Below are 70239 nucleotides of genomic sequence, written 5' to 3'. Positions count from 1 at the left end.
TTTATCCCTGCACGGCATCAAGTCACGGCAAAGACTTTCTTGTATTTGCTGCTGTTATTGTCATTATAGCAACACGTCTGACAGTTCTCACACACACACCAGTGTACACAACTGGCCTTAACTCTGCGTGACTTCCATGGAATCATAAGAAAACAGGCTCTGCCTTAGTTAAGTTTCTCACCAGTCTTTTTTATGTTAACTTTCAGTTTTTTGTTTTTTTGTAGAACTTTATTGAAGAGAAACACAAACATTCCTTGACAACATCACAAATTATATATGACAGACTGATTAGTGAAAAAAATAAAAAAAATAAATGGACAGTTAAGACATTCCATCGTACCACAGGATTCCCCTCAGTTAGAGAGGTATCCTGCAATAGGTAGCCACCTCCTCACAAAAACATCAGACCTTAATTGTAATTGAGCAGTTAAAGCCTCCATTCCATACACCTCCCTCAGCTTCTGTTTCCACTGTGCCACTGTAGGTGGCTGTGGATTCAACCATTTTATTGTCACCATTTTCCTAGCAGTCATCAAGAGTATATGTAGCAAGTGCTCTTGGTCTCTTGTGTACATGCCTTCAGGAGTTAGATCGAAAAGAAACTGACTTGGGGTGAATAGTATATTAATTCCCCAAACTTTATCTATCTCGCTCCATTCCACATCGTCTCCAGCAGTATATTGCCGCTGGATTATCTGCAAATTTAGAGACTTACTTTCAGTTTTTAAAATACAAATCTTTTTGGTATGAATTTCACCTTTTCTTGCAGTTTCGCAGTCAAGAGTAAATTCCCGTCTGAGTCACCTGCTGACGTTGTGTTTGTCTCCAGGGGATCTTCTCGATGCGGCCGTCAGTTAGCTGGCGCTGAGGGCTTGTTGTGGAAGGCACGATGCCCCAGGACGCTAACATGATCAGCCTGAGCTTCCTGTCTGACTCCGAGCGGGAGCGGATCCTGGAGGTGCTGCAGCGGGACGAGGAGCTGAGGCAGGGGGAGGAGACGCGTGTGCGGTGAGAATAGAACATTTTCCTCTTAATTGGACTAAATTGGGCTACTTGCTTTACTTTTTTCCACATGAGAGTTAAGGTATTGCGAGTGTCGTCGCTTCAGAAAAAACTAAAACCTCATTGATGTGACAGTATCTCAAAATCCAGTCTGCAAAGAGGAAGTCATTGAGTAAAAGGTTCATTATAATAAATACACATTAAGGGAATATATGTGGAAATGCAAATGTGCCAGCAGTTCCTCTTTTATGTGGTTGAGCTGCAGGTGGTTCAGCTCACACACTCCATTAAACTGCCCTCTACCCTCATGTTCTTTATTGGGAACGTAGGCTGAACGGTGTGAAAGGCACTAGCACTATTTTAGTAAATGAAAATATTCATTCATCACATATCTTGTTGGCACCAGTATTTCAAACAGTAGAGCCCAAGTGCAGTCCAATACATACTTACACTGGTGTTCATATAGTGGAGAACAAATTGATCTTATCTTGATATTCACATTTTTGTGTGGCAGTGCACAATATCTGGAATTAAGGCTGGACCACAATTCAATATAAGCATTTATTGCATGGTCATCATGATATGAAATGTATTAGTAATGTCAAGCTAATACTGGGTAGTTCCTCTCTTTGACCTCCTTTCTTTGTGGTGTAGATTTTACAAGAGGCTGTAAACATGTCTTTGAGGTTCTGCTTCACATGACATCACATCAGCTACACATTCCACATCAAATGTGTGCTCTGTTTGATTCAGGTGTGGCTGTTTCTTTATTTCTAATTCCAGCCGCAGATTGATTAGGTTTATGCAACAGAACCACCTGGTTACTTTGTGACCATCTTCTAAATGCATTTTAAGGCTGGAAGTAGCGTTTAGAAGATGGTCACAAATGGATGCACATGGCTTCTCTTGTTCGTCTGTTGACACCTGGCATTGAAATGCCCCTGTGATCACATCCGTCCTCTATATGCAAATACACACATATACAACGTTATATCTGTTTGTGAAACCTCAGTCTGCTTGTACCCAGTCTGAGTTTACAGATGTGTCCATTGTCAATGTATTTGTGTGGCTGCATAGTATCTGCATCATTTCATGCAGGTGTACAGGTTCCTCACATCAAAGTGAAACTCTGTCTCATTGGTCAACCCCAGTCCTTGATTTAGACATATCATTTAACACCAAATCTAACATGTAACATTTCCCCCTGGTGTAAAGATGTAGTGTATAGTGTGTTTCTGTGTCTGGCAACTTTTGATTTACCTGTTGTTTGTAACCCAAAACTCACTGGATGATGTCATGATTGTCACAGGAAGTTGAAGACAGAGTTGCTGGACGTGAAGAGGAAAGGGGCCAAACGTGGCAGTGGAAAATACAGTCAGCGTATTTGTGGCCGATGCCTGGAGCCTCTGAGTCGACTGACTTTCTTCTCCACTCAGTGCAAGACGTGCAATCACCATGTGTGCAGCAACTGCCGAACAGCCCTCCCCAACGGATCCTGGCTGTGCTCTGTGTGCGCCAAAGAATCGTAAGACACCATTTTCTTCATGCTGTTCCTCAGACCCTCCCCGGTTTTCCATGACTAGATTCCTGTTTTGTTTATCTTGTGCACACACATGGTTTGTTGGTTTCCCTGTGGTTTCGCACTATTCCAAACACGGATGTTAATGACAGCGGATTAAAAATAGTCAGACAAAAAAAAAGATGTATTGTAATCAGTAATCATCAGTATTTTATACAATATTTTATACTGTTGTTTCTATTATTTTGTCCACCATGATTATACCAATGAGCAAAGGCTAAATGACAGGAATGCCTCTTTGTATAATGTATTGAGATGAATGTAGAAATGAAAATATTTGGCAGCCATTAATAATCCAATTTGTAAGTGTATCAACATGACAGTAATGATAATAACAGTAATGCTCAGCATGTTGAAACATACTGATGAGCTCACAGTGTGGGGGGTAAACATTAACTACAGTGGCATTCAGTTGTTTAATGAATGCTCATCCAGTTCCCTTAAAACTTTTAAAATGTGTTTGTTTCTTCCAGGGATCTGAAGAAAAGGACGGGTGACTGGTTTTACGATCAGAGAGTCAACCGGTTCTATGAAACGCCAGGACACAACCTGGTGAAGGTCTCGCTGAAAAAGAAACCCCAGTGTGAGTACAGGAAGAGGAAGTGGGTATCAACGGTCCAACTAGGAATGTAAACAGCTCTCTGCCGAGCCCACAGTCTAGAAATCTTTAGTTCAACAGTGGAAGGAGAGAGATGTTAGAAAAATGCATTAACATGAGAGCATTTAGTTTGACTGGTATGTGTGTGTGTGTGTGTGTTTTTGTTCTGTGATAAAGTGAAGAAGCGTGAGACGACCGGAGAACAGCTGTTGAGAAATACAGAAATAAACCCAGATCCTCCCTTTCCCGTGCCTCTGCCCAGGCAGAAAAATCAAGCGGACAACAAAGGGTTTGTCCTCATTCTTTATTTTATCGATATTAAAAAATGTTAACATATTTCTGAAACACTGATTAAGAACGTCTCAGCATTTTGTCAAATTTTCTCTGTCAGACATTCAAGCAAGAATTCAGTTGCTTCGAAGGAATCGTTTGAATCCAAGGAGGACGTCGGGTCAAAGTTGACATGCAGTGATACAGAGTCTGCAGAAAATGCCAGTTTAGGCAGCAACAAAACTGAGACTGAGTCCGGCTCTATGACCCCTGAGCAGCCAAGGTAAACTAATCTTCAGTTATTCTGAAATGTACAAACACTGCTACCCAACTTCAAACAACGTTTGAGGTGAAGATTATGCAGGTAAAGTTGATGGATACAAATGACATTGTAAATTCTTATATTATGCTTTCAATTACCAGATAATTGGCAGAGTAACGACAATACTTTTTTACACATTATTAATATTGGCTTGGAATTCTAAACCTCATAGTTTCCATTAAAAGGTGTTATAATTGATGATATTGACAATGTTGAATCTTTTATTGAAGTTGAATAAAAACATCAGCAATATCAGTGGCTAAAAATATAAGTTATTCATTTAAATGATGTCCTGTCATCTGATATTAATGATATTAACAAGAATAATTATTAAAATAGAGTCCACATATGATTTTAAGATATGCTGTGATTTCCAAATGCCATTTTGATTATAATGTGGATGAGGGGTAGACTTCTACGCTGTATTTGTAAAGTTAAAGGCTGCCTGTTTTAACTGTTTTTGATTTTACTGTATTTGATTTAACTGTATGTTGTCAACAAGGAGAGGGAAGCAGTCTCTCCAGTCCAGTCCAACAGGCTCCAATGTTTCCAGTCTGACCATCCCAGTCAAAACACGTGTGGTTACCGTCGACACCAACACAGAAGCAAACACTGTGAGATGCTTTTAAATTAACGTGCTCTCAAATTATTGTACATCTTTTGTCTTTTCTGACTGTGTCTCTTTGTCTGTCCCCACAGGCCCCAGAAGTCAAACCCGTCAGTCCGAGCCCGGAGCTGGACGTTGACAGACTTTTCAAGAAGAGCCTTAGACGACCCCCGAAGCCTCCTGGTTAGTATCTTACCTCACCATGTGCAGTGCAGTTGATTTTATTCCTGAATCAAATGACAAACAATGTCTCTATATGTTCAATTCACTGTCTTTACGTTTAGAGAGCGTGTCGACATTCGACCTGCGCGAAGCTATCGAGGCACCTGACGCCTCGATGGGCTACCGGAGTCACTCTGTACCAGGCTTAGATGTTAAGGTGAGTGGTTTACTGACAAAATATCTAGAATTTGATAATCTAATGCACTGCTTTTATATTTTATACTAAAAGTTAATGTCTGGCATTTAGTAAGCATTGGCTTCTGTTATTCTTTCTGTTGTGAGAGCACCAATATGAAAGAACCTCAGTGTAGGGACACAAAACTGATCCTTGCGTATTTTACATGTTCAACCTCTCCGACACTAGAACTTCGAAAGTATATTTGTGTTCAGATATTTGCATGATTGTAATATTTGTTCTGGCAGGTCGCTGCTGTGTAGTTTAGAGTTTAAGAGAAAATACTAAACTAGTGTGATATGAGGATTTTTATGTTTGAGGAAGTGCAGTGTTACTGTCAGACTGACTGAATGGGTACATGTGAGCATTCTTATCAGTAGAATGACGGTAAATGAATGTATGTGTTTTTAATGTACTTGCATACTTTATTGTATTTCTTTCATTTATATTTAATATTTCAATTGTTTCATGTTATCGACTCTGGAAGAAAAGACTAACACAGTTAAAAGTGAGCAAAAAAAACTACAGAAAGATTCTTATTAAAATGTTTTGTGGCCACATTTATTCGTGGTCCACTGAGGCTGAGGTTAAGTATTTGTGATGTGATTTTCTTGAAAATCACTGGATGAGGAGAGAAACCCTCAAACTTAGCCTTTACAGTTGATGTTTAAAACATCTCAACAATTTCCAACTATTTCAAGGTTCCCACATGTCCATGAAAACAGTTGACCAAATTCCCATTCATGATAAACTAATAGTAAATAGTAGAAAAGGTCCAATATCCTGGAAAATGTTGCGTTTTACAATATTTTCACAACTTAAGTTTCTCAAATATGTGAGTGACCTTTCAAATATGAGTCACTGTAGCTGGTTTTTATTTGGTTTAGAGATCAGCGAGGCTTTCTGCCCAACTTGTGGTAAGCGGTTGTATGAGCTTCATTGGTTTGCTTGTGTGGTTTTGTTCCAGTGTCTTCCAGTGGGTGCTGAAGACTCCACTTACTATTAGTAGTTAAGTGTGATGAACTGATGATGCTCAGTGGAAGTTAATCATCCAAAAATACTCAACTGTACCTTTGGATCTCACATTGACCTTTTCAAATTTCAATCAAAACTTGTCAGTAGATGAGTAGAGTTTTAGGGTTTAAAAACAAAATATATATATATATTGTATAAAGGACTATTAAATGAATATTAAAACAGAGTATTAAAACAAGGAAATGATTACAAACAATAGAGGTAAGAGGAGACTGTTGTAAGAGACATTAAAACATCTGAAGTTGATGCCCATATACTTAAATGTTGTTAACAGTTGCCCTCTAATGACAGGATTGAGAGTCTGAATGTTGTGTTGACAGTGTTAGAATGTAAGAGATGAGTTAATAGATAGTTTAAAGCCAAACAAAGTAATTACATCAATCACAGAAAGGAAAATATGAATGTCTGACTTAATCATCACCTGGAAAATGTTCTTCTCCAAATCCTGTATTTGACCCAGTTATAATGTTATCGGTGATGGGCACTGAGGTCAAAAATGCTGCTTCAGTGGCTTTAATAAAACAATTGGTGGTAAATTACCAGATACTTTTCTGGTAATCCATTATCTTAGATGTCTTGGGTAAAACTAATCCCACTGTTTGTGTATTATTTTAAATGTCTGTTATCTCACCACAGGAAGCTGAAGAGGAAGATGAAGATATTGACAGCCTGGTCAGCTTTCACAAAAGGTCAATAATGTCCAGCTCCTCCAGCCTGCAAAGCTCACAGGTGAAGTAATGACGTTTCTCACAGCTCACACAAGGCTCTTTGAGGAAAAACCCTTTCAGAATTAAACTGATGTTGGATCATCTGAACGAGCATCTACAGGCTCAGGAAACCTCCAGCACATTAGAAAGTGTGAAATCGATGTGTACAGTCGACCAACATGTCTCCATAGTAACTAAAGCTGAGGCCAGGATGACTCTTCTGTTGTCACTCTGGATTAAGATATTGACAGAAACCTTCTCGTTGTTTGTCCCTGACTCACATTCTCCACCCTCCAGTATCTCTTATGTTACATATCATTTATTTGTTTTATGTGTTATTTCTAGTTCTTTCTGTTTGTTCTGCAGCATTAAGCATTTAGAGCACGTCTGTCCAATTGTAATCAAAATGTCAATATTTCGTGCTAATGAAACAGGAATTGTTAATGATTATTGAGGTGTGTGTGTGTGTGTGTGTTTCCGCAGAACGCGCTTGGCAGCACGATGAGTATTTACAGTGAAGCAGGAGACTTTGACAGCGTGGAGGTGAGCGGGAACATCGTGTTCTCGATGAGCTACGACGAAGACAGCCAGAGCCTCCACGTCTTCATCAAGGAGTGCCACGGGCTGGCTTACGCCGATGCCTCACGCCAGCTTTCAAACCCGTAACTATTAAACTTATTGACTTAAAGACATAGTATGGCTGTTGTGTGAATCATCACTTGGCCGAACACATCGTTTGGTTAGCACAGTTTGCTCAAGACTTAAAACTCCGCAGCAGCTGTTGCCAAACCGTGACTCGGACAGAATCTTTTCCACTGAACACACACCCCCTCAGTGATGTTAGCATAGCTTTGATCAGTGTGGATAAGAGGTGGCCATGTTTACAAAGTCGCGATAATCACGTCCCAGATGTGATTCCTGCGAGATTTCAAAGGGAATTGAATGTCAACAAACATCTTTCCACAGCATTGAATCAGGATTTTTCAGCCGAACACGGACGTGGTGCTCAGGAGAAGAGCAGGTTGACCTACTTGTTGTTTTTTGTCTTTCAGTTATGTCAAGTGCTATCTGCTCCCCGACAAATCTCGCCAGAGTAAAAGGAAGACCACCATCAAGAGGAACACCATCGAGCCCGTCTATAAAGAAACACTTAAGGTGGTGCTTTATATCTGGCTCCTCTCAAACGGCACCTCGGCTGCTGACCTTATCCTGTTTACTGAATGACACTCCCTGATTAGTGACCTTGCGCCGTGCCTGCTGCAAACAATGACCACACCTACAGAGCCCTTACGATTGATATTGACATTGCAGATTACAGAAACTGTTGTCAAATATTGATTTTTGTCTTGGCCTCTAATGAAGAGTCAGCTTGAATCAAGGGGCAAAGAAAAGTGCTGGCAAGAAAATTAGCTGGAGGAATCTATTTGTAATTTTGGATTTTTAACTTAGATTCTTCAGGAGACTTTAACTACAACTTCCAATAAACTCTGAATTCCTTTTATGTGTTAATCAATGTTACATGATTTATTTAAAACTCCCTCAGCTCCAGCTCCATTATATTATAAACAGTGAGACTTCTCCATCACTGCATCATCTCTGAATCATCCACTCTTCTCCTCCTTCTCCTCCTCCTCCTCTTTCTCCCCCTCCAGTACCCCATCAGCCGCTCTCAGCTGTTCACCCGCTCCATGTCAATATCAGTGTGGCATCACGGTCGCCTCAGCCGCAACGCCTTCCTGGGAGAAGTGGAGATCCCTCTGGACTCCAGAGACCTCGACTCCCCAGACGAGGACAATGTGGCTCTGATGTCAAAGGTAAAACAGAACTTGGGTTTCTGTCTCATACTATGTGTAAGAGGTGTCCAGTGGAGGGGCCCTATTGTGTTTACAATCCAAAATGTGTGTATCTATGTGGTCCACGCTATGATGTTGGGGGATTTAGTAATCAGATCTATTTCTTATCACTTAGTCCCCCAAGCAGAACTCGCTCATACTCATTATATATTTTGATTTGATGTAGATAGGAATAAATTGCCTTGTTCAAAAAATCTTAGTAAATATGGTTGTTTAGTATTAATCGTTCTGGTTAATGGAATTTTCCCACCCTGTATCAGCCTCATGTTAACTGTGTTGTTGTGTGAGATCCTTGCGTGTCCTGTAATTCTCATGTACTTGTATCAAACAGGCAGCCTCCACTGCACAGACTTCAGCTTTTGCTCAGTATAAAGGAGAGTTGGTGATCTCCTTGAAGTACGTCACACCTAAAAAGCAGGCGACTGAGAAAACCAAAGGTAGAAGTCCGATAACTGCATTCGGTTCTGACTGTCTCATACGCTCAGCCTCAAATTTATCAGAGTGTCTTCTGTTCTTCAGTCAAGAAGAAAGAAGCAGCGACGGAACCCAGGGGAGAACTGCACGTCTTAATCAAAGAGGCAAATAATTTGATGGCAATGCAACCAGGAGGGACATCAGATAGCTTTGTGAAGGGGTGAGTGATCATCTGTCAACTCTCACATCCCCATTCCGTGTTTCATTAAAGCATTTTACCTTTTTAAACCCACTCTGTATTTGTGCTTCTGCAGATACTTGTTCCCAACGAAAGGGAAGAGCACAAAGAGGAAGACTCCCGTCGTAAAGAAGAGCCTGGACCCCCACTACGACCACACGTTCGTGTACAAGGACCTGGCTCTGGAGCAGCTGAGGGAGATGTGTCTGGAGCTGACTGTGTGGGACAAGGAGACCATGCTGAGCAATGAGTTCCTAGGAGGGGTCCGCCTCAGCTCAGTCAAAGGTAGGAAACTGAAAGATCTTGTTGACCTAGTGCTCTGGCAGATTAACTGTATCGTATTTATATTGTAAACACAATAATACACCTTTTGTCCATATAATTATTGAAACTGGTTTTTCTTGCTGCTCACGCTGGCTTTGAGAAGATCCTTCTCTAACGCAATTTGAGTGTCGCGTGATGGGGACAGAATTTCTTCTCCTTTCATTAAGGAGTTATTCGGAACTGTATTTAAAGCTGATGATGTTGTTTAAGCAGTCTGACTTAAATCAACGAAGTGCACATATTCCAAAGTTGCAACTGTTTTAGCTGAAAACTCACACAAAAACAGTGGAACACAAAACTTGGGATTATATATGTGCACAAAACAAGGACTGGACATTTCTTAAATCATTTACATTAGTAACACATAAGGAAGGCAACCTGAAACAGGGGGAATGATCCCAGCAATAAAAGGTTTTAGCTTTTGTCTTGAAGAACTGTGAAGCCGGCCTTTAAAACTAGTTCAGTGTTCAGATCCTGTTTTGGAAACAGTGTGGGAACGACTCTTGTTCAGCTTCTAACCCCCATGACACACTAAAAGTGAAATTAAGGTTGGGAAAAAAGGTCTCCATGAAAAGAGAAAGTAACACTTTCTTTCCTACTTTTGATTAGTTTTATTACATAAGCTTAAAATGCCTTTACGAGAAGGACATGCCTAATTTTGTTTTACTGCCGAAGCCCCTCCCCAGTGTGACAATTAAGAGCGTTAAAGGAGTTTGGCCTCGTTATTAATAACGGCTAACTCTGCACTACTGCTGAACTTATCTTCCCCCCCTGCAGGCACTGTAAAAATAAGCAAGGAGGAAGTGGAAATGGACTCGGTCGGAGAGGAGGTCAGCATGTGGGAGAAGATGATGCAGTACCCTGACTCGTGGGCAGAGGGAACTCTTCCACTGCGATCCACGATGCGGAAGGACGAGGGCGAATGAGGACGGCAGCTCAGCCTTGGACCTTCAAGGAAAAGAGACTGAAAGAGGAGCCGCTGTGACCTCTGAGACGAAAGTGAGACTAATGAGGAATGTGGATTTGTTTTATTTCATCCGACTCATCAGTTTACTGGCCTCCTGAACAACAGACATCTGTTCACACCCCCTCACACACACACACACACACACACACACGCTGCAGACTGGTGTTACTGCTGGGAATGGGCCAAAGCATACAACACTATGTCTTTAATCCAAGAGCATTGACACAGTGGTTTTATATTTTTTAAATTCAGGCTTCAAACATTTAAATCATGCACAGCACTTAGCACAGAAACGGGGTCACAAATGTGTTTCTTTATAGTTGTACACAAAATTTGTGTTGTTGCATTTTACAAATTGTGGTTAGTTTAATCTGCAACATTTTATTTTGCACAAATATTATCATATACATAAAACTATATTTATATAAAACGAATAAAGTCTAACTTAAAATTGTTACATTTGTTTTTTTTATCTCAAATGTATATGTTTACCTCAAAGTTGCCTTAAATATTCTGCCCCCCTCCCCCAAGAGAAACCCAGGACATGCTTGATTATCTCAGATCTGCATTTCAACTCAAAACCTGCTGGATGTTCCTGAGTAGTCTTCTGTCGCAGTGGTTATTATTTGTGTTAAAGATCTAGTTAAATAGTAGTTAGAATGTTTTTAAAGTTGCGGCCTCCATGCCTTCAGCTGATGACTTGATAAAGAGGAAACAGTGCTATCTCTTCAGTGTTGTATAACCATCACATGTAAACAGGAGGAACGGCCTTCTCGTCCTGTTTTCCCCTTCTTCATGTTCCGCTGGCTCTGGCTTCTGGGTGTTTGTCCTTCCTCGTGTTGTTATAGTTCTACTGATGAGTTTATCGCTGTGGCAACCGGAGGGACTGATTGAGTTAATCGCAGAAGTCTCTGTGGAGCTCGAGCCTCTCGCGCTCCTCCTCGTCCAGCAGGAAGCCGTCGATGTAGGAGAACAGCTCGTCCGACGCCATCGGGCTGATGAAGCGCTCTCGGTCCAGCCCGAGCTTGTCCAGCAGCACCATGCTGAAGTAGGACCTGGAGATTCTGAATATTTGTCTGCAGAGAAACGTGATGCAGCAATTACAGGGACAGTCCACCGTCTCACACTGTGATGGTAAAGTGGTTATAATTAATAAGTTATTGTACTGTGGGTTTTTATTTATTTAAGTTTTCTTTTGACAACAAGGCCCCAAAATGTCCTTGTTCAGTTACTGACTCATGTCTACTTCTCTCTACATTTCCCAGAGTGCTTAGCACTATACTGAAAGAATGTGCCTGGTGTGCAGCTCCCACTCAGCTGTGGGGTTTGTGTGTCAGTGCAGAGACTGAAGGGAGAAACTCTGGGAGAGATTTTCCAGAGTCTGGAAAAAGTGAGCAGTGCCCCTTACTCAAATTTCACAGTTGGCGGAAAGAAGCTGTATCTTGCCTCTTGTTAAATGGATCGGTGCCGACATGGTTGTGTCTCCTGTCTGGTGCAGAATGGACTTTAAAAGTCCCTGATTCTCATAGGAACTTAATCCAGATGTTGATGTTGTTGTGTCGATTCTGTCAAAATCCCATTACTGTGACCCTGGAATGACTGTGCTACTCACACTGTTAATCTTTCCAGTGGAGTTTTTCCTTTTAACATCAAACTAACAAAGACTCACTTTATGTTAGAAGGCTCCTGACATTTAAATAGAGCAGTGGTTCTCAAGCTAAGGGGTGGGGGGCAATATGAATCATGAGGGGATATGAACAAAGAAGAGTTTACTGAGGATATAACGATTTCTAGAAACTCTTTATTATCAGTTGCTTCCTCATCATTATTAATGATTAATAAAGATTGTGGGAGGGAGGGGTTGAACTTGAACTCTGCCAGAAACTGAGTTAAATGTTCTACTAAATTGACATTTCCCCCCAGAATGTACCATAAACCTCCTGAATGACTAAGTGGTGAAGTATCTGAACATTACCTCAATCCCTCGATGACTTCAGAGCCGAGCAGACTTTCTTTAATGCGACCGGTCTCTCGAGGCGGAGAGCCCAGGAGCTCGAGCACGGTCACCTGCCGAAGGTCCAATCCACAGTCGGATTTCTGGGGGAAAAAAGAGAAAAAAGTTTTTTTTTTAGTTTCTTGAGGTTTGTTAAACTCAGTATTGTGCGGAGATGTATGTTAAGTCAACAGCAGGTTCCCTCACTTGAATCATGATGTTCTGCAGTTTGTAGTCGGTGTCAGAGATGTTGGGCGCAGACAGGATCAGCAGCCTCCTCTTCTCATAGAACTGTTCCAGCAGAGCTGAAGCTGTTTTTACATCGGATTTAAACTCCATCGCTACGAACACACAATGAAATCCTGTATTTAAACCTTAGTATACACACCAAGAATACTGTTGTGTTTTGTATATGTCAGTGATAGAAAGTACATGCACTTCAAGTACAACTTTAAAGTGTTATATGTCTACGATTCAGAGGGGAATACTGAACTTCATAGCTAAATACTATTAATACTTTACATTTTCAAATGCACTACTGTTGATTGTAGTGGTGTACAATCAACAGTACTGCAGTGCAGTAGTGCTTCTTCACCACTCGTACACACAGTATTTGCAGGTGTACACACCAACACACTCGGCTGGACTTCCTTCCCAGTTGCGGCTGAACTTGCAGACGCGACTCCACACCCCCCTCAGCTCATACCCTCCATCACAGTGGTATTCACATGTTGCACCGTAGTTATTCCCGTCAGAGGAACAGGTGAGGTAGCCATGCAGGGGCGCAGGTAGTACTGGACATCGTCTCACTGGGAGGAGAACATCATGGTAACAAAACAAACATCCAACTGAAATCCTGCAAGTTATAAAGCTGCCTCCAGTTAATCTGTCGGGTTCAAACTCTCTCAAATAACATTTTATTGGTATGGAACCAAATCACAGCATTCATTATCTCAAGGCTTTTTCCATGAACTGTCTCATGAATATCAAGGTTTGTGGTCTCACCCTCGACTCGGACAAAGAACTTGCAGGCGGCTCTGTTCCTGGCTTGATCGAACACTTTGTAGCGGATAACAGTTACTCCTTCTTTAAAGTCAGAGCCCGACAGCTGGTCCACTAATATTACTCTGCAGAGACACGAGTGAAGACCAAAAGGTTAAACTCCATTTACACAAGAGACAGAGATAAAGGAACTTAGTGACCTACTCAAGTGATTTATCAGCGGTATCCTTGGCAATGGGGGGGTCCCAGGTGACCTTGGCGGTGAGTTTCCCCGGATCAGCGACCTTGAGTCTGGACGGAGGACACTTGATCTTTGGGGGATCGGTATCTGAAAGGAACCGTTTGAAAGGGAAGAATAACACTGGAGATATTAGAGGAAGGAAATTGGTTTGAAACAGGAACACATGGAAGTTAAGAGCAGCATATGAGAACAGATTTGAATAGAATAGAGAGAACAGAGGAGCAGGAAATAGATTTGTTATTATGAGAGTGGACAGTGGGACGTGCAGCTTGTGAAAGATTGATGGGAAACTGCACAGCAACAGATGGACTCAATTCAGGTCCATGTTATGACTGCGAGTTAAACCAGGTCGACCCTTTGACAGATATTCACAAAACCTTTTGAGATTGAACATGTGGTTCGTTTCACGTGCACATTAGCGGTGATGTACCTAAGCAGTCCGGTTGCCCCCCGCTCCACGACCCCCCGTGCTGACAGGTGCGTGAGTGCTGCCCCTGGATCCGATAGCCGGGGTCGCAGGTGAATTCACACCTGGAGTCCACCACAAAGCCCTGGGTGCAGGAGTATCTGCCTTGTGGGATCAGGGGCAGCACGTGGCAACGCATTTCTGAAGAAGAAGAGGACAAAACAGTCAGTGAATCAGGGGGAATCTTTAAGAGTGAGGCTGTGTCAACAAATCCAATAAAAGACCAAAATCAACAATGTGTGGGTCCGACTCAATACTTCCAACTTCCCCTGTCTCAACCGCACACACTAAGAAATTCCAAAAATGTAACTGCTATGTTTTGGCAAAGTAATGCCCAAAGTAAAAAAAAAACAAGAAAAATGTTTGAGATACTTTCAAATGTAAAATAACAGCCATATACTTTATTTGTGGTATGTGCTTAATCTGTCATTTTATGGTTTTTAAATGTTAAAGTATTCTGTTTTTTGACAGTTACAATTTTTTACATTCTTTGACCTGATTTTCTTTCACAGAGAATGCCCAGTCATTCCTACTGAGGACGTAAATCTTTATGAACCCTAACCCATTTCATTTTCTAAAAGGTGAAATACTTCCTACTTTCCTGGTCACTGTAGGTTTGACCAGATGTTACATAACCCATGTGATGCAGATGTAGGGGACTATTTTCAATTATTAGACATGTTGAATCTGCAGGATGCTTTATGAGGAATCAAAACATGTCTTTCCTTATGGCAATGATGGTAGATGCAGTGAAAACATGTGGCTCACAGATGCCTTTGTAATGGAGTTTTATCATTAATGCAGTTCCGTGGTGCAGAGCAATAAACTTTAATAGGCTTTGAAACCACAGACAGTTCTTCTGCAGCCTCTCTTCACTGTTGCTTTTGGTCTTTTTACGTTTGGTGATGATGACAAAACACAAAACATCCCATAATGTGTCCCCATGTGTGAGGTCTCCACATACTGCGGCAGTAGGCGGTCCCGGACCAGCGGCGGCTGGCGAGGCACTGGAGGGAGCTCCTCCCCACCAGCCGGTAGCCCCGGTCACAGCTCATCTCACAGCGGGTGCCCAGCGTGCTCCTGTAGGCGGGGCCTCGGGGGGAGTGGCAGGTCACCTCCCCATTGGTCAGACCCGGAGAATGGCACCAGTAAGGCTCTGATAATTTGGCAAATGAGACGTCTGAATTTATCACAATGACCCAAACATTAAATAAAAATAATGACATAAAACAGTCAAGATATCTATGTATGTTTTAAACACCTGTCAAGATTACTCAGAAACCTACACAACATATTTCCATTTTTCACCAATTTCCCAGAAAATAAATCATGGATCTGGATGAAAAACCTCAGGCACATTATGGGGACTGATATCTTCGAGTGTGTTAAATTTGGAGCAGCCTGATAGAGCTGGAAGGGACAGTTGGGCCTTGGCAGAGGTCGAACTTGGTTACATTCTATAAAAGCATAACACAACATGATGAAATTGCCAAAAAAGTTTCCAAATTGAGGTCACATAAGTTCAAATTCAAGCTGGAGGGGTAAAGATAATACCAGGATTGTGCCGTTATATATTATTATTATTATTATTATTATGATCAATGATCTGTATCCAAGAACTATCGCACAAATCCCTTTATTACAGCTGCATGAATACCAATACGTTGACACCACTTCTAATTGTTATATAGCCTATATTAATGTATGTCCTAGCATGTATAACTGTTTTTATAGCATTTATAGCTTAATGATAATAATAATAATAATAGCAGCAGTACAGTTTTTGCCATTCATCCATTCACACACAGACACAGTGCACCATCTGCAGCACTTTTCTCTAACACACTTCAGTCGCACACCAGTGAAACAGCAATCAGTGGTATCTTGGACAAATCCACATGCAGAATGGGTGGGTGGGGGGGTGTTTTTAAATACACACCTTTGTAGTCTAGTTGTGGAGCGTACTCGTCCTCTGTAAAGTCATTGTAGCCGTCATACACTGTTGTAGCGGAGCCAGCTGAAACAGAACAAAGAGCACATGTCAGGCATGTGGGAAGTGGAAGCTTCTGTACCCAGCGTGTTGTGTGATTCTCCCCCTGCAACACAATCTCATTTCCATAACTTCCCTCTCAGGTTTCCTCTCGCACACACTCAGTAACATTCCAGTGCACACACACCTGGATTTGTGATCTGGGACTCTGAGGGGAAGCTCCTGCAAGTTCACAACCTGAGAGGTAGACTGAGAAAACAAGTAAATCTCGCAAATGGGGGAAAGATTTTGGTTGTTTTCTTGAAGGGAACAGAAAATAATGTGGATGTGAGTCGAGAAAGTGTGCAAGACGACTGTTGTAGTGCTTTTCTGGCCCTCGCTTTATTGTGAAATGTTTAACTGGACACAGTCTTCACCACAATTAGGACAAACTGCTTGTTTTGATTACTCTCTTGGAGACGCTCCGGCTCACTCATCTCTTTCAATGTAAAAAGAGCGTGTGCTGAGGTTTGTCTGAATCACTCTTTCAGCACAATAAACCCTTGTCCCCTCCATCCTCTGCTCTCAGCTGCTGTGGTTCAGGCACTCTATTTTTTTTGATATCCTGAAAATGATTCTGTGTTTAGAGCCAAGAGCCAAATTTTCCAGTGTGTCGACCTCCACCCTCGTCTCAAGTCAGTTCCTGTGCTGCTTCCTTTGTTTTTGCATGTTTTCTGGCACAATTGCCCTCAAACAAATCAAGTCCCCACAGGTTAACAACAGTGTTTTATTAATAACGATGCTTCTTTTGACTTTCCTGCTCTGGAGGAGGCCCTGGGTTGTTCCAGTGACGTGTGGGTTAAAATTTCCATCAGCGTTTTTCTCATAATGCGCCCAGTGTTCCACTCAGAAAGCTTGTACATAGAATTATTCACAGAGGAAATAAACAGAGGCAGCCCATCATCGGGATGGTGTGCACTGCAAGGCTGGAGCAGAGACGCTGATTGACCTGCACCAGCATGCATACAAATATTCAAATGCAGGTAAAACTACTGCAAAGGTGGAGATAAATACTTGTACTTTACTAGACCAATTCAATTAACATCAAATTTCTACTCAACATTGCAGAGGAGAATATTGTTATTTATAAAACACTGTATTTAATTCATAGCTTTAGCTACTTGTGTCTTTTCAGATTAAGATTCTACCTGAAATATGATAAAACAAACACACTTAAAGATTCAGCCAGTTGTCCTATAGGGTTTTTGAACGTGCCAACCAGACATATGTATATGTATGTCCAAGATATAAGAGTCTTTGTGCAAAGTGATCATTAGTATTTCATGTTTTACAATAGTAAAACTCATGAAGACGCACAAAAACACACAAAATGACACAAGACAACATGTCTCTGTGTGTCTTTAACCTGTGTGCCCATGGTGTTGCTGTCCTGAAGTGCAAATCACGGCAACAAATAGAAAAACAGAGCAGCAAAATAAGAAAACATATTGGCTAATTACATCTTGAAGATGTTAGTTTTTCTTATTTGTTATGTTTTGTTATTGTTTTTATATTTGTTGTGATGTGTCATTCTTTCAATCGCTCCCACTTTGATTTGGCTTGAAGGGATTCATCTAGCAACTATTTCAATTAGTATTTCGATTAATCTGCGCATCAGTTTATCTTTATATCTACAACATGTCAGTCAAAGCTCACATCTTCTTCAGATGCCTCATTTCGTCCAAATAACAGTTCGAACCCCAAAGCAACAAATCCAAATATGTCAAAACTAAATGGTGCAGAATTCCACGACACTGACACACACTCTGCCTCAGACACATGACTCACCCACTCACACCAGAGGAAGGTGTGAGTGGGTTTCATCTGTCCGTGATGACAGAGCAGAGATAATAACCTGCATCTTTTCTCCTCCACTCATCATCTGAAGCTGGTGGGCGGATCTCAGGTTCCGTCGTTGTCTTGCAGGATTAGATGGAGGCTGGAGCCCAGAGGGGGGGGGGGACTCCTCAGTAATTAACTGCCACTGATTGGAGCCGAGCTGTAATTAAACTGCCTGGTCTGAGTCTGAAAGAGGATCTCAGCTGCAGCCACGGCTTATTTGTGATTCTTCATGGAGTGTGGCCAGTTGCGTGTTGGGAGATGTTGTGAACGAGCTGCATCCCAGCTCCTCATTCCTGAAGGGAGGAGTGGGTCCGTCTGCTTTCACCTGTCACCTCAAGCATTCTGCACATCTGCATCTCATACAGTTGTTATTACAGCAGGGATGAAAGCAGGTCCCGGATGTCACATGACTTTCTTCAACTGTCTCCAGTGAAATGTACAGTATCAAAGTACATTGAATACTTAACATGAGTATTTATATGTCATGCTAACACTTTTATTTGACTATCCTTTGTCATTTTCTGTCATTATCTGTTTATTTGTGTTTTTTAATGAGTGTTGTTGTTTAACTAGATACTTTATAAATTCAGATTTTTGCATTTGGAGAGTTTATAGACTATGATTTATCCAGATTAACTTTAGGCCTACAACAGGTTGTCCAAAGGAAATTTATTTAGATTGTATTCAGATTTAATGACTTCACCTTTTGAATTGTGATAATTTTCTGCTTTAGTAGTTTTAAATGACAGTAAAATGAATGATTTGTGGGTTTCCCGTCACAAATCAGGAAATTGATTGATAACAATGAGCTAAATAATAATAATCCATTGCAGCCCTACATGAAAAACTATAGTTAAAACCTCAACCAACACAATGATGCCACTATCAATATAACAAACCAATCATAGGAAGTCCAACTAGTCTATTACATCAGCAGTATATTTACTTTTACTAAATACTACATATACTAACATACTGCTACTTAAATAACATTTTTAACATTTTGTACTTTTACTTAAGTTAAGAATCAGAGTACTTTTCTCCACCATGTTAAACATATACACTACAATACAAACATATTATTGAAGAACTTGATGACTTGACTAAAGGTATTTATCTTGGACTCACCTGTGAAGAATAAACTGGACAAAGCAACAAAGCAGCTGAGGATCATGTCAGAAGCACAAAGATGAAACTTCTCCCGCAAACCAAAGTTTCCCCTGAGGTCTGAGCTTCAGATTCCAGAATCCCACAGATAAAAGAAGGACCGAGAACAAAGATACGATCCACAGAAAGTTCACAACTGGAACCAGACGCGTCCTTTTCTACAAACTTCACTTCTCATCGCTGAAGACAATGAGCGTCTCGTCACTTCAGAGTCTTCGCAGCTTTTAAAGAAACGATCCTTCTAGGTCACGATGACGGTGAACAGCCGCTGGGGGGCGCTACCGGACTTCTCATGTGTGTGTTTTCTCCATAGACTGGGTTTTCTCTTCATGTCTGAGAGGACTGAAGAAAAGAAGAAAAGAAGAATGAAAGGAAAAGAAATATCAACACAAACTTCTAATAACTCCTAGAAAGTGAAGATAGACAAACAATTTAAAATCAAATAAAAGTTGTGAGTCATCAAGGAGAAGTTTTCTGTAATATTTATTTTTATTTTATAATTGTCAACAATATTATCAATTCTGCCACATGTACAGGACATGGACAGGATTAAAATGACATTTCTCTATGATGCCCGGTGTAAACATATATGTACGCAATGATATTACGATAAATTGACTTTAAAAAGATAAAGTTGTCTGTTAAAATAAAGTGTTTTTAGTTCATGATTTCATTTTATAATCTGAAGGTGAAATTATTCAAATGTTTCTGCAGATTTTACTCTGGACTGGATCTGGATGTAGATCTAGGGTGGATCTGGGTTTGATTCTGAATCTGGAGTTAAAGTGTGGATCTGATTCTAGTGGGGATCAGGATCTGGATGTGGTGTGTATCTGGGTCAGGGTCCGAATCGGGATTTGGATCTGGATGTAGTGTGGGTCAGGATCAGTATCTGTTCTGGTTGAGGTGTGTATCTGGATCTAGTGGGGATCAGGATCTGGATCTTGTGTGGATCTGGATGTGGTGTGGATCTGGGTCAGGATGTGGTGTGGATCATGATCATGATCAGGATCAGGATCAGGATCAGGATCAGGATCAAGATCAGGATCAGGATCAGTATCTGGTCTGGATGAGGTGTGTATCTGGATCTAGTGGGGATCAGTATCTGGATCTTGTGTGGATCTGGATGTGGTGTGGATCTGGGTCAAGATGTGGTGTGGATCAGGATCATGATCAGGATCGGGATCAGTATCTGGTCTAGATGAGGTGTGTATCTGGATCTAGTGGGGATCAGGATCTGGATCTTGTGTGGATCTGGATGTGGTGTGGATCTGGGTCAGGATGTGGTGTGGATCAGGATCAGGATCAGGATCAGGATCAGGATCAGGATCTGGTCTGGATGAGGTGTGTATCTGGATCTAGTGGGGATCAGGATCTGGATCTTGTGTGGATCTGGATGTGGTGTGGATCTGGGTCAGGATGTGGTGTGGATCAGGATCATGATCAGGATCGGGATCAGTATCTGGTCTAGATGAGGTGTGTATCTGGATCTAGTGGGGATCTGGATCTTGTGTGGATCTGGATGTGGTGTGGATCTGGGTCAGGATGTGGTGTGGATCATGATCATGATCAGGATCAGGATCATAATCAGGATCAGGATCAGGTCTGGATGTGGTGTGGATATGGATCAGGTGGGGATCAGGATCTGGGTCTGGATCTGGATCAGGATCAGGATCAGGATCAGGATCTGGTCTGAATCTGGATGTGGTATGGATCATGATCAGGATCATAATCAGGATCAGGACCAGGATCTGGTCTGGATGTGGTGCGGATATGGATCAGGTGGGGATCAGGATCTGGGTCTGGATCTGGATCAGGATCAGGATCAGGATCAGGATCAGGATCTGGTCTGAATCTGGATGTGGTGTGGATCAGTATCTGGTGTGGATGTGGTGTGGATCAGGATCAGAATCGGGATGTGGATCTGTCAGGATCAGGATCAGAATCAGAATGTGGATGTGGTGTGGACCAGGATCTGGTGTGGATCAGGATCTGGTGTGGATGTGGATCAGAGTGGAGGAGGGACGTGGCCCCCTGCAGGAAAGTGAATGTGGGTCAGAGTGACGACACCCCCTCTCCCTCCCCCCTCCCTCCGGTCTCCTCTCTCTGTTTTCCTCTCCAACTTTTGTCCTCCTCTCCTCCGGGGCGCAGAGAAGAAGAAGCCGACCAGTCCCTCGTCTCTCTCTCTCTCTCTCGTCCTGAACCTCGGCCTCCGCCATGTCTCCTCCGTCCCGGCGGCTGCAGACCAAGCCGGTGATCACCTGCCTGAAAACCTTCCTCGTCTCCTACAGCCTCATTTTCTGGGTGAGTCCGGACTCGTGGAAGTTCGAGGGACGACGAGCTAAAGCAACAAGGAGCTAACGGGAGAAGCCGCGGGGCGAACACACGGTTTCCCCTCAAATCACGACCCATGGACCCGGGAGGACACCGTGAGGACACCGTGTTGTCCCCGTGTTGTCCCCGTGTCCCCCGGTCCCAGCGGCTGAGCTCACACAGATCCACTTGTTGATCGGTGAAGCAGATGTTTGTTGTTCGGTCGCAGAGAGAAAAAGCATCAACGTGTCATTTCCAAGCAGCGGCTGGTGGATCTGTTGTGTGTTTCTCTGTTTGTCTGTCTCACTGTTTAACTCACAGTGTTGTTACACTTTCACACGTCATCCGTTTAAAGTTACATTCAGCAACAGTTTGTCTATTGTGCTACTTTGTAACAAAGAGCTGTGGTCGATTAATCGTTACCCGTCGACTGACCGGAGGATCGCTTGGTTTGATCGCTGGGTCTGATCGAGGATTCAGTTTGTGAATCTGTTGTTGAAGTAGTTTGTTTGTAATACATTTGATCTGTAAGTAAAAGTCAGTTTGAAGCTGTGAGGTCCAGCTCGCAGATCAAAGCATCGACAGAAAGTTGATCAACTTATGAATGACATTAGTTGTTGTTTGATTTAAAACTGGCCAAGAAATTGTCCTGGTTCAGTTTACTGTTACTATCTAAGTGCTCTGTTCAACTATGAAAAGTGGTTTAATAATGAATATGCTGATTATTTTAGCGATAAGTTAATTATGTGGTTTGAAAAGTCATAATTTAGTGAAACTGCCAGTACAGCCTCCAGTAGCTAAAGGGTAAAATGTCTTGTTTTCCCTACAAGCAGGTCCACAACAAAGGATTCATTCCAGTTTATTACATTGGACAAAATATTTTAAAAAGCTGGAAAAGGCAAATGTTTTATGTTTTAACATAAAATAAGTTATTGTGTCCTTATCAAAACAGTCGCTGCTCCTCCTTCTTTTGATAAATGTTTCACTTAGATAACAATGATTTACTTTTCCATGCCATGTTTATTAAACTGGATATCACATAGACATGACCTTGGACTGTGGGAACTTTAAACAAGCATTTATTACGTTTTTCGAATCCTTTAATTACAACAAAACGGTTAATCAAGACAATAATCAGCAGGGTAACAGGCGGCTGAAGCCACTGCTGGTTGCACCCCCCATTAAATGTTGGTAAAATGTAAACATGAGGTGGCATTAAGAAGAAAATGAGCACTTATCGTCGCTCCGCATGTTAATCTTTGTACCTGAGCAAACAGGTGTCTCAGGCTGCTGCTGCAAACACAAAGTTCAGGTCAGTGATTTTATCTGACGATATATTGGTCTTGGCTGGTTGAGCTGATGTCTCGCCTCAGGCTAATGACTTGTGATAGAGCAGCGGTGAAGGGAAAGATGCTGAGATGACTGAATCACAGGCCGAGGCCGGAGTCCCAGCTGCCTTTTGGTTTTATGTAAAATACTGACGGTAAATAGACAAACTGCTGCTTATCAAACATCTTGTGTTATACTGATACAGGAGAGTTCAGTGAAGATGTGTTGACTGTAAACAGCTTTGTGGACTCAATACTAACGACGCTGAAACAGACAAAACCACAATACAAATGTCCACTTACCCACAATACACTAACCATTCATCATCATATAGGACTTCAATAGAAGCATCACATTTGTACGGTTCAGATGTTGGAAATATTTACCATTTTGGTTCAAAAAATATCTTTAACATTGAATTAAAGCAGTTTTGTGTTTATTGCCTGATTGATTATCTTTCAGCTCATTATTTTCATCATCACTTGATCTGCTTTACTTTTGTTCGCAGAAAAATGTCTAAATATGTTCATCAAATCCATAAGATTGCTTATTTAGATTGATCCAATGGTCCGATGCCCCAAAAAAGCTGAAACGTCACATCTAAGAGGCTGGGATCATCATATGTGTCCTTGTTGCTCGGGACAGGATTTTAACGAATATTAGATTTTCAGAATCTATGCAGACAACTACAGCTTTATTCCGTCACAAGCTGTTAAAGTCCCTTTTAAACTTGAGTTTTTATGAGAGAAAATGTCCAAAACATCACTGTCAATCTTCACCTTTCCGCTCATAAACATGTCATTCTTTATTTTAGCAGCTCACAAAACCACAATACCAATGTACACTTACCCACAATACAATAACCATTCATCATCATATAGGACTTCAATAAAAGCATCAAATTTGTACAGTTGAGATGTTGGAAATATTTACCATTTTTGTTTTTAAAAATATCTTTAACATTGAATTAAAGCAGTTTTGTGTTTATTGCCTGATTGATTATCATTCAGCTCATTATTTTCATTATCACTTGATCTGCTTTACTTTTGTTCACAGAAAAATGGCTAAATATTTTCATCAAATCCATCAGATTGCTTCTTTCGACTGATCCAATGGTCCGATGATTTTTTATTTTAGCAGCTCAAAACAATCCACCGTAAATGTGATAATTACAAATCCCTCATGTGTGATAGAGTGTTACTGATTCAGGCGGGGAAGTGCCTTGGAGGCTTTAATCTCAGGTTCCGTGTCCGACCCTCCTCATCTTACTGGGTGGCTCTTTGATGCCCTGCTGTCTCCTGCAGTTCACAGGCGTGATCCTGCTGGCGGTGGGGGTGTGGGGGAAGGTGAGCCTGGAGGACTATCTCGCCCTGGCGTCTGACGAGAGCACCACCAATGCACCATATGTCCTCATTGGGACCGGAGCCACCATCGTTATTTTCGGGCTGTTCGGTTGCTTCGCCACATGCCGCGGCAGCCCATGGATGCTCAAACTGGTCAGTGAAGGAGCAGCTCTACTGAAAATATAACCCCCCCCCCCCTCAGGTGTGACCATATATAACAGTTCCCCCCCCCCTTGTGTTGGTTCTGCAGTATGCCATGTTTCTGATCTTGGTGTTCCTGGCTGAGCTGGTGGCAGGTATCTCAGGCTTCATCTTCAGACACGAGGTGAGTCACTCGTGCCAAACATGGAAATGTTTCACAGACGGGTCACATCAGCGCAAATGCAATCAATTCTACCTTTCTGATTTGATTTCACCAGATTAAAGCCAAATTGGGCTCGGCCTATGAAAGTGCTGTGAAGAACTACAACAGCACCGACGGCGGCAGCAGCAGCAAAGCAGTGGACGCCATCCAGATGACTGTAAGTTACACTCATGTTGTCGACTTTGTCACTGTCTCGATGGACAATCAGAGAACTTGAGCTTACGTCAGGATATTTTCAATCTAATATAATATTACATCATGCTTTTTCAGTTTTTCTTTCCTTCATTGTGTTATATAGGTTTTTTTCTGTGTGTAAAAGTTCTGCAAAGTTAAAATTAAAGACCGTGTCATTGTGACGTAAATCTGCGTGATCCTTGCCTCGAGGCTTTTCTGGCATTCTCCCCCTTCCATAGCCAGGGGGGCCGTTCCATCTTAAAATGGACCATTGCATAAGCATCCCTTCTTCAGCAGTGACATACATATAAACCCTGCTATATATTAAAAAGACAGTGTACACAATAGATTCTATATTTCTCTATAAATGTGGCAGCTACTGCTTGGTGAAGACAGCACAGGCAGGGACTGTAACATCAAGTCTTAAAATGTTGAATTTGTATTTCGGAGGAAACCGTAAACCTGGAGTTTTTTTTGTTGTCGTTCTGAAATTACAACAAAAAAGTCATCTGTCTTTTAACTCATTTTTTAAAAACTTTTTGTTAAGTGAAAAAATATTTTGCTCCTCGTAGCTGCATTGCAACGGCAGCAATTTAATGATCTAATGTTCGAATACAAATGAGCTGCTTTTATTACATTTAACTCATTTTTTAAAAACTTTTTTTTTAAGTAAAAAAATTGTTTTGCTCCTTGTAGCTGCATTGCTGTGGGGTGAAGAATTTCACCGACTGGAACACCACGGCTTACTTTAAAGAGAAGGGCGTCCCTGCCAGCTGCTGCAAAGACAACACCAAGTGCTTACCTGAGTCCCTGAAAGACCTCGACAAGGCCGAGAGTGAAGTGTACACGACGGTGAGTTCACTGCCCACAGCATATTATGTAGCTTCAAATCAGTCGTGTATTCAAATGATTTAAACATCTGTCGACGACACGCATGGTCACCAGTTTAAATGAAAAACTGTCACTTTCTAAGCAGCTCTATAAATCTTTCTTCCTCCGCTGTGTAGGGTTGCTTTGCTAAAGTGACAAGTACAATGGAGGCCAACCTGGGAATCATCGCAGGGATCTCCTTTGGGATTGCATTCTTCCAGGTACATCCCACTCCCTCTCAGATGTATTTAAGAACGCAGAACAAATAAAGCTGTGTTGTGCCTCTGGTTGGTTCATGTAGAAATATATATTTTCTCCAACATCAAGTATAATGGTTATAGCTTTGTCCTTGATGCCTGTCGGTTATGGGAACAAGATCTGGGGATTTGATGACAGACTGCAGTCCACTGGGGAAACATCTGGACAGATGACTTTGTAACATCTGTCCAGGGACTACAAATAGAAAATCACCTTGGTTAACTCTGGCACATTTGCACTGGTGTTTATTAATCTTTTCCTGTAGAATAAACCAATAAATCAAAAGACGAGAACAGTCGGATATCCGTTCTTGTCCTGTCGGCCGAGGGGTTAAAGACACTGTTACTGACCAACATGTGTGTGTTAACTCTATATTGTTTCAAACTGTTTCCTCTCAGCTCATTGGAATTTTCCTGGCTTGCTGCTTGTCCCGATACATCACCAACAACCAGTATGAGATGGTCTAGCTGTGACCTGTCGCAGGTGAGACTTACGTGTCGAAGTGATGACATATTGGAGAAGTGAACGCTGCAGTTCTTTGTCGGGAGAATGAATCGTGCTTCATTCAAATCAGCACAGATTAAACCGAAAAAAGCAGCGGCAGCGATTTAATGATTTAATGTTCGAATACAAATGAGCTGCTTTTATTACAAACTCTCTGTTTTGCGTTTGCAGGTCACTTGATGTGCCGCTCCTGGTGAAAACGGACTAAAATGAATCTCCTGTGATTTTTTTATATTGTGCGTGTGTGTATGTGTGCTAGTTATTATCATTTTAGCAAGGGAAAATCACTTCCTGTATTCAGTGTCATCGATGACAAACAAGCAGAAGGGAAAAATGTAACAGGAGCAACAGAAAGGGACAAAACCCGCAGCGTAGTTTGACGAAAGAGAAAAGGGACCTGGACTCCTCGGACTGAATTACAGAATTTTCGTTAAGATATAGATTATCCTTTTTTTTCCTTTGAGTTAATGAACTCATCCAGTTTCTCTCTGTGTGTTGCAGCTGCCTTATTTTGTAATGTTTCTATATTTAGTCTGTAGCAAAACCAATGTAGATGATGAGCTGATAAATGTTCAGGTTCTCTCAACACTAAGTGAATTTGTCTGTGAAACCGATTTAGCCCGGCAGATGGACAAGAGGTCGCCACTCTGAAATCAAATATGTGCGACTTGCAGTAAGGTCTGAAGGGGGGGGGGGGTGTGGAAAACAGGCCCTGCTAATGGTTGTGTAGGCCAGTATTGTTGAGAGCCTGTATTCTGTATTCATGTGTACCCAGCCACCTTCATTTCACAGTTCTCAGTGTTTCAATTGTTCTTCGTCTGTTGATGCATGTGAAATACTTGAAAAAAAATAAAATATAGATGAAATCCAGGATCTTTATCAAAGATTTTCAGCTCAGGATGCGACTGATCCACGGCTGAAGGTGACTTTTTGGCAGATGACTCGGTTATTTGGGGCTTTGTTAGGGATTCAAATTACAAGATGTGAAAGCCATCTAGTTTTTTTTTGTATGCAGGACGACTTTTAATTAAACATCTGCTTTATGCTTAAAATACCTTAGTGCAGTGTGTGGTTGTAGTTGTGGGTATTAAATGATTTTTGGCATACTTTTTGATCTATTTGTTCAAGTAATTGTATTAAATTTCTTAGATTTTGTATTTCTGTCTCATATCTATAAACTAAGCTCTTTATACTCTTGTGATCAAATACCAATTATCTGTCCATTCCTCTCAGTTACAGCAGAGCGAAGAAACGGCAAAATAAGATACAAATGTAGAACAGACCATGAATCCCACAAGATATGGTCGATTACCAAATTTACACATTAACAGCTTTAATTGTATTGTGCCACAGCCGGAGAGAATGAAGCTGTAACAGTCCTGAATTTGTTAGATTCAAACATTTCAAAATTCAGAATATAATTAATACCCAATAAAGGTTTTCTCCCTATTCTTCACACTGTTACTCTGATTTAAATCAGCTCAAACATTAATAGAAAGATGTCTGGCCTCTCACCAGCGCCTGTGTTCACTCAAGTTGTATTTTCCTTTTATATCATTTAATATATCGTATTAAAATGTGTCAGCCATGTTAATACATTTCAACGTTCACGGCTGAATCACCGTCAGCTCCTGCTTAGGCCTCTAACACATGTTGCTCAGTTACAGTGTGTTACATAAAGATACCTGACAATCCACAGTGAAGGTTCTTAATAACAGCCTGTCATAAAACAACAGTCATATTCCCATTACACTTAAACAGGTTTAACTGGCTTCAATCGTTCATATTGTTCCCACAGCTCTTTAAAAGATCGACTCAAATGTATTTTCAAATTATTTTCTTTTCTGCGTAAAGGTTTTGTTCAGGAGTTTATCTGGTGTTAATATGAGGCCTCCGCAGCTTTAGTAATTCAAGGGAATATCTTCCAAATTATTTCACATTAAAATGATGTAATTTATGAATAAATCGTTTTGAGTGCTGAGACCTCACAATAGTTTCATAAAATCTTCAACACATTATGTGGTATTTCTCCTGTGTTTATTCAAGAGAGTGCTCTTTCAGTTTGTGCTCAGATTTCCTGCACTTAAGCTTCAGCTCTTCTCCTTGCACTCACGCTGCTGCTGTGCACACATGAAACGTCTGCTCCTGCATTTCTCTTCCTATGTATAGTCAATAGTATTTGCACAAAACCAGACCTTTGTGATCTATGATTTTATTTTTTGCAGCTAAACACGAATTAACACAAGTAGTCTCTGTGAATCTAGGAGGAGAATGATTACTGATTGGACTTTAAGTTACAGAAAGACATAAGTGTTGTGATTTTCTTCTGATGTTGCAGATTTCCATGAAGTTGTCGCATAAACGGCACAAGCACTATTTCCTAAATCATTGTTGGTTTGTTGTTTGTGAAGCATCAACCAACTATAGTGTAACGTGTTGAGCCACCGTGTCAAAGTCACATGGAAAAGATAGAGGGAGTCAGGTTCCACTAACAGCTTCTCAGAAAAGTAAATACCAATGTCCCTCACTTCTCCAGAGAATAACAACCTACTTTATCATAGAGAACACAAAGGTGAGTGTTCTAATGACCCTGTGTAACTCACTTACACTGAGTTCTGACAATCTGTAAACACTGTGTCTATTCTTAGAGCAGGTCAGAGCTGCTGTGACCCTGCAACATGCAGCCACACAGGCAGACACCTGTATCGCTGAGGGACTCATCACTGAGACACTTTCTGCTGCAGCATGTTAAATAACCTGGAAGACTCTGGTGAGAGAAGAACTGTGGAGGCTTTCACATTCTATTGATCACACTGTAAATGGTCAACTGTCAACTAATGGAGACTAAGGAGGGAAACTGTCAGTGCTCTAATATTCAGCAACTAACAATCCTGAACGTCACTTTACTTTGCATCTGTTATTTACCTGCTACTATTGGCTTTAAAATGTATCAGATTTACAAAAGTATTTCTTCTGGATAGATGATTCATTTTTTCTGCAGCTTAAGACTCAAAGTTCACACACATTTTAAAAAGGCAAATTTGGGTTAGATAGATAGATAGATAGATAGATAGATAGATAGATAGATAGATAGATAGATAGATAGATAGATAGATAGATAGATAGATAGATAGATAGATAGATAGATAGATAGATAGATAGATAGATAGATAGATAGATAGATAGATAGATAGATAAATAGATAGATAGATAGATAGATAGATAGATAGATAAATAGATAGATAGATAGATAGATAGATAGATAGATAGACAGATAGATAGATGATAGATAGAACAAAAATAGAACAATGGGCCATATGATTAAGATTAAAACAATTTGACAAGACAGATTACAAAAAACGAACAATAGAATAATTTGTATTGCTGTTAAAAGTGACGAAAATAATATATACATATTTTTTTTTTAGATTCAGTAATTAGATAGAGAAGGATTTCAATTAACGCCATCTCTCCACCAGGGGGCAGTACTGGTGCAATAATAAACTGAGGCAGCTGTAGAAACAGTTCGACTACATTGAAATGATGAAATACAAGCGAAATAAAAAAAATCTACTTTCCGACGCCAAAAAAAAACAAAGATCAAAAGATTAAATCGAAGAAAACAATCTGAAAAATATAATAACTGCGTATTTTCATCTTTTGCCTTCAGGCAACAAACGGAACCGGAAAAGATGAGCAGCCAATCACCACACACCGTGGGGGGAAAACACGTTTGACTGACAGCTGCCACTCGCGTTGCCATTGGTCAGATCCGGATGAGGTGCTCGCTTGGACACGCCCATGTCTTACCTCGCTGGCCAATCGGCTCTGCAGGGGAGACACCACGGAGGGCGGGGCTAGTCGCTTCCTCTCTTCCGCCCCAGCCCCGGCGTGTGCGGTATAAAAGCCGCCTGCAGCTGAGAGGAAGCCGGGGAGAGAAGTGTGTTGCTTCCCGGCGGATGATGCGCAGAGTCTGAGAAGATTCCATCTGATTTCCCCTCAGCTCCACTTCCTGGTTCAGGTCAGTTCTGTTTACACTCGAGTGCCCCCCCACTGCTCCTTCCGGGCGGAGGAATCTATCCAAGGTCACGTTGTGTGATGGATCCCAGGCCAGACACAATGTGGATGGAGTAGTGATCCAGATGTGCTGCTGCTGTTGTGTTATCAGATCATAACCAGATGATGAGAAACCAGCTGCATCAGTTTTGTCATATTTCCTGGTGTGGGTGGGTGGTTGGGTGGGTGTGTGTTTGTGCATGTGAGTGTGTGTGTGTGTGTGTGTGGGGGGTGGGGGTGGGTGTCCAGGGTGGAAGATCCTCGATGCCATTTTCTATATCACGGGGGTGAGAAATTACAAAAAACTTCACATGGGAATGACAAAATGTTTTAATCCAAATTAGAACATTAACATCAGGTTATGTCCGGTTGCTGGTTGACTTCCCTCAGCTTCAATCCGGGACTTTAGCAGAAAGAAATCCATTTTCAGACAAACAATTGTGTTTCCTGTTAAATGTGTTAACGGTACAGACGCGCAGGACTGACGCTTCCTGTTCAGCTCCCACGTTAACGTTGGGCCTGTTATTATTGGCCGCTAGCCTTCTGATAAACCGAATGCTAATGTAGCCGTTTTGCTAATATTTAAACCCGTTAACCATTTTATGATTTCATACGGAAGTGTTGGAACATCACCCATTGTCTTTCCCTGGGCGTGTGCGTCGCATTCAAAATGCTTCCATCCGCCACTTTTAGTTTGTTATTTTGAGTTTCTATTGGACCTGTTGGTGAAAGCTCTTCAGCAGAGGAAGTTAGTTTAATGCTTCAGACTCCAGCTCAGTGCTGTGAACATCCAATAGTCTTCATGTGAGAGGCTGTGTCTGAAAGACCTGTTAGCAGGGGACAGCTTTCACAAGTGGGGGCTAAAGCTGTGGATCCAATTGGAGGAAACAATATTTGTGTGTGGGTTACATTAGGTTGTTTATAAACAGTCGTTGTACTTGGGTGTAAACATTGAGGTAATAAGCATATTTGAATATTTGCACTACTGCGCAAATTGAACTATTTTATTTTTCTCCTCATCTGTAAAGATATATATTTAGATATATATATTTTTATTTTCTATTTTACATTTTTGATATTTTATTTTATTGATATTCTATTTTTATTACTTTTTTTTGGTTGCAACTGCTGAGCATTGCTTAAAGAGAGCCTGTGACCCAAGTATTTCAATGCCAGCGACTGCTTCATGTTATCTCTGTGCATTTGACAATAAGAATCTTGAATCTTGAGGAATTGAGTCTAAATATTCATAGAAGTGACCTATGATGATCTGCTTGTTTTTGCAACCTGCTCACATTTCCTCTCCTCCTCCTCTTGCAGATCAGCCACCTCTAAATTGCCCGAGCACCCCCGTCTCAAAAAAAAAACCAAATTCCACTGTAACCACGCCAACTCCAAAGCCGTCAAAATGATGCAGATCACCAACGACTCCGCCAGCAACAAGAACTCCCTCATCAACGTCATGCACCGCTTCATCGCGGCGGCCAACAACATGGACGAGACCATCATGGTGCCCAGCCTGCTGCGGGACATGCCGCTGGAGGAGCAGGCGGCCAGCGAGGTGGAGGCCAACAACAACGTGCCGCCGTGTCCCAACAAGCAGCGGGACATGTACGAGCACTACCTGCTCCTCAAGTCCATCAAGAACGACATGGAGTGGGGCATGCTGAAGCGGGAGATGAGCAGCGGCGCCAGCTTCCTGGAGATGGCGGTGAAGCAGGAGGAGCAGCAGCCGGTCACCGGGGGTCTGCAGACGGACGAGCACACGGACCTGGAGCATCAGTTTCACTTCCACCTCCGGGGACTGTTCGGCGTTCTGTCCAAGCTCACGTTGCAGGCGGACAATCTCACCAACAGATACAAGAGGGAAATCGGAGGAGGAAACTTCATCAGATAGAACTCCCCACTGTTTTCTTCTTCTGTCTGTTTTTACTCTCCCACCCACTTCAGCCGGACTGCTTGACTTGAACTAATTTGGATGTGTTGAAGGGCCCCCCCACCCCTGTCTTCATAATAGATCTCAATGGACGGTGAACTGACCAGGGCAATCACATAGTGACTTCTCACTCCTGTGTAGTGACACTCCCAGAATTCTTCTTCTTCTCTTCTTCTTCTTCCCCATGTTAAACATACCTGAACCCATGACGCCTGCACGTGTCAACCTGAGCCTGTTTGTCAGAGCGGGGGGGTTGACACTCGGGTGGAGGTTTATTGAATCCGTACTCGAGTCCAAATGAAGCACAGCTCCTGTTTAAGCAGAAACTTGCACTTCCCCCTTTTGTCTTCACTTTCAAATTTTAACACGATTCTGTGGCCAGATCGATGTGTCCCGTTTTTGAATAAAAGGTTCGACTGTAGGAGATATTGAATGCTGGTTATTCGTCCCTCCTTTTTTAAAGATCTGACATGGTTCTTATGCTGAGCTGAAGGGCTTTTACCAGCAGAGGTTTTAAATCTTTACACTCTGTGTAACTGTAACATGGTGTGCCTTGACTTTTGTATTCTCTCATGCCCTGTTCAGTTAACTCCCCATTGTCTCTGTGCTTAAATGGTTCAAGGTGTTTATGATGCAACGGCTCTAGGATATCTCAAAAACTATTTTATATTGACGCAGTAAAAACTAAATAAATAATTGAAATCTTATTCTGTGGCTCTGTTTCTTTTTGTCTACAGGAAGTGTGCAAGAGGCGTTGATACCGTTTTCCTGTAACGGCTCATTCAGCAACACTTTGTTTCAGTTTCTTCTTTTGCTGCTCGAGGCCTGTCCAGGCACGATGGTGAGACATTTTTGACATAACACGCTCTTGAAACAAGACATGACTTGGTTCCTGGTTTTGTACCGGGCAGGTCATGCCAGCTTATGTCAGGGGATTTGCACAGGATTTACCTAAAGGAGATGTAAAGAGCTCACGGCTCTCCTCAAACACTCAACGTATTCTGACAGTTAGTATTCAAACAGACCGTTGGGCTGATAGGCAAATATCCTGCAGGGGTGTTTTGGTTGTGAAAACAAAGGTGTGGTTTAAGCAGAAAATGGTAAACTGACTTGTATTTCCTTCTATTTTTGCTATCGCTTCTAACCTAGACATTTACAGTCCACTAATCTCAAACGGTGGGAATGTTGGCTTGAAACGGGTCCATAAAACTCATAAGTGCCTTGACCCGTCAGAAGTGATAAGACTTTGTTGGTGAGACAATAAACTTGATAAAAATAAGTGGCACCCTGGTGACACAGAAACCATGATCTTTAAAACCTCTGGAGGATATGAACAGGATATCTGTAACTGGTTCCTGCAGCTTTGTCACATCGAACACGACGGCAGTGGAGTATAAATGAAACATCAAATTGATGTATACGTTGCTCACAGTGGTTGCCCCCCCTCCCTCATCAGCCGCCAAATCTATCCATCACCGAGCCAACCCTCCCCTTAGCAACAGCTCTGCCAGGAGCAGCCAATCCGTTCGCAAAGCCCCTCCTCTTCCCCTCTTCCCCTCTCAAAGGCACAGCAGTGATTAAGAGATGGTCGTCTCATGAAGGGCATCCAGGAAGCGAGCGGTGGCCGTGGTCAAACAGACCGGTGCCTCCCCCCCCCCGACCAGTAGGAGCCAGGAGGACGCAGAGGCCACAGGGTTTGCACAGGGAAAGTGCTGCATGAGCCACAGTCCTCCTCTGTTCCCCACTCACAATGGGCCTTACAAATGGCTGCAAATCAAAATGGCTGTACTGGCCAGTGTGCCTCAGCCCACTCGGATAAACTGGGTCAACCAAGCTGGTGACAGCTGGCCAGACGGTGCATGTGAACCAAAAGTGGGTTCGAGGTCCTTTTCTGTACAGCAGACTAATCTACAGTTAATCGATTATTGAGTCCACATTTGAACCGGCTAGAATCAATATTATTTAGAAGTACAACATGAAAAACGATGTGACGAGTTGAGAGTCGCATGTGATTATGAAAGTGAACCTGCAGTTTCGAAGCCAGTTTTATCTCTTTGTTGAGCTGTCTGCTCCCCAACAGGATTTCCTCTCAGCACTCGAAGCTGAAGAGCTGCAGCTGATCGCAGTGACGCTTAAAACAACTCAGTTAGATGACTGACTGCCGGACGTAGAGCATTCAGCAGCTTGTCAGACACCAAACTGGTGGAGACCAAAAGCAGAGCTAAAAGTCAGGTGAATGTTTGATTTACTAGTTGGACAGAAGCATGACACCAAGTGACCTCTGCATTTATGGAAATATCTATGTTTGTAAGAGAATGTTTGAAAACTGACACAATAGCCAGCAGGAAGTTAGCTTAGCACAGACCCTGAAAACACAGTAAAAACAACTCTTTTTTTGGTTTAACCTGAGTAAATAACACATAGCCCACAGCTAAAAAAATATGCATAGTACACATATTTTTAATGTTCTTGCGATGAGTACATACAAGGGTGTGTGAGAGTGCATAGAGTGAAATATAACACCAGATGAACCGGTTTACAGGCAGATATTAAAATGCTCTCAAATAGTGATATGTCATCTCTTTGTATTGTGGCTTAAATTTGTACTTTCAATTGCACAGTGTCACCAAGCAAATCTCAGAGGGCTTAAACTGCGACAGTGATATTCTGTTACAGAGGTCTGACCGACCCCGCACGCGTCTCCCTCATGCTCACGTCCATGTCTTGAGAAACCTGAGAGCAAACGCTTGCAACTTCTCAGTCTGTGCGCTGCAGACTGGACTCGGCCCCGGGGTCGTGAGTGAGACGGTTTCATCCCTCGGGGACATTGAGAAAACCGGTTAAATAGGCTCGTTTGTGCATCTGCGAGCGAGATGTTTCAAAGCCAAGTTTGAGTTCAGTGTAATGTGACCGACATTGGCAGATATTGGGTGTTGAAAGGTCTCTTGGATCTCTGAGGTTGGCAGGTCTTTGCCCTGCTCGGCCTGCCAGCCATGCAGAGGCTGCGTGATACAGACTTGGCAGACTACGGCAGCATCTGCGTGCTGTCGCTCTCTCGCTGGAGCTCCCCGCTTCACTTCAGCTGCCCAGTCTGTTGCTCAATAGCTGTAAAAGCTCGTGCCTCACAGGGACGTAAACCTGCAGACAAGCAGACAGATCTGAGATTAGGACTTTATGAGGCGCAGATGAAGTCAGCATGATCAGGTGCTGGAGGAGGCTGATGTCTAAGGGTCAATGTAACAATGTCGTAAGTCGATTTGGATTAAAGAGTCAGCAAAATGAAATGGAAATGGAATGTAATGTGATTCTAGAGAAAGAGACACCTCCACCCTCTCGGCTCTTATCACTGGGCTGTCCTTATTCTGCTGCTCCCTGAGTAAACACCTGCACGCATGCACGACTTTGTTTGCTTTAAATGTCACGTTAGTTCAAACAACAGAGACCAGATATGAGAACTGGGAATTGCCAGTGAATTTCGGCTGAACGACAATAACATTTGATTGTTTTACAGAGACCTCCTGCAGGGTCAGACGGTGCATGTGAACCAAAAGTTCTCTGGAGTTGGTGGAAGGAAGATGGAGAACTCTAGATATACACATTTTCAGCTTGAAAGAATCGGATAGTTCATATTACTGCAGCTAGTAAGAAAACCAGGAGCAGGAAATGGCTGAGTAAAGAATCTGAGGCATTCCACCACAAATGTGATAAATACCAGCAGGACGTGAAAACGATTTAATATCTGTTTATTTGTTTATTTTGTTTGATTTACATTTATATTTATATTTATTTTGCATCAACATAATGGACTTCACGTTACAATTGAGAGGCAGACCCCCCTCATCCACTTTCTTAAAAAACTCTGGAGACTATATAAAAATATAATGGATCATACACCCCCCCCCCCCCCCCCCCCCACTCAGACTTTGAAATGTTATTGTAACGCAGCTTGTCGTTCATTTCCTGTTTTTTACCTCAACCATTTAACGGAAGTTAAAATGTTTTAAAAAACAACAACAACATTTAGCATATAATACTTTAAGTAGGATAACAATTTGAACTGAGTATTCAGTAGATTGCACTTTTCTTAACCTAAGCAACTCATTCATGATATGGGAGCTGTTTTTGTTACATTTCAAAAGTAAGAAAATCGGGCACTTTCTAATTAATCATTAATAAAGTCTGCAGTTGTACATTTTTTAAATCTGTTTATGAAAGGATTTTATTCCGGACATCCTGCAGCCCTTATTCCAGAGGACAGGGGATCGACAGCAGAGGATGAATCAAAGATCTCGGATCTGTGGAGCATTAGTAAATGTGTAATTAACCAATTTTTTAATTCATCCCATAATCACAGTTTATAAACCCTTTATAAAAGGTCCAACTCTAACAATGTAGAACCTGCTAGAAGGGACCTCAAGTGTCTCACACGGCTCCAAGGTAACTGTTGCTTCACTGCGTTACAAACCCCTTGGTTGTCTTGTGATGTGATGCAGCGGTTGCTAGGCACTGCCTCTGCAGACGAGTCGACTCATGTGAAAGACGGCGGAGGCCACATACATCGCTGCTGTGCCCTGCTCACACTCACAATGTGCTGCCTTGTGCGGAACACGTAATTAGAACCAGCACGCTCGCTGATGCTGTTAACATTCCTGTGTGTTCGATGCTCTCCCACCAGCACAGGAGCAGCCCGGTCACAGGGAAACGTCTGAGGAGGAGAGCGACTGAGAGAATTCCAAACCGTTTCTCCTTTATAGAATTCTGTTATGTAACGAGAGAATGCAACTGTCTGCAAATGAATGGATGTTTTCTGAGGAATAACCACATGAAGAAGTGAAAACACGTAGCTGGTTTTTGTTGTTTCTTAACCCTCATATGTTTGGATATTGATGTGTTACCGAATGTCTGAAGTGCAGCCGACCCCTACTAACCTCTCACACAGGAGAAAAACAGTGTGTAGACAAACAGAGCTGGGTCGTTTGTTATTGATTTGTGTTTCTTTGGTTATGTTGAGTTCATTGTCCCATTTGTTTTGTGTCTTTGCAGTTATTTGATCCACAAGGGTCCTACTCTCAATGGAGTTGCATTTAATAGGTTTACTTATTATCTATCTGTTGTTTTTTGTATTTTCTCATGTTGCTTTTACAACTTCTCACGATGCTTTTTATATTTTAATGTAAATCCCCTTGTTTTTGAATGTGCTTTTCAAATAAACTCGTCTAACTTAAGTGAGTGAATGCAGCACTCTGCTTTTAATGGAGTATTGTTACAAGGATTTGGACATTTCTTCCACCGCTGATTCTGCAGACCGTCATGCTGATGCTGATGTTCTCTAGAGGATAATATCCTTTCATGTTCACTTTTAAACAAAGCCTTTTTAAGGCACAGTAACACAAACTATAATCGTCAGTTTAGGGACAAATAGTTTCTGTCCCGCGTCTCAGCCACAGCTTCAGTCTCAGGTCTTTTGTCTTGTCAGCATCTGTGAAGCCGGGAACATGATGTTCCCTTTAAGCTGAGGCTTTCCCACCAAACCCCAACAACACAGAGGCACAACCCACCTACCACACCCCCCACACACCCCCTCGCACTGTTTGTTCCTTGACTCTATGATAACCTGCCACCTCTGTGTTCTCTGCTGTTTGGGCTGCACAGGCTTAAAACATGCGATCGTTATTTACATGTTTTTTTGCAAACCCCAGAGCGTGTCACTGGAACGCACCACAGTGAGATCAGTATGTACTGGTTCAGTGTGGAACATATAGAGGAGGCATGCATGAGGTTATGTAAGAGCGAGGGGGGCGTGGAGTCCAGCTGGAGCAGCTTACAGCCTGACACACAGTGACTCTCTGGGAGCAAGCAATCCTCTCAGCTCAGGCTTGTTTATATCTTATAAACCCTCTCACTTTTTGTGATGCTCAGGTACAGGAGGTCAGTTCTATCACCTGTCATGCACATGATGTACGAACATGTAGGGGCATCGGGGAGTTGAACGTGTCACCGCTTCATACCACATCACACGTGTTTGTTCATCTCTGTGGTGCTGGAAACATCACCAGATCTTTTACTGCCTTAAAAATAGTTTCACTTCCCTCACATGTAAAATACTTCATGGGAGTTTTTACTTACATGAAAGTCCAGAAGTTCTTTCAGCAAAGTAACCTCAGGCATCAAAAGTAAAAGTATTCATTAGCTCTGCAGGGGAGGTTGTAATATTGTTTTCGTTGCTGTTTGTGTGTCTGTTAGCAGGATTACACAAAAACAAAGCAAAATGTCCCAATTCAAAGTGCTGTTCCTGGTAGTATACATGCAATTGTACATATTGTTTTGTATTTGAAATGATATTATACAAAGTAACACACAGGAGTACCATAATAACCACTGGTCGAAGTCTTAACTCGAGTAAAGTACCAAGGATGAAATGTATTAATAAAGAAGACTGATGCATACCCTTGCTACTACTTAGATAAATTATACATAACATGCATTTCAATTATCAAAAGCTCAAATTATTAAAGTGTCTCCTCTCTGAATGTCTTGTTCTTTCATATCTGTAATTATTGGATTAATATCAATATTGATGCATAATAGGCAGCATTCATGTTGAAGCTGTTTTATGTAGTTTAAGTATTATTATCTAGTTTGACAGATAAGACTCCATCATATTTTATATTATTCACACTGTGTATTCTTATAAATAGTTAATCAATCAACCAAACTTTATTAGAATAGCACCTTTCATACAGCTTCACAGTGCTTGCAATTGACTGATGAGCAAAGAATAGCAACAAATAAAAATGCTTTTAAAATAGATTATCATAAAAATTTAAAAGACACAATAAATAGAGGGTGGGGGGTCAATAGAAGGGGATAAAACATAATCTCATAACAATAGCAGGAGGTAAAATGTAATTCAAGTGTCCGTCTGTTCCTCAGGTAATTTCCTCTAATTATCAGGTGAGCATGTGATCAGGGTCATCTCTGGCAGTGAGAAGGTCACAGTGAGATAAAAGACACCAGCTCTCCTGTCTCTGGACGACCACTGGGTTTAATGTAATCTGCGAGGCGGGGCTGAGACAATGCAACGGCTTTATGTGAGTGTGTTCACTGTCATGAAGCTCGCCATTGTCAGCCGTGATCCCGGCAACCCACTCAGACAATCCACAGAAAACACACGGGTCAGATTTCAATAACTGGGTGTGTGTTCTCAGCACTTTTTTTTATCTGTGAACAAGAGGTTTCTCTGGTTATCGAGTGTTTTTGTTCAGTGGGAGGAAACCAACATGAGCTCATGCTCCATGTGGGACGTTCAGAGACTGTTTGTTACCACCACAAGGAGGATGTGCTTTCACATGTCCGCTCGTTCGTTGGTTTGTTTGTCAACAGGATCACGCAGAAGCAACCGCACAGATTGAGATCAAACTTGCTGGAAGTTATTTTCACTTACTTTATCATCACGAGTTAGGGCGTTTGTTTTTGTTTTTTCTCCGATTTCTTAGGAAATAATGAATGTTTCTCGATTTTAAAAACCTGGCCTATTTAGGGAAATGAAACCTGTGAGTGTGAGCACGATGGTGCACAGATTTAGACGTTATTTGAACGTGAGGGCAGGATTTTTTCAGCTGCTGTGCGGTGATACATTTTGGTGCATATCAAGGCAAATGGGCAGATCTTGGAATTTATGAATCTGGATTTTAAAACACGAGGTATATCGGGCTGATTTCTATAAGTGGGTTCAATTAGGTTCAAATAAGAATGCGGATGTGGTGGATGTGGTTTCATGAGGGCGGAGGCTTTACTCAGCCGCTGACACGTTTCTATTTGCATATTGCGAGACATGGCCCTTGGTGGAGGTATGGGCTCTACTGATGTGGTTTAACTAAAGTCCTTTTTTTGAAACTTTAAGTTTTGACATCAGACTGACAGTTTAACTCCATTATCATTTATCCTTCCTTCAACATTTCAGCTCCTTTCAGTGCTTCAACTTCAACCTCCTCTCCTTCTCATGACCTTCACAAATCTAGAAATACTAAGTTTCCAAACAGTAGCCAGATCTCAGAGTGTGTCTGGGTGACTGGGTTGTCGGCCTGAGCGTTGGCTGCAAACAGAGGCGATCTCAGATGACTGGAGAAGGTCAGCATCCTTGCCACATAGCGAGGGCCGAGGGGCAATGCATGACTGTGTAATTTTCCCCCTGGCATTTTATATTTAGAGTAGCGGTGGCAGCGGCGCAAAGCAAAAGCTGCAGCGGATGAATCACCGTTGGAAATCTTCACATTAACGTGGAGGACAAAGGACATTTCATGCTCGTGTGAAGATTGATATTTCAAAGGGGATGATTTATCAGAATGCTTTCATACACACAGACAAACTGCAGACTCCTGCAGACATGTGGGGAGAGATCACCTCCGTCTGACTCCTCCTGAGATCTCTGCAAAGTCTCACAGAGACACTCAAATGTTTCCCAGGCGTCTGGAGAACCGTTCTGCCAGGTTACATCACTTATCCCTGTGTTTAACATTCTGATCAACCCTCTGCTTTCTACAAGAGCTGACAGAGAAAAAGGAAGTATCCAGACCCGGCTTTAGATGCAAGTGAAGTGAGCAGGACTTCTCCTTTCTGTGAGGACTGTTGCATAAGCAGAGACAAACTCCGTTAACAACAGATGTTCTCAGAGAAACCAAGGCAATGGAGGAGGCGTTAAAGACGAGCTCGAAATAACCAACGACAACCAGAGAATCCTGTTAAAGGAGATGTGGACAAATCAGGGTTTAGTTTTAGTTAAAGGTTGATTATATAGAAAGGGAATTTTGTATTTTTGGTGTTTGGTTAAATGAGAGACTACACATCCCTCTTACTCACACATAACTACATTTAATGTACTGTGTATGTATCATGTCCTTTTGTTCTATTGTCTCTTTCCCTCTTTTCACTTTGTGTCCCCTTATGGGAACAATGCAAACCTCTCGCCCGGCCTTCCTTCCTCTTTCCATGTCAGTCTGTCAGTAGGTCTTGTGCAGACTTGCCCTCGTTTTAAACCAATCACAGTCCATTGGCCCACAACAGGAGTCCAATGAGCGGCGGGGCTCGACAGGGGCTTGGAGAAGTGGGCGGAGGATCCCAGAGCTAAACTCAACGTATGATGTAATAAAAGCTGGATTTACAGGACAGTCAGAATTTCCCAAAACTCCCCCCAACCCTGAGACATGTGATCATATCTCTGGGAAACAGCTCGAACCACATAAAGAGTACAACAACACTGAACACATAAAGCTTCAATTTCACTCTTTTTAAAATGACTTTAGAGTCAAATCTTTGTGTGTAACAAGTGTGTTATAAACCCTTCTGAGCATGTACGTGCCACAGGCTCATACCTGCAGCGGCAACACGTAATCACCGCTCAGGAGATAAAGACCAGACACAGCAGCCAGCGACTGAACTGTAGTAACCTCATGGGGCCTGCACAGGCTGCACAGTGGTTGGGACCATCTGTGCCATGAGGCCCAGCGCAGGGCGACTACTGGTGTGTCACATCACAGGACAATAAAACATCCTGCACGTCAGTGACACGCAGCGGCATCACACAGAGGGACCATGTGCTCACAGCAAAATGTCCGATTACCGTGGAACCAACTGACTAACACCAGTTTCTATCAGCTGATCATTAGTTTAGGTTCAGAATAGTGGATGCACATTTTTTTATTGCAGTGTTATTTTGACAACTGCAAAGTAAATACAAGATAATAAACAAGATAGGCTACAGCTGAATGTGGTTTAAAGCCACTTTTATTATTATAATCACCTGCACAGTCATTGTACGGGTTAATATTGCTATATTTGTTTAATTATTATGCTGGGTGCATAAGACATTTTTCCGGGGTGTAGTCACTGAGGTCAGAATTTCCCAACCCCAGCAGCTGCCCTGCAGGCTCAACAGAAGTCACAACATGTCTCACATGAGGCCCACTCCTGGAATTTGGTCCAGTTCCCGTCTCCAACAGCGACGTCAGAACACGAGAGCTGCAGTTAAAACACTGACAACAAACTGAAGAGCCTGTAAACTGAGGAGCTGACTGGAGCCCCGAAGGTACAGAGGGAATAACATATCTGAAAGGAGAAAGAAGAACAGTCTGTGGCTCCAGGTTGGTATCAGGGTACGGTGGTGGAGCACGTGGCCGTCTGGCAGAACCAGAGGAATCATGGTTCCTCTGACTGTGAGGGGTTAGTTTCGGACGATACCTCAGGCCGACTTAGAACTTCACGTTCATTCCCCCAGAGGCCGTCCACCACAGTCTGATCAATACACTATCATCACACCCAGTCTCCTTCTTAATGGTGTGGATTTCACCCCCATAGAATTACTAAGCACATGCTCGAGCTTCTAAAGATTGTTTTTAATGGTTGAGGAGAGGCTGACAGATGAACATGAAAACTGAACATTGTTGCTGCAGGAACATTGAAGAGTCACTTTATGTCAAATAGCAGGAAACAGTGGGTGAAACCACAGTTCTTGTATTGTGAGATCTGTGAGTTCACACAAACTCTTGACAACAAAAGATCCAGATCCCGAGCAAACAGCTGGAGCTCAGATGTATCTGCGTGTTTCCCACGTTTGGGCTGCTCCATCACATCTAACGGATTTTTAAATGCTGATTTGGGAACATGAGAAAACCTATGGGACTGAAATGTAATGTGACTCATATCCTGATGAAGGCAGACATGATCAGTCAAAGTCACAGAGTCTCTGAAAAAGGTTACAAATGTGTCAGCTCATTTCACAGACACATGAATTTCCAGTTCCACAAAATAATCCACATGACAAATTAGAATCTATGACCGCGTGGCCCAATAGTTTGATGATTCCACACATCACAAGGCCTCTATAGTTTAATTCAGTTTGACTGTGTGTGTGTATTCCACTGAAGCAAAACAATCATCTCATGTGACGTGAAATAGTCAAAGTCATCAGCTGTAGGATTCATGCTCAGAGATCAGATGAATAAAAGTTCAGTCCTGGTTCCCTCTAGTGGAGGAAATCAAACCATCACACTGACAGTTTCCTGCCTAACTGCGTTACCGTTGAATTTAGTAGTTAAATAATAATTTAGTATTGTGACGGCTAATGTTTATTTTTGAACAGTTCAAGCAGCTTCCTCCATGGAAATTAAAACTTTTGTATTCAAACATAAGCCCCATTAACTCAGCGGGATCGAGATTAGAGACAGGTCACAGAGGTCAAAACGCTCAAGTTGATATTTTACGTAAAAACTACCTAATTCGATATCTCTATATGATGTGTTTTTTTCATAATTAAGTGTATGGTTGAACTGTAAAATATCAAAACTCAAATAATAATAACACATTTTATTTGTATGGTGCTTTTCAAGAAACTCGAAGACATTTCATGAAAGCTGCTCAAGATAAAAGCATAGAAGCATTAAAACATTAAAAGCAGTAAGATCGTTGTCCTGTTGCTGACATTTAGTGGAGTCTGTTTTTGCCTCTAGTTCCACCCATTGTTCGATTAACCACACAAACCAAGAGACTATTATTCCCCATGATTAACAGTTGTAAAGATGCTGTGACCTTCTGCTTCTTTTGTCTCCAAACACCTTTGTGACTTCAGAGAAACTCAACTACACTCGATTCCTAAACATCAGAGACGTTTTCTGTGCAGACTTTAGATACAGATTCCTGTAACAAGGCCGTATGTTGGTTTCCATTTCCCTGTGACAGTGATGGAGCTGCTGCAGTGGAGCAGTGCACCATCGCTCCTGTGTCAGCGGAACCCTCCTGCAGCTCCTCTGCTCTCACTCGGAGGTTTTTTCTTTCTCGGTTCTTTCCACGTCGCATCTCGACTTCCACAGTTCCCCTGATCTGTGATTTCTTAATGAGATTTCAGGCAGTGTAAATTTAAACCTGGAAGCACAAGGAATTATATTTATAGCCTCCCCTGCTTTGTCGGCTTTAATCAGCCTCACTTCAGTCGGTTGCTAAAAGGAGCCGGAGGTCGCTGAACGTAACCGCAAGGTCTAATGAGGAATCAGAGAACGTATCAGCACTGGAAATGTCACCAGATGATCATTCATTCTGGTCTCACATGTCCCAAAGAGATAATGAGGTTGGACATCAGTGTTAGACACGTAGGGGGCTCAGAATTTTATACATATGCCATAATTTTATGCTTTAAATAAATTTTTTATCATCTGCTTACTTTAGCTGATCTATTTGCTTCTTTTCACTTAGAAAATCCACAAACACGAGCAGTTTACTCAAACGTTTGCATACAACTACATATATCCTGTGTATATTTACCAAGATGTCTGTTTGAATAAGATCTTTGATTGATTCAAGTATTGATTTTTAATCTTCGCAAAAAAGATTATCATTGTGGCAGATTAAGCTTTATTCAATATCTTGAACGTGGAGACAGATTGGAGGAGAGAAGAGGGGATGATGGGAAACTAGAGGCCTCATGACTATACATATGAGCCCTGAACTACAGCACCATAGCGACGCCGATTTATAGTATTTATTTATCATCCTTCTGATTCAGAAGCGTTAAAAATACAGTGAAATACTTCATAAATATACTTATTCGGAAAAAATGAGGTCAGAGGGATATTCTGGAAAAACGTGTGAGGAAGCTTTACACCATGAACACTAAAGTCATCTTCGTAAACGGACAGAACAAAGAGATTAAACTGATTCACAATCATGCTTTATTCTTGTTGATTTCTTATAAAAGAATCAAATAAAAGTCTTTCAGGATGTCACGCGCTGCTCAGTCTTTCAGTCTCGCTGTGTCCTGCTGCTCTTTAACTAAACTATACTTTTCTTTACACCGTAAGTCTCTTCATCTTAAATATCTTTTTTATTAGTTTGTGACTTCAAACCAAAAACTTCATTGATTGTCAACACAAAATCTATCGTAGCACCAGTACAATAAAACTGTACTCCTGCGGTTTTGAAATACTGTTTTTGAACAAGGGAGGAAAATCTCAGAATAAAGGGATCCTAATAAGTACATTTTCAAAATGAAGCACCAACCATACAAAGCAACTTTTTTTTTTTTCATAGATAAGCGTGTCAGATACACAAGAGGTCAAATATATTAATGACTATTAAATAAAGCACAACAAACAGTGTAGAGAAAACACTGCAACACAAAGCACTCTAGGATCTGGAAACAGCACGTGGGGACGTGGGAGGGGCCGTGGCTGCAGGTACGAGGGCGTCTCAGCTCCTTGGACTCAAGAGATGGTCCAACGTTTCCTCTGAGAGAGATCCACAGGATTCTGTATCAGTTCAGGAGGGAGCGCAACCTGGGGAGTGGAGAACACTACAACTGTTCCTGTCTGGCTCTGGAAACAAACTTAATCTCAAAAGGTCCCGGGGCGGATGACCCAGGTTTCCTTCGTGAAATGTGGAGGAAAGATGAAGCAACCTAAGCTCTTAGGTCCATCCAGTGACGATATCTGGAGCATGATGAAGTCAAAAATGAAGAAAGAAAGAAAATGGAAATCATGGCTATGCTTGATGATTATGTGCCGTGGTCGCTCCTCTGCAGGTCTCCAGGTCGATAGATGACTGTTCCTCCCTGACTCAAGAGTCTGAGCTTCCATCAAAAAATATCGCTTTCCCCTCAGGAACAAACTCATAACAAAAAGTGAAACGTAATCCGGTCCTTGCCACAAAAATCCGTTTATATAACCAAATGTGTTTTTCCCCTGATGGCAAGATATACATATACACTACCATGTACATACATAATCCATAAAAAAAGGTTTGCTCAATAGTTCTGATTTATTCAAATATACCTATAGATAGGAACCTGAAAGCTGCTTTCCTGCACAGACCACTCCCGTGTGGTGATCTCTTAGTCACCTTCTGTCTGAGGTCAAAGGTTATCGATGGAGTGTCGAGCCGCAGCTGGAATTCAAACCCCTGACGCTCGCTACAATGGACGGACAGGTTTCCTTTGAGCTGCTGCCTGCACGAAGAACTTGATGGAGAAGTGCGATGCAGCGGAGGCTATCGGCTGTGAGGCTTCCCTGTGTTTGTCAGTGTCTTTTCCTCCTCTTCCTCGTCATCCTCTTGCAGGATGTGAATGGACGAGCCCAGTAGTCTCTGGATTTCCGGGACGCAGCGCACCAGTTCCACTAGTCCTTCTTCCTCCTCCTCCTCCTCCTCTTCCTCCTCCTTTTCTTCCTCGTCTTTGTTTTTGCCTCTGTAGGGTGAAGCCAAAGCCGAGCTCACCTGGCTGACCGACACCTGTTTCCAGAGTTCGGCTCGCGGCAAACTCACGACCTCCAGGTGAGGGTAACGCGCCCGGAAGATCCGCGCAGACATCTTCAGGCGCTTCAGGACGTCTGTCAGGAGGAACCAGTTGCAAAAGCTGTGCGAGAGAGAGCACAGATGAGTAACAGCGATCAGTATCTACTCTCATCTTTGATACCTTAAAATTGTTCCCATATTTGAAAACATTGGGCTATTACATCAAAACTGAGAATACACAAATGTATAAGGGGAGAGTAACAGCATCATGCTAAATGTAAACAGTCTTAACTCCAGTAAAAAATATCAGACTCACTTTAACACAATGCACAAAGTTATCAGGTTAAAAAAATCAGCAATTACTGCAAGACTGGACGCAGATGTTGATTTGAATCTTATTACATTAACAAATTATAAGGATTTGGTTTGAATTGATTGTACTAACGATGTCTGGACTCACCCTTGTGTCAGTGACACCTGGACATGAAAGCAGGGAAGCAGCGGCTCAGACGAGAACTCGAACAGGAGACAGTCTCTGTCCGAGTCGGGCTCGGTCTTCACCGGAGGATTCTCCTCCAGCTCCTGGTTCTGCTCCGACAGCAGGAAGTCCCAACACGGCTCCTTGTCCGTCTCTGTGGAGAGAAACTCTGAGGTGAGGAGAGATGGAGGACATGCTGCTGCGCTGCTGTGGTACTCATGGAAAGGACGCCCCCTAGTGGACGTTAAAGTCACACCAACTTTAATGAAGCCTCCGTGATTCTGGCGATGCTGATCAGTTATGGAAAACAAACTCTTAGTGTTTGAAGAGTTTGAAGTTAAGTGCATCCTACACAGAGACATGAAACTAGACCCATATTCTGCATCTCATTAACATGTGGATATTATTTTTCATTCAAGAAAAAAGTGATGGACCTTTAACTGCAGTAGAAGCGTAAACTGTATAAACTGCAAACACTCGACATGAGAGGAAATAGATTTTATTTCATAAATTAATGTACTTTGGTGGAGACTTGTTCTTCTTTAATTGAAAGATTTAGGTGAAGCTTTAGGATTGGAGCAGATAAAGAAGTTTTGATAAAGAATACAAAATTATTTGTCCTAATGTTTTGTAGTTGTAATTAACCTTTTGATTCTACACTGTATTCACTTCCACTCTATAGCTGCTTTCAGACTGAACTCTGCAGAACCTCTTTAGAAGCCTTTCCGCAGTTTCTACAGAGTTACTCCGCCTGGCCTCAAGGTATAAAATCTATAGAAAGTCAGGGGAATTCTATGTGAGGACACAGCGGGGGATTCACCGTGAGTGAGTGGGGGGAGTTGTGACAGGCACATGTGACAGGCGCAAAAATGAAATAACTAAACAAAAAGATAACAAATATCTCTCGGTGACAAAGCAGTGAGATGCACACAGAAGACACCGACAAAGAAGTCAATTTGTGACTTTAAGAGCTGACGACTGTGTCGGGTGCTGTAAACGTGATCACAATGAATACGTCACTTCCTGCCTCTGTCTGCTCCACCCGGCTGCTCCACCTCTCGCCTGAATTACTTGGAGAATTTGTTACTGTTGTAAATGTGTGTGTGTGTGCAGAGAACCTCCAGCTGTGTTGTGGATGTGTAAAAGTCAAAGTTTGAGTAAAGTCCGGAGAACTCGGTCCAGACTTTACCCGAACTTTGCCTTTCATGTCTGAAAACAGCGTATGTTTCCTTCTCTTCTTCCACTCAGATCGAACCCTGCTTTTCTTCCCCTGGTTCCCCGTGGCCACATCCCAGTGGCTGAGCCCGAGCCCAGCCTTCAAACTAACTGCTCCGACAAGCCTCAACTCGCCTCACTGACGGTTGAGGAATGAGCTAACAACCGCCTTTTACACACCACATTTACATATTCAAACAGACATTTTGATTGACAAAGACAAACAGAGAGACAATCAGATCAGATAAATGAACACGTGTGAAGGTTTCTTACCAAACAGTGAGCTGCTGTAGAAATCCCAGGGTAAACAGGAGTCCTGTTCAGTTCGACCTTCCAGTTCTGTGAAATATTCTGGAAAAAAAACAGTCTTGTATTACACGCTGACCCAAGTTAAGGTTGCATGTTATTATTGATACTGAATTCAGGATCGTCATAATCCTAACGCTTGTGTACCTGTCAGAGCCAAGAAGAAATACATGATGAGAAAAGTGAGAAGACTTAGCACATGTGAAAGCAACACATCAGTTTGTTTTATAAAGAAGGATGTTGAAAAAAAAATAAACAGCCACACAAAGTGACCTGAGCTGTAGATGTGTAAACTCATGAAGGTGAGCTCCACCTTTTACTCTGCTGTTGTCTCAAATTGTTAATGTCAAGTTTAACGTGGATGGAAGATTTTATGACTCACTGTTTTTAATGTGTGGTGATGGGAATGTTCAGTTTATTTATGTGTTGTGACACTGCCTGAATTGTAATAATGAAAGATTTCAAGAAGCTTTGTTCCAGCCTGTTGTGAACAGTGTCTAAAGTGACTGTTGATGATGGGAAGAATAAGGTTAGTCTGTACTATTTCAAATACCCTAAGGAGGAGGAGGAGGAATGATTCCATTTATCCAAAGATTAGTTCCAGTGATGGAAAATATGAAAATAAAAGTTGTACCTGTGAGGAAAGTCTTCATGCCGAGACTATGTGCCAGTTTGACTGGTGTGTGTCCAGAGTAGGTGGCCAGAGTCGGGTCTGCTCCGTGGTTTAGAAGCAACCAGACTATTGGAAGGTTGTCACTCGCTACTGCATCATGAAGAGGCCTAGTGGAAGAAACAACGAGACATGAATATAACATACAGCCTCTCACTGAGGATGTGAGTATTCATTATTTTTTTATTCTCTTTATTTGTTAAATTGGGTGTATTTCAGTTATTATTTATCTAAAGAAAAAGGGCTAAACAACTACTCTACACCCCCCAAAGATACAGCGAAAAATAAAAAGGAAGGGATTTAAATATTTAAATAAATGAACAACCTCCGTTTCAGACAGTAAACACAACAGGAACCCAACAGACCTGGATAATTTCTGATGTTAATAAACACAAAATATTTACCCCAGTTAAAAAAAAATAGAACACAATATGGATATTATTAGTACATATGTTGTTTACAAATAACCAATGGCTCTCTTAATATGTATAAATTATTTAATGAAATCAATTTATTACAACCATAACGCTGAATCATGCATCGTGTGATCTCACCGTGTTCCGTCCTGGGCGCTGCAGTTCACGTCTGCTCCATGTCTCAGCAGGATCTGGACTATCTGAGTCCAGCCTCTGGAGGAGGCCTCATGCAGAGCTGTGTAACCAGCGTTGTCACGGCGATTCACCTCCCTGATGTCCTTCTCCAGACAGTACTGAACCACATCCTGAGGACAGAGGAAGGACACCCGGACAGTGTCATAAGTCTCAAAGACGTACGGTGGCAACTGGAGATAAATGTTTAACGATACTACACAAGTTTAAAAAAACATGATTTTACCTGATAGCCCAGTCGAGCGGCGCGTTGCAGCAGAGTCTCTCCAGCGTTTTTATTGACGATAAGTCGACGAACCTCTGGAGGAATGACTCTTTTGGGAGGAGACTCTGAACCACTGCTTATTCCTGATGAGGCTTTCTTACTGGGTGGAGATGCTGGCAAACTTTTGGGAGTGGGAGGGGGGCTTTCTGTCCTTTTTACATCAGCACCACCGTCACCCAGAGCGAGTGAGGCGCCTCGCTTGCCCAAGCTGCTGCGTTTGGTCTTAATCTTAATCTGAAATAATGATTCATTGATTAAGACACAATGAAGTAGAAGCTCTTGGGATGCTAGGATATGGCAACAGGTTCCACTTGTCAAAGACCTGTGCTGTAATAAAGAAGCTGACATTACACGTGACAAACATGGCATATGTCTAGCCACAGGGGGGCACTGTAAGCTTATATATATACGTGGTACACAACAACATACATCTATCAACCCTGTATGAGTTCCAATGAACTGTTACCCAACAGGCAGCATCAGCAGGTGACTTACCTTCGGCTCGTCGCTGTCACTTAAATGCTTGCTTTTGAACTTTCTCTTCCCTGCAGGTTTATCGCTGCGCTCCGGAGACTCCTCGCTCTCGTGGTAGCGGACCGATCCTGAGCGGGTGAATGAGGATTTCCGTGGAGGAGGCTCCGGGCTGCAGGCAGTGGGACTCGGACACTGATCCCCTTGTGGATCTGTGATGACAAAACAGTATAGGAGGATGTGCTGAGTGGCATCAAACAGATGAAGAAAGATAAACATTTCAACAACCCATCACACCCACCAGCCGTCTTATCTGCTGCACTGATGCAGCTTCATCCGCTTTCTTTTTAGGCACTTTTTTTGGTCAACATCAGATAGACGGTACTTCCTGCACCAATCATCCTCGTCTAAGAACGTGGAAACTCTCTAGATATAAACCTTATGTGTCATATAGTGTTTCTCATTCATCACCTAGACTGTGACAGCCTGTGTGAGTCTAATCGGTCCCACAACAGCACAATATTGAGCTTGTGAGATCTCTAAATTTGTGTTTAGTATCATTGCTTTATTGTAGAGTCACTCTCTTTCATATGATGACTCATTTGTCATTGTTTTTCGAACTGGCCATCAGCAGCACAAGGAGAAATCCCACCACGGGTCATTAAATTATCAATAAAGTTATTACTGTCCTCGATAGACAGACAGGCCTCATCATAATACCAGTTCTTTCCTCTGGAGCTGTGCACGTTTGGCAACAGGCATTCAGTTCTCAGCGAGCGGGTCGACCTCGGTCTGACAGCTGCCTTCTCTGTGTACGTGTGACTTGGATCTGAGAGTTTAATGCATGCATGTTCACTGCATGTTCACTGCATGTTCACTGCATGTTCACTGCATACTCTGTAACTTAGCCTGTTATCATATGCTTTCTATGTACACTCTAGTTTCAAAGGGTCTAACAATGTTCTTTTAATCCCTTTCCAATGTAATTTTTTGAAGATGTATATGCTCATAAAATTAATTTGTTAGTGTCTATTTAATTACAGAAGCTAAGTTTTCTTTTTGACTCACTGACAGTCTGAACTGATATTTTTATGAACACACTCTGGGCTCAGAAATCCCTAATGATCAGAAGCTTATGCAAATGATTAATTATATGAAATATCAATCAATTTCGTTTTGATATATTTATTTAATCAAATATTCAGGCATTTCAGGCCACAAGAACTGTGAGCATTTGAGCTTTTAAGGTTTGTCAGAGAGACATCTTTGGTCTGATTTTAAAAAGTATTAATGTTTGAAAATGTACACAAACCTGGTAAATGGGTCAATGCATTATTTCTACTTCCAAAGACTCATTGACACCAAATCATGTGTCTTAAGTTGATTAAATCAGGAAATTATGTCATTAAGGAAATAGTTATTCCACAGACTTGAACAGGGCTGCAACTATTGTCAGTACAGACTCATTCATTAGATCATTTTTCCAAGAATGAATAATCACTAAGTCTATTAAACGTCAGAAATGATGATAAATGCCCATCATGAGCCAGCAGAGCCAAATGTTTTGTCACTTAGTCTGGTCAGCGGCCAAAAGAGGATTAATATATAACAGTAATAGAGTAGAACAACTCAGGCTTATTTGTGAAACTGTTACCAACTAATGCTACCAACTGTGTGTTTAAAGGATTATAACCATTATTTTGTCATTCGTAAATGCAGTAATTTTTAATATGACTAATCGGCTCTTTCTTTTTTTACGATGAACAGATTAATTCGTTGTCTCTAAAATGACAGAGATTCGTGAAAAACATCCACCACCTGCTGTTCAGTCCCAGTCTGAGCAGCATTCCAAAACGCTTCATGTTTATTTTACAATTATTTGAAACAAATTGTCACATTTGAAAAGCCAGAATTGGGGAATGTTAGAGATATTTCTTACCAGATTACTCAAACCACTGATCAATTAACTAAATAGTTGCAAGCAAATAATAATTGTGTTTTCCTTAACAGCTGTTTAATGGTGACGTTGGCTCTGTAACGATTGCAAAAACTTACACATCACCCATTTAATAATCAATAATTAAACCGACTTGTCATTTGGGCTCTAATTAAATTTTTGTGACAATTAGTTGCTCAATCAAATTTTTATTTCAGCTCTGCATCGTTTAAAGATACAAATAAGATTCTATGTTAAAATGCTATGATTTGCGCTATAATTTTCTTTGATGAAAACTTGGGCTGGAAACAGTTCATTAAATCTTTACTGATCTTTGGAGAGAAACGGAGAGCGTACCTGCTGGAGTTCCACTGTCCCGCCTCAGGGAGTCAGATTCCTCAGGGTGCTCTCCATCTTCCATCTTGTCTTTCTCAGTGATGTAGTCTCCCGTCTGATACTTTGTGCTCCGACACCGCCGGCGTTTCTTATGAGCAGGCGTGTAGCCCTCCGCACTACATGACTTGACCTTGGCCTGATGCGCTCGCTCTGGCAGCGGGTTCGAGCGAGGCCTCCCTCTCGGGCGGCGGACGGGTTGAGTGGGAGTCACAGGGGGTGACGGGGACGTTGGAGGTGGAGGAGGCATCGGTGGGGGTGGGGGTGGAGGCGAAGGTGTCGCAAAGCCCCAGAGGTCGAGTCGAGCCTCATCCGCTCGCCGTCTTCCTCTCCTCAGTCTCGGGAAGGAGCTCTCTGTAACGTCAGTGTCCTTCCTGGAAATGGTGGAGCTTTTGAGAGAGACTGGAGTCTCCACACCAGGAGGACTGCTTCCACTATCTGTAACTGATTAAATCACAGAGGATTGTTTCACTCACACCAGCGTTTATGCGTAGAATCATGACAGAGACATGAAAAACAGGCTATTCAGAGACAGTGAGACATTTTCTGACTGCTAAACACACATCGTCTACCAGACTACGCAGGCTGACTGCAGGCTGTTATCTCCAGAGCTAGAACTATGAGAAGGTAGAGATATCAAACACAAGCTTAATGATCTGCGGGAGATAACAGACAGTTTTGCTGCTGCTGTGACATTTTTCAGAGCCTTTAATGTCACAATAACAAAAACAAAGACTGTACCTGTTTTCTTCGGGGTTGGTTGCTCAACCTTGCTGGGACTGGTCTTGTCCTTTGGAATCGACCCTTTACTCTGTGGGGAAAGTTTTCCGGCAGACAGACTCTGCTCCAACACAGGTGCAGGTGGTTTCTTCTGCTGAAGTACACAGGAGACTGGGTGAGTGTGCTGTATTGGACACTATTGATCACAGAGCTTTCATGAGATGGAACATCTGACAGACTCAAAATAAACGCTTGGAATTATACATCATTATTTGTGGATTAATGTTATTGAAAGGGAGCGCTGTATGGCAGATTCAACAGAATATTGTGAGAAATGAATGGAGATATTTAGGACATTAAACACAGATACTTCACCTTCTTTGCGCTGGACACTTTGGTCGGAGTATTTTCTGCGTCTTGCTTCTTCTTTCCTGCCGCCTTCTTCGACGGCTCAGTGGGCGACTTCTCCTTCACTGGCTTCTTAGGACTTGTCTTCTTTTGCTTGATGGCAGCAGCTTTTGCTTTGGCTGGCGACTCCTCTTTGGTTCCATTGGTTTTTTTCTCAAACTTGTCGCCTCCCCTGGCACACTGGCCCGTAAGAATAGACGCCACCATGCCCTCCAATTTTTCACTGGGAGCACTGTCTGCTGCCCCACTTTCTTTCTTCACCGTCTCCCCCTCTAGCACCTGGGCTAGTTTGCTCTCCATCCTGTTCTTGTTTGTTGATGCATTTCTCCCGAAGAGATGAGACTGGCCATCGGGCTTTGAAGAGCCTTGCTTCGTTTGTAGTCCCGTGTTTTCCCCTTGACTGGTGCGTAACTCTGTGTTGTTCTCCAGAGGCTCGGTGGCGTTCGCCTTCTCGTTTCTTTTCACTGTTTGAGTTAAATCCTCTGGAGATGGTACACCCGGCCATTTATCCACGGACCAGTAAGGTGGGTATTTGGCCTGTGTGTCTTGACTCCCCGCGACTGGTTTCAGAACGTCAGCTTTTCTGGATGCAACAGGTGAAGCTTGAGTATTACCCTCAGCGCTCGGTGCTGTCGTTTCCAGAGCTTGCTGCTTCACGATGGACGTGAGGTTCGACAGCGGAGAATTCATTCTCTCCCACTTCTGCTCCTCCTGACTGGACGGGCTGTGATGAGCGCTCTGCAACCTGGATCCCTCGGTACCTGTGCTGCCCTTTGTCTTTGTGGAGCCGTGGGTGATTTTTCTCTGAGCAGAGGAGGCTCGGTGAGGATGATGAGACGGCTGCTGCCAGGCTGGATTGACAACAGTGGTCGAGCATGGCACTGCTGTTTTGCCCGGTGCAGACTTCTGAGCGTTGGCAGAGCTTGATAGCGTAGTCGTTAGGGCTGCTTTAGATGAACAGTTCTTAGCTATGGCTGTGCTGGTGTTTTTAACATGCTTGGCGCTGTGAGCATGCTGATTGCCCTTAAGACCGGATGGCTTCTTTCCTCCTGAGGCCAGATGTTCTCCTTGGTCAATTATAGATATAAACTCCTGCTTCGCAAAACTCTGAAATTCATCCGCAAAGGTTCCCTTTCCGTCTTTACCCCGCAGAGTAGAAGCCAGGATGGGGCTCGCCACACCTACATAAGTTCCAGGGATGTTTTTGATGGGGTCTTGTGCAGATCCCTTACACCAGGCGGGTTTGGGCTCTGGGACCTGGTGATTCTGAGGCCTATTTATTTGCTTTTGATGGGACCCGTTTCTGTGGGCATTGGGTAGGATAGGGTATTGCACGGCAGAGCTGTAAGTTGAGGAATGAATCCTCTTTGAGTTCAGAAAATCTCGCTCATTTGACTCAGTGCTATGAGGCTCCATCAGAGAAACTGGAGGGTCATTTATGCATTTTGGACGTTTGGATTTAGCGGACAAATCGAGAGGGACGTCTCTTGACTCGATGGAACAAGCTGTGTGGTCCTCCGAAGCGGAGGGAAGTGCGGTTTTAAGAGAGCCCATCGTCGTCTTGTCTATGCTGTTGCCTTTCTCCACATGGTTCAGCAGTCTGCTTTGAGAGGTGATGCTGGCAAGGGCAGAGCCACAGCAAATGGCAGCAGTGGGAGATAGTGTGTAGTGGGTGGGTGCTGCAGGGGTTAATAACGGGTGCTGCAATGGTAGTGCAATAGCTGGTGAGGCTACCACTGAGGCTAAGGATTTATGCTCCCCTGCAGATTTGGTGTTCTTACTCGTTGAATGGTTAGATTTAAGTTTTGAGGTTGATGTGCCTGCTTTTTTATCTTTAGCTGGTGACCGTCCCACAGAGAACTGGTAGGGAAAGGTCCGACTGAGCGACGTCCCTCCGACACCTGAACTTTGAGGCTGAATGCCTTTTTGAAACTGATTGGCTGTGGCTTCTCTCAGCGCTGCAATCTGACCCAATGCTGGTGGAAGAGTGATTTTACAAAGTGGTGAGGCGAAATTAGTGGAAGGAAGAAAGGCAACAGGCTGGGCTGGTTTAAACATGGCGGAGCACTGAAACCCAGGGGAAACACTTTCCAGCGATTGTGTTTGCGGGTGTGACTTCTTACTGGATGTCACATTGCTGAGACAGGGGCTGAGTGAGTCCTCCCGGCCGGCTTTCACACCACTTGACCACTGAGAAGTGGGGAAAACGGCCGCAGCGTCAGCCTTGAGTTTAGGGGCCTGTGCCCTTTTGTCTGCTCTCTTCTCTGAGCCTGACACTGGCGCATTGTTGGGCTGCTGAGGTGAAGAAAGCTCTGGGCTGTGGTTGTAATTGCTAGTGTCCAGGCAGGCTTTCGCTGTCTTACAGTCTGTTGTTGGAGTGGTCTTGTTTTGCTGACTGAGGGTAACATCTCCTCTAAACTCAGAGGGTAACGTCTGGGGGGGATTTCCCACCATAGTAGTGGCAGCTTTATTTGGAGCACTGATCTCTCTGCTCACCGTGCCTCCATCCCCTACATTCATTAGTGTAGGATCCACCTGAGCAATAAAAGAAGTTAATTAGGCCAGTGTTAATTAGATAAGAGGACCGGATGCTGTGATCTAAGCAAACTAACTGCAATAATGATAATAAATCAATTACCTGCATAGGTGTTTTTTTAACACAACATGCCTTGGGGGTAGCTGAGTCAGTCAGGCGAGTTTTTCTCAAAATTCTGTGATACGCTGCAAAACAAAAGAGAAAAAGAACAGTTAATGTAATCACTGTTAGTGCTGTTGTCGTTTCAATTATAGAGAAGACATTTATTTAAGCCCTGGTGAAGGAATAAGCCGTGTCCTATGCAACAGTAATTGATTCAGAGTAACCTACATTGGGTAATTGAAAACTTTCTTTCTTTGAGACACGCAGGCAGATTTGCGACAATTTCCTCGGAGCACTGACATGATTCAGGTTAGCAGAGGGAAGCGTGATGGACTGAGGAACGTGTTTGTTCTGTTTGTCTTCACACAGGACAGGGACACATTCAAACTATCGGGTTCAAATCCATAATGTGAAAAGTCTTTACTAAAAATGAGATATTCAAGAGGTGAAATGAGACCTAATGCATCATGAGCCAACAAGCTTCGGGTAGAAACATGCGAATTTCTGTCGTTGATTGAAACCATTTCTTTCACAGTCTAAATCCTCTTCAAACATTCCTGCCACAACAGATCCACACTCTGATTTCTCTTTGTAGAAATCGCACACTCTAACATATGATACAAGATATTAAAAATAACTGTATAAAACAGATCTGTGATGCAGGTTCTTTCGTGTCGACTAGGGATAATCTGCTTTCAAACATATTTGAACATCCCCTCCAGACAGCTTTTAAGAAACAAGAATACACTGAATTCAACGATTATGTGTCTGATATCACCAAAAAGATCAGGTAACTAGTTAAGAGTTGATAAAACCACATGCTTCTTGTCCCATTAATATGCAAATATTGTTCATTTCAACTGTTGGACACAAGCTGCCTCTCACTTCATTGAAAAGCCCATCAATTCTCTATTTAAGTGCATTGGAGGCTACAAGTTTCCACAAAACATAAGTTGCACGTTGGACCGTGATTTGCTCCAAGCTGGTGTTGATGTCACAAATCATGCTGGTGCGTAAATGTCTCAGACAAAAGAAAAAACAGAGAAACTTTCCCTTTCAGCAGATTAATGTGAAAACAGCCTTCTGGTGCCAAACTCTGCACATACATTTTTCTGCACAGTGAAGGTCAAACTTTCAAATCAAGGAACAATAAGCCAAACACGTTTCTGAGTGGAGTGGGACTTTAAATTGCTTCAATAACTTTAATGCAGGTTGACTGTCGCTGAACTACGCCACGGGAGAAAAATGAACAAAGAGATAATAAATTCATACGAGATCGGTTTCTGTATCAGCAGATTCTCAATGTTAGAGTGTCAGGATAAAAAACACAACTGGAGCATCCTTAGCTTTGACTCAGCCCTGTGATTTCTCAATGAGGAATGCTTGCAGCAGACTTCAGACCGAGGCTCATGCTCCAGGGGCCCTCGGCCGCCCGGGCCCCGGGGCCTGATGGGCTCATTCAGTAATCCATCCATGACACAATCAACCGGGATCCATCAAATCATCTTTTTTACGAGTGAGTAGCAGCTTCAACGATAGAGACCTGAACACTCCGGTGAAAAGTGGGTGACTGACAGCCAGCGAAGGTTTTGTTACTTGCTTATATAATTAAGGATTATCTATCAGTGGACAGTTAATAATTCACGAGCTCATCCACCTCTGTTAAATGCAGTTTTAATGTGTGGGGGGTGGGGTCATATAATGTTAAGTGCTCATCATTCTTATCTCAAATTGGACATGGATCCACACACATGACTTGTGAGACTCAAACAAAGGGCTTCTTCATCACGGTAGAATGAAAACCTGAATGCAAACCCCTGTAATGACTGACATGGTGCCAGCAGTAGATCCAGTTTGATGCCATGTGAACACAAACCTTTGCATCACTCTCACTCACACACACACACACACACACGGCCCAGCAGCGGAGTCTGTGAGGAAGAGGTGAGCACATCTGCAAGTAAATGAGACGAGAGGGAAAGAGCCGAGGCACAAAATCTATACCGGAGCTTTGATGGGGGATGAAAACACGTTTCAGCCTCATAGGGGGACGATGCACATGATGACTGACACACCGATCTCTGTGAGTGTGGACTGGAGGGGGTCCGGGGGGTCCGGGGGGTGAGGAGGGTCTGCATTCATCACCGTGCACAACAGTTCTTTCAGCCATAGTTTGTCTTTGTGCTGCGATCTGCTCCAGAACAACATTTGAATTCATCCTCCGCTCTGCGTGGTGCAGGCCGGTGGATGCGTGTGTGTGTGCAGCAGCAGCGGAACAAAGTGGAGCAAACCACCCCCCCACTCGGGTCTGATCCCCGTCTGTCCAGCACACAACAGACACACGTCCCAATGTCAAACCTGAGGAGTGCACGGTGACATCGGGACACCCGCGGAAGACACCACGTCTGTCCCCCGGTGCTCAGCAGCATCAGCACGGAGACACTCCGGAGAGCTCCGGGGCTCCGGGGAGAGAGATGGCGGCGAGAGGCACCCCGGGGATCCCGTCCCTCCACGGGGCAAACACGGCCACAAGGCAGGGACCGGGCTCCGGCTAATCCTCCAGTAAACACCACGGAGGAGCTGGCGGGGGATTGGAAGTGTATGGCGGGGAACGGCAGATGTTTAAGGGGGTTCTTCCAGCGAGAGGCTGCGTCCGCGGAGCCCCCGAGTGTCACCTCTGCACCGGCCGATGAGGTGAGTCCACCCGGGTTCAAACTCAATCCTCCGGACCAGAGTAGTCACATCTACTCTGCCTGGTCTTAAATAAACACAATAATGGGTGTGAGCCGCTGGAGCAACATGGAGAAAGTAGCCATGCTGGACAACTACACCGCGGGGTGGGCGACAACTTAGTGCTGGTGCTGCCGCGACAAAGAGGGCGAACCACTGACCACCATCACCGCGGGTCCAGGCTCCCACCTCCGGGTTCCCAGCCTCCAGGTTCCCGGTCTCCCAGCTTCCCAGCTTCCCAATACCCAGTTCCCAGCTTCTACCTCCCAGCCTCCCTTCTCCCAGCGGAGTGTCCGCGGACCCTCGCGTCTCTCCCGGTGGTTCGGACATGTTGAGGCAGCTCTTGTTATTTATCCCCGGCCGACCTGCCGTGAAGTGCTCGCCCGTGTCCGGCCCCTGTTGGACGGACTGAAGCATTCGCGGAGCCCCGCCACCACCACCGACCCACCGAGCCTCTCCTCTCCGCCTCCCCCCCCTGGACGACCCTCTCATCTCCCTCTGACTGATTAATCTGCCGGCGAGGTGAATATATAAAAGATGTCTCTTGACACAAACACTCACGGAGCCTCTCGTCCAGATGGCATGTTGGACACGACAATGCAGCCGCGGCTCGGCTCCGGTTACCGAGTCCAGCCTCGTCGCCTCCGCCGATCTCGACGGTTCTCAAAAGTCCAGGAGGGGGAGAAAGGGAGGAGGAGGAGGAAGGGGGGGGGGGGGGGTCGCCAAGACAGTCCGTTCCGTATCTCCGGTCTCCCAGTCAGTCTGCTGGTGGAGCGGGCGAGGGGCAGGAGGGTGCACCGGGGCCAGCCTGGGAGATGTAGTGCTCGGGTATCCACGCCCAGGATTACAGGCGAGAGAGGCTGGGAGGGGGGAGGACTGCAGGTACCGGCATGCAACGCGGGGCCTCCAGCCGCTCAAGGGGAATTGGGGATCGCGACCAAAAAAAAAAAAAGAAGAAGAAGAGTGTAACGGTGCGCTAGACTGATAACAAGAGGGGTTGTGTGGTGGGCGATGGAGGAAGGAGCTGCAGCGGGGGTCTGTGGAGCGAGGGAGGCGGAGAGGGTCCCACGGAGCCCGGGCTGGAGCTCCGGGGTCCGGCGGGGCAGCTCGCAGTCTGCACCCGGGGGTGATGCTCGCTCCACGGGATGTCTGAGACACAGAGACCCGGAGGAGGAAGAGAGATGTGACGGGTCCGCTGCAGGGAAGTTAACACGAGGAAGTCCGGGTGTGTGAGGGATTCAGCTGCACACACACACACGGAGCTGCTCTCATAGAGATGGAGGGAAACCACTACACAACCTTCACTGGGGGGTTTGTGTGCAGGATTTTCCCAAACTCGCAACGATGTTATCTTTAAATAAGTTAGTGATCTGTGCAGATGCCATCGGTTTAACTTCCCTGACTTCCCATGAGGCTCACAGGGCCCACGCATGCACTGACCTCCATCACTCCAGTGGCACACAAACACGTTCGCTCACAAGGTGACGACAAGCAACCTGAACACACATACTAAATGGACAGCACACGTATTTGCACATCCCCCTAGAAACCTGAAGCTATGTTATTGGAATCTGTAGATTCTGGATCATTATCAAAGCCGTCAAGTTGTTCTTGTCCTTCACAAAAAAACTAAAGCACACAATTGGTCCAAAATAGCTGAAATGAGACAATTTGTGTAGACACATGACAACTTTACTCCTTCGGATTTCATGATTCATGATTGACGACCACATCCCAACTGCACCATGTGATCTTTTTTCACCATTTCCTGGGTTTGGCCTGGACAGAGTTTTGACAGCATGAGGGGCCAGAAGAGAGAAACTCACTCACTCTGCACTGGATGTAAAGTTCAACATCATTCACTTGTGTCAAAATCACATTTCCTGCTACTATCAGGTCTGATTTGAGCTGAACTCATGTTGATGGTTTTCTAAAGACAAGATGACTCTAGGCAAAACTACAATCGGGATAAAACTATATGAATTTCACTTGTAACCCATAGTTCTGTGGCAGACTTTCCACACAATCAAGACAAGGCGAACCACTCAGGGACGAAAGCTTTCAACCTATACAGACAAGAATCCTGGTTTTACATCTGCATTCTACACAGCTGAAGACAGACAGACTACTTTATAAAGCCACAACACAAAGAGCCAAGGGGAAGAAACAAGTCTCAAGCTCCTGATGTACAGAGGAACCTCTGCTGAGGTCAAACCATGTTCACATTATGTCTGAAAAAAACCTTTTACTTCTAACTTTTCCCTCCATCTTCACTTTGAGTATAGGTGCCCAGTCTTGTCCTTCACTGACTGTCACAGAGACAGAGGAGCAGAGGACATTAGAGGAGCAACAGCTCATGAGTGCAGCTCTGAGGGGAATGACAACACATCTGCATGGTCCAGTCAGACCCAGGCGAACAGATAAAAGTTCTACCACACCAGTCCTCAGGGACACAGGACACACAACCTCGGGATCCTGAGCTCTCCTGCTCCATAATCACACCGGTGCTCTGTAGTTAAGCAGCTCGCAGGTTACTCAGCTGTAATCAGGATCTACCTGGATCCAGAGAGCCGTGCAGGCCTGGCTCTGTACACCGGGTCTCCAGCGCTTTAGGGGCCAAACACGTTTCCTACTTTTCTCAACACTTGTGGTGCTGAGGAAATAACCGTCCGCACGCAGCGAGGCAGACGACGCCTGGTGCCCGAGGAAGAGTTTGTTTACCACCGGGGACTCGATCCTCCTCGGTCCTCCTCAGCAGCGAGGCGGTGCAGAGGAGCAGCGATCCCCGGTGCATCCAGCGGAGAGCAGCCGGGGAACACACCGCTTCTCCAGCCTCCCTCCCGGGGAGTGGGTCGACACATGCCCTTCGCCGATCGCGCAGTAATGGCTGCGAGCGAGCGGAGGAGATCGTTGACAGATGGCCAAACATGAGATGAGGGGAAGCAGCCGAGGAGGAGAAACATCAAGTTCACACGCAGGAGCAGGAGCAGGAGGAGCAGGACGCGGAGGAGCAGGAGGAGCAGGAGTCTCGCTAAGTCGGCGGCGGCTGACACATCGCATTGTGTCTCAGCCGGAGGGGGGGTAACCCGGAGACCCGATCCCGGTAGTGACCGGCTGCTCGGGGTGGGATCCGAGTTTGCTCCACATCGCACGACTGAAACTGTGTGTGTATGTGTGTGTGTGTGGGGGGGGGTTAAATAACTTGTCATGCGTTCGATCATACAGGGATGTGATATTCGGCACATGCACTCAGATGACTGCGATAGCTCACATGGAGGCACACAGTGTTTATCTCGATGGCCTGTCCCTACCCCCCCCCCATGTGGTCCTCAAAGTGGGCACACACATACATGCTGGTCCATCTCTCCGGGAGTCACACTGGAGATTATCGACCCTGGTTAAGGCCGCCATGGTTTCCGGCGGCGAAAGGAGGATGTCCCGTCTAAGTTACTGGTTCACCTGGTCGATGCTGGTGAGGGGGGGGGGAGGACGGACATTATTCTTCCATCTTGGGCAGAAGAAGTGATGAATTATTCTCCAACAAATCCGCAGGCAGGATGGCAGCCCGGCCGCGGGAGCAGTCCGGTGTGTGTGTGTGTGTGTGTGTGTGGAGGGAGAGGGGGGGGATCTGTGTTCGCCAGGTTAACGCGATGGTGGATGGTGTCAAACGGGGAAATGCATCACGACCGTGTCCGCGTCCACACCGCATCCTAACCCTAACCCGGTCCCTAACCCGGTCCCTAACCCGGTCCCGGCCCGCACGGCTCCGTCATCCCCGCGCACAACTTGGCTCCATGTGACCCGAGCCGACACGATACTGTGAGACACCGAGCGACCGCTGGAGGAAAAACAGCAATAATCCAGGTCAAAGTTTGGCAGAGTTTCCCCTCGATCGCGTTGTGCAATGCCCCCCCACCCCACCCTCCGATGCCCCCTTGCTCGCCCGGAACACTGCCTTTGTTATTAGTGATCGCGTGGTGTGGCACCGTCTTACCTTGCGGGTCCGGGTCCGGGTCCGGACACACAACGCAACAAGCTATTGTTGTGTGCACGCAGGGTGGAGGGGGGGGGGGGCCGGGGATGTGGAAGCAGAATGAATTCACTGTGCGGATCTTGGCTCGTCCTCGCGATCTTCCCTTATTGCCAGTTTTTCGGTCTGCAGCAGCTGGAGATGAGAATCGCGCACCCTGGGTCCTAGCGCCGGGGTGGAAGCCCTACAGGTGAATAACAAAGCTGGAGCCGTGCTCGGTGGGCTGGAGGCTGGAGGGCTGCTGTCACCGAGGCGGGTTCACAGGAGGAGTCCCCACACCGCACCGGAGACCAACACACGCTGCCTGCACTGGACTTAAAGGTTCAGGGTGTGGGATTTAGGTGAAAGGGAGATATTGGCAGAAATTGAATTTAAAATAATCCTAGTGATGTTTTCACTGGTGTGTTTCATCTAAATTGTGCAAATTGTCGTTTTCTTTAGCCCAGAATGGTACCTTTACATTTAAATACTTTATATTTCAGGAGCAGGTCCTCTCTACGGGGGCTGCCATGTTTTTTACAGTAGCCCAGACTGGACAAACTAAACACCCTTTTGAGTTTTTATGACAACGGAAGGCTATCAAAGGTTTCCTTTCATGTTTGGAAGGGGAGGGTGGGGTGAGGTGTATTCAGCTGCAACATGCAACCTCACCACAAGAGGTCACTAAATTCCACACACTGAACCTTTAAACTTGTGTCGAATAAATGTACGTGTATTCAAGTCCAATTACACTGGCCACATATTACTTCAAAGGGATAGTTCAGTGATTTAAATTCACACACTCACCACTATGCAGATGGGGGGGTGGGTGAAGTGTTTGAATCCACAAAACCCCGAAGGAGTTTCAGTGGTAAAGAGCATTGCAGCCAAATCCAACACAAAAGATGTAAATGGTGACCACGTCTGTAATTGGTATAAACAACAGCAAAATAACATGAAATGCCTTTGTTCTGCTCCTGTGATGTCATCCAACTGTGCATAAGCCCGGACATTCAAATTTGACTCGATACGGCGTCTTTCATACCATGTTTACGCTCCGATATCCTCCCGTAGCAGACATTTAGGCTAAAACACGTTGTAAATATGTCGTTTTGAATGGAATTTGAATGTTGTGGACACTTGGATGACACCACAGGAGCAGAACGGAGGCTTTTTATGTTTTTCTTATGCTTGAAGAATCAGTTTACTTCACCATTTACTTAAATTGGATTGGGTTTGGCTGCAACGCTGTTTACCCCTGAAACTAAGGGGCACTTCACCCATCCCTCCCTCTGCAAAGTGGTGGGTAGATAATAAGTGAATTGAATACACACAAAAAATCAACAAACTTGAACTTTTAGTCTTCCATGACATCCTCTATAACCCACTTATCACAGCCTTTTTCTGATTAAAATTTCCAGAGGGGCATTCCCAAAAATGGGTTTAAGATCCATGTTCTGCTATTGGCAGGTAAAGCCAACTGGTTTATTAAAGCTAAACTTATTAAGGCAACGATTAGATCTGTGTTTCATATTTTATGGCTGCCAAGTATATCAAAGGGCCCAATAGGTTAGGGCCAACAGAGCCACAGCATCTAGTTAAGCTGTCAAAATTATAAAAGTATAGATATCTCTCTCTGAATGTGATTATCTTTATACCTAACCATGTTTCTAACCAGCCTTTGTTAATTTTCAAGCAGTTTACATGTGACAGCGGAGTAACTCTGCTCCAAGAAAACATATCAGGTATCACAGGTTTCTGCCGCATTTGTCCTAAAGTATTTTGTACGGTAGGTTTTGGAGGAGGTGTGAGTGAATTCGCTGCGACAGGAAGCTTTGGAAAGTGGTCACAGCGCCTCTCCTAGATTCCAGTGAGAAAAGAATAGTGAAGTTCAGATGCAGCTTTTACCAAAAGGCACTTCAGAGTTGTATTTCACCTGCAGTACGGCACAAGCAGCGTGGGTGTGTGTTGGTACATGTGTTGGTACATGTGAGGAAGGGCTGTTTCCCATATTTGTGAGCAGGGAACCATTTTATCATTGTCAGTCTCACCACCTAAGCTTCAAATAATGTCAGTGTTCACCTGCCTGTTGTGACATTTAAAACACGAAGTGTCTTTACAAATGGACGTGTGTATTTCTGTTTGGCTAATAACTAATAGATCTTAAATGTTTTTGAGGGGAGCTCATACAGCACAGTTCAAAAATAGCTTTTGCTTGTTCTCTTGGCAACATGACATAGACGAAGTAGATGGGACAAACAAGATGTTCCAAAAGTACAGATATAGAAAATGGCAAAAACACTGACGTTCGAACATGTCTTATAATTATCACTGACATAGAAGCACGTAAAGCTGGAAATACAGTTGTTTTTTTGTTTGAATCTTTTTCTGTAATGACCTTTCCCATGACTTAAGGTCAGGTCATCTTGCCAACTTATCAGAGGTTTGAAAAATTGGGCAAAGTCGGTGAACAAATCAGAGCTGCTGTTGGTGAAGTAAAGGACCAGGTTTTGCCAGGATAGAAACCTCTTGATGACACAAAGCCGATGGTGTCACAATACCCTACATAATTTCCTGAAAATTTCCCGGAGGCACTGTGTGGTGTTGACTTGCTTTCAACAAAACACATGATTTCCGCAGCAATATTGTATTCATCATGTCCTGCCTCCTGCCAGCTCTACCAAGGCCCCACCATTCATCTGAATGTTCCAGAAAGGCTCCTATTGTTGTGCACGCATCTGACCCACACAATCTTCCACTGCATGTTTCATATGTGAAGGACAAACCTCAATAAATACCTGGACAAACATTTCCGGAGTTCATGTCTGAAAATAGCTTTTCTGTACCAGTACACATTTACCTCAAGGTGGTAGATTATTTTCAGTTAATGTGGCCAGGTTTTGAGACATCTGTTTCTTACTTTACAATGAGATGAATTCCATTTAACATGTCGTTCACAAGCAATACTCCAACCACTCAGGTTAATCAAAAGTTACTGTGAGTAATTTTCATTTCAAGTAATGACTTTTCTACAAGGTGACTGTTGACAGTGAGGTCTGTGGATTTTCCCAAACAACCACTACATGACAGCGGAATTTTTCAAATGTAAATTTTCAAACTTACAGAGTCTGGTTGGGACTGGATGGGTAACCAGCAAAAAAAACCCAAAAGCAGTCGGGACAGCGGCTGAAATATGGGAACACAAAAAGTTTAACATTAAATAAAAGCAAGATTTTTTAAACATGGATAAATGGACCGATAAGGTAACACCGGTATGTGTGGTGCATTGCATTGCATCAACAGAGATGTCTTGCACACCTGTGTGGTTCAGTATATCATGCAAAATGGCAGAAGACCTCAGGCCAGCCGTGATGTAAACTCTGTACAAAGTGACTGAAGACTATGCCCGATGTGTTTCAATGTTTCAGAATGGGTCAGGTCGTGGGACTTACAATTACTGGTTGAATCAGGTCCGACTGTGGTTAGAGATAAGTGCAGGGAACATGTCGGTTCAATGCTAAATGCTGTGGTTACAGGTAGGGTGTGGATTTGCATAGGACTTGTCTTGGCCTCTGCCGCCACCTTTAGATCAGAGGAATTGTTTAAAACTGTGGACAGGAATATGGATTGTGGGTGCAACCCAAGACCCCCCTCCACCCCCAGCAAGGTTAGTGATGTGGATATCACATTTGCTTTGCCGTCACATTAATTTTAAATGTTTACATGACTTGCCAAATAACACATGGGACACCAGTAGATAATCATCACAGCTTTCTGCCATTACGTGCACATGTTGTACGTCAGTTAAGTGCAGAGCCTGTGGAATAGATCTCGCACATCTTGAATTTTGATCCTGCCCACATATGAATCTGCCTTGTCTATTAATTCTGGCTGGCTGTGCAGGATCCAGGATCAGTGAGAATGCGAGCGCTGGCTGCCTCTCAAGGTGTGCTATTGTACCCCACATGATAAACAGATGCAGCTGTCATCCCCACATTTTGCAACTCGCCTCATGGCCCTGCCCTTACTGGCATCTAAGGAAGCTTCAGAGCTCCACTCAAAACGGCTATAAATGGAAGAATGTGGCTCAAGGCAAAAATCTAGTAATGGACAGTATTTAATAGAGCCAGACTGATTTATCTGGTGACTGATAGAAATTAAGTGATATGAGCCTTTCACAGACAAACTGGCATCAATGTTTGTTGGCTCACATGAGAACTTTTTTTTACAGAAAGAACAATGCAGAAGAATTGTGCATTATTTTTTACTTTTTTTGTACTTGTACTTGTAATTCAAGTTCTATATATTTGTGTTTACATTTTTTCTATACTTATATTTAATAAACATTATTTTCAAGCCGCATTTAAATTTCTTTGCCACCAGGGTTTGATAACGATGTCTCATGGAATCATTGCCATATGTGTATATAAACTATGCACAAAAAAATGAAGGGAATTTTACTGATGTAAATTGTGTAATTTCTTGAGAACAAAATGGTCTATGTTAACCAAAATTATCAACCTATTGAGTGTTGGATTCAAAATCAGACAGACAAATCTAAGATATAATTGATATCAAGGGTTGATCAATCTGCGTGAATTTCATCACAGCAACTCATTATCTGCGTATGGCCCCTGTATGCCTGTATGTACTTCCGACAACGTCTGGGAAGTCTTGTGATGAGTCCGTGGATGGATCTGAAACCAGACCTGGATCAGGGCACCAGTGAGCTCCTGGACAGTCTGGATTCAAAACCACAGATAAATACAGGACTGTCTCAGAAAATTAGAATATTGTGATAAAGTTCTTTATTTTCTGTAATGCAATTAAAAAAACAAAAATGTCATGCATTCTGGATTCATTACAAATCAACTGAAATATTGCAAGCCTTTTATTCTTTTAATATTGCTGATTATGGCTTACAGCTTAAGAAAACTCAAATATCCTATCTCTAAATATTAGAATATCATGAAAAAGTATACTAGTAGGGTATTCAACTAATCACTTGAATCGTCTAATTAACTCGAAACACCTGCAAGGGTTTCCTGAGCCTTGAAAAACACTCAGCTTGGTTCAGTAAACTAAATCACAAGTATGGGGAAGACTGCTGATCTGACTGCTGTCCAGAGGACCATCATTGACACCCTCCATCAGGAGGGTAAGACACAAAAAGAAATTTCTCAAAGAGCAAGCTGTTCACAGAGTGCAGTTTCAAAGCACATCCACAAAAAGTCTGTTGGAAGGGGGAAATGTAGCAGGAAACGCTGCACAACCAAGAGAGATGACCGCAGCCTTAACCGCATTGTGAAGAAGGGTCGCTTCCAGAATTTGGGGGAGCTTCAAAGACAGTGGACTGAAGCTGGAGTCCAGGTATCAAAAGCCACTGTTCACAGACGTGTCCGGGAAATGGGCTACAATAGCCGTATTCCCATGGTCAAGCCACTTCTGAACTCAAGACAACGGAAGAAGCGTCTGACTTGGGCTATGGAAAAGAAGCACTGGGCAGTTGCAGAGTGGTCCAAAGTCCTCTTTTCAGACGAAAGCAAGTGTTGTATTTCATTTGGAAGTCAAGGCGCCAGAGTCTGGAGAAAGGCTGGAGAGGAGCAAAATCCAAGTTGCTTGAAATCCAGTGTGAAGTTCCCACAGTCAGTGATGGTTTGGGGAGCCATGTCAGCTGCTGGTGTTGGTCCACTGTGTTTCATCAAGTCCAGAGTAAATGCAGCTGTGTACCAAGAGATTTTAGAGCACTACATGCTTCCGTCTGCTGAAAAGCTCTATGGAGATGAGGATTTCATTTTCCAGCATGATCTGGCACCTGCCCACAGTGCCAAAACCACCAGTAACTGGTGTACTGACCATGGCATTACTGTCCTCGATTGGCCTGCCAATTCCCCTGACCTGAACCCCATAGAGAATTTGTGGGGTATTATGAAGAAGAAGCTGAAAGACACCAGACCCAACAATGCAAATGAGCTAAAGGCCGCTGTTGAAGCATCCTGGGCATCCATAAACCCTAAGCAATGCCACAGGCTGATTGCCTCCATGCCCCGCCGCATTGATGCAGTAATCCGTGCAAAAGGATTCCCAACCAAGTACTGAGTGCATTAATGGACATTTTCAAATGTTTGATTTTGTTTTGCTGTTATAAATCTTTTTTTTAGTTGGTCTGAGGAAATATTCTAATTTTTTGAGATAGGATTTTTGAGTTTTCTTAAGCTGTAAGCCATAATCAGCAATATTAAAAGAATAAAAGGCTTGCAATATTTCAGTTGATTTGTAATGAATCCAGAATGCATGACATTTTTGTTTTTTTAATTGCATTACAGAAAATAAAGAACTTTATCACAATATTCTAATTTTCTGAGACAGTCCTGTATAATGTTCCATAGGTGGTCAATTGGTTTTAGGTCAATGGCATCAATGCCTCTCTCCATCATCCAGGAACTGCCTACACACTCAGGCGACATGATGCTGGGCATTTTCCTGCACCAGGAGGAACTCAGGACCTACTGCACCAGCGTAAAGTCTGACAATCGCTCTGAGGATTTCCTCCCCGTTCCTAACAGCAGTCAAGGTACCGTTGGCTAAGAGATGGAGGTCTGTGCAACCCTCCAAGGATATGCCTACCCAGACCATCAATGACCCACCGCCAAACCTGTCATGCTGGATGATGTTACAGGGAGCGTAACGTTCACCACGGCATCTCCAGACTGTTTCACGCCTGTCACATGTGCTCAGTGTGAACCTGCTCTCATCTGTGAAGAGAACGGGGCGCGAGTGGCCGACCTGCCAATTCTAGTGTTCTGTGGCGAATGCCAATCGAGCTGCACGGTGCTGGGCTGTGAGCACAGGTCCCTCTAGAGGACGCCGGGCCCTCATGCCACCCTCCTTGAATCTATTTCTGACAGATTGGTCAGA

At 43.4% G+C, this 70239-nt stretch overlaps 5 protein-coding genes across 5 annotated transcripts in view; 3 read left to right on the top strand and 2 right to left on the bottom strand.

The window, feature by feature from the left end:
- sytl4 (synaptotagmin-like 4) overlaps positions 1 to 10770 on the top strand; it is a 12725-nt gene extending 1955 nt beyond the window's left edge. Inside the window, exons 2-17 of the mRNA XM_061080053.1 lie at positions 830 to 1008; positions 2312 to 2527; positions 3055 to 3164; positions 3357 to 3468; positions 3571 to 3732; positions 4274 to 4385; positions 4471 to 4561; positions 4663 to 4757; positions 6447 to 6539; positions 7001 to 7179; positions 7570 to 7672; positions 8170 to 8331; positions 8702 to 8807; positions 8890 to 9004; positions 9099 to 9307; positions 10124 to 10770. Of these exons, the coding sequence (XP_060936036.1) occupies positions 890 to 1008; positions 2312 to 2527; positions 3055 to 3164; positions 3357 to 3468; positions 3571 to 3732; positions 4274 to 4385; positions 4471 to 4561; positions 4663 to 4757; positions 6447 to 6539; positions 7001 to 7179; positions 7570 to 7672; positions 8170 to 8331; positions 8702 to 8807; positions 8890 to 9004; positions 9099 to 9307; positions 10124 to 10272 (2133 nt within the window). The 5' untranslated portion in view covers positions 830 to 889 and the 3' untranslated portion in view covers positions 10273 to 10770. The remainder of the gene's footprint in view (positions 1 to 829; positions 1009 to 2311; positions 2528 to 3054; positions 3165 to 3356; positions 3469 to 3570; positions 3733 to 4273; positions 4386 to 4470; positions 4562 to 4662; positions 4758 to 6446; positions 6540 to 7000; positions 7180 to 7569; positions 7673 to 8169; positions 8332 to 8701; positions 8808 to 8889; positions 9005 to 9098; positions 9308 to 10123) is intronic.
- Positions 10370 to 19262, bottom strand: srpx2 (sushi-repeat containing protein X-linked 2). Its single transcript, XM_061080054.1, has 10 exons — positions 19015 to 19262; positions 15955 to 16032; positions 14980 to 15171; positions 13980 to 14156; positions 13513 to 13636; positions 13312 to 13433; positions 12936 to 13115; positions 12514 to 12647; positions 12289 to 12410; positions 10370 to 11389 (listed from the first exon to the last, which is right to left on the bottom strand). Exons 1-10 carry the CDS (start codon positions 19058 to 19060, stop codon positions 11209 to 11211), a joined length of 1356 nt encoding a protein of 451 aa, XP_060936037.1. The 5' UTR covers positions 19061 to 19262; the 3' UTR covers positions 10370 to 11208.
- A 1894-nt stretch (positions 19263 to 21156) lies between these two features.
- tspan7 (tetraspanin 7) lies at positions 21157 to 27314 on the top strand. The gene is made up of 8 exons (XM_061079713.1): positions 21157 to 21357; positions 24000 to 24191; positions 24289 to 24363; positions 24458 to 24559; positions 25273 to 25428; positions 25584 to 25667; positions 26103 to 26187; positions 26380 to 27314. The coding sequence occupies exons 1-7, from the start codon at positions 21271 to 21273 to the stop codon at positions 26169 to 26171; spliced, it is 765 nt and encodes a 254-aa protein (XP_060935696.1). The 5' UTR covers positions 21157 to 21270; the 3' UTR covers positions 26172 to 26187; positions 26380 to 27314.
- A 2801-nt stretch (positions 27315 to 30115) lies between these two features.
- On the top strand, positions 30116 to 32229 carry mid1ip1l (MID1 interacting protein 1, like). The gene is made up of 2 exons (XM_061079091.1): positions 30116 to 30229; positions 31585 to 32229. The coding sequence occupies exon 2, from the start codon at positions 31673 to 31675 to the stop codon at positions 32159 to 32161; it is 489 nt and encodes a 162-aa protein (XP_060935074.1). The 5' UTR covers positions 30116 to 30229; positions 31585 to 31672; the 3' UTR covers positions 32162 to 32229.
- Positions 32230 to 44901: 12672 nt separating this feature from the next.
- On the bottom strand, positions 44902 to 56605 carry bcorl1 (BCL6 corepressor-like 1). The gene is made up of 11 exons (XM_061079752.1): positions 56583 to 56605; positions 53912 to 56479; positions 53558 to 53687; positions 52781 to 53260; positions 50512 to 50699; positions 49978 to 50250; positions 49698 to 49864; positions 49108 to 49253; positions 48441 to 48518; positions 46935 to 47106; positions 44902 to 46595 (listed from the first exon to the last, which is right to left on the bottom strand). Exons 1-11 carry the CDS (start codon positions 56586 to 56588, stop codon positions 46232 to 46234), a joined length of 4572 nt encoding a protein of 1523 aa, XP_060935735.1. The 5' UTR covers positions 56589 to 56605; the 3' UTR covers positions 44902 to 46231.
- Positions 56606 to 70239: the final 13634 nt, after the last annotated feature.

The sequence above is a fragment of the Limanda limanda genome, chromosome 10, assembly GCF_963576545.1.
Source record: "Limanda limanda chromosome 10, fLimLim1.1, whole genome shotgun sequence".
Lineage (NCBI taxonomy): Eukaryota > Metazoa > Chordata > Actinopteri > Pleuronectiformes > Pleuronectidae > Limanda > Limanda limanda.
This window is presented reverse-complemented; position numbering and strand designations above follow the sequence as displayed.

What these genes read in the sequence shown, in the direction of transcription:
- mid1ip1l (XM_061079091.1), top strand. Translation starts at nt 31,673, where the DNA reads ATGATGCAGATCACCAACGACTCCGCCAGCAACAAGAACTCCCTCATC.
- srpx2 (XM_061080054.1), bottom strand. Translation starts at nt 19,060, where the DNA reads ATGATCCTCAGCTGCTTTGTTGCTTTGTCCAGTTTATTCTTCACAG. An exon ending in TCCACAACTAGACTACAAAG is followed by an intron (nt 15,172 to 15,954) that starts GTGTGTATTTAA and finishes CCAAATTATCAG; the next exon opens with AGCCTTACTGGTGCCATTCT. An exon ending in GGGGCAACCGGACTGCTTAG is followed by an intron (nt 13,637 to 13,979) that starts GTACATCACCGC and finishes GGTTCCTTTCAG; the next exon opens with ATACCGATCCCCCAAAGATC.
- tspan7 (XM_061079713.1), top strand. Translation starts at nt 21,271, where the DNA reads ATGTCTCCTCCGTCCCGGCGGCTGCAGACCAAGCCGGTGATCACCTGC. An exon ending in GCCCATGGATGCTCAAACTG is followed by an intron (nt 24,192 to 24,288) that starts GTCAGTGAAGGA and finishes TTGGTTCTGCAG; the next exon opens with TATGCCATGTTTCTGATCTT. An exon ending in AGAGTGAAGTGTACACGACG is followed by an intron (nt 25,429 to 25,583) that starts GTGAGTTCACTG and finishes TCCGCTGTGTAG; the next exon opens with GGTTGCTTTGCTAAAGTGAC.
- bcorl1 (XM_061079752.1), bottom strand. An exon ending in CATGAAGACTTTCCTCACAG is followed by an intron (nt 48,519 to 49,107) that starts GTACAACTTTTA and finishes TTTTTTTTCCAG; the next exon opens with AATATTTCACAGAACTGGAA. An exon ending in CTACAGCAGCTCACTGTTTG is followed by an intron (nt 47,107 to 48,440) that starts GTAAGAAACCTT and finishes TTCTCTCCACAG; the next exon opens with AGACGGACAAGGAGCCGTGT.